The following is a 60,948-nucleotide window of genomic DNA, read 5'->3' as shown; positions in this document are numbered from 1 at the left end:
AGTTCCCAGAATTCTAAGGCATGTTTTTTTTTAACTAAAACATTTTCATTTGTTGTCATTAAACCTGTGAAGCATACAGAAAACAAATTTTTTAAAAAGAGAACTCAGCATTGAGATGTCTTAACTAAAGTCTTAACAGAGATGCAAAGATTTTCAGAATATAAGCTGAAAATGGCATACATTATAAATGCTAATGTCACTTATATAAAAAGAAAAAAACAGAGAAAAGTAAAAAAAAGGAATTCTCTACCAGTTTTTATGTTGTAACTTTCAGTGGGAAAGTTATAGAAATAAGTCCTTGTCAAGACACCACCCTTATTCTTTTGAAACAATAGTTCCATCTAGTGGACAATTTACTTAAAAATAAATCTTTGATGCCAAATGTTAGAGACAAGTTTTTTTCTTGTGATAAAATCAGCATCAAAAGAAAATAAAAAGGACAACAGCAGAGATAATTTGTTTACATATAAAATTCACAATGAATAAGATAGAAATCAAATGATTAAATTAGAAAACGAACAAAAGTTTCTGCCAGTAAACAAAAGACTTGCCTGTAAGAACACACTAGAAATTTGGTAAAAATGTGGCTAATTTATGGATGTGGAAAGCCAAGCTAGGTAACATAAGCCCTGGAGTGACTGTGGCTACAAACAAACTACAACTCGTTAAAAAAAAAAAAAAAAAGATCTGGTACAAAAGCTTTCAAAAATACAGAGTAACAGAGAACATTTATTCATTTTGGCAACAGTATCTAATAGGCTTGAGTTATATGCCTGTCACTTTCTAGCAGCCAGAGACGCTGGCAATTGCTTCATTCATATAGTTCAGGAGGGGCTGCCTGTTAATGTAAATGATTGTCTAAAATGAACTATTGGAGAAATAAAATCTTCACTTCTGATGATGCCTTTGACACATGCTAGCTAAATCGCCAATCAATTCAGATGCTTCATTCAAATATCTATATTTATTATTTGGATAATTTCAAAATGTTAGCATGGTCAGATTTTTAAAATTGTTTTTGTGGAGTGTTAGTTCTAACCACATTATCTCTAAAAGCAGATTGAAAGACCTACGGCGTAAACTTTCGGAAACTTTGAATAAAATACGCCTGAGGTCACAGTTCTTGTCATTGTTGTCCTGCTTTTCACGAACTTAAAACCTAAACCTTCTATAAATGGCTCTGTGAACTATATCTAGAATTGATTTTTTTACCAAAAGACCAAAATGGTTGATTGCATCATGATTTATTTTGTTCAGGATTAAAATGGTTAAGCTTCAAGTGAGTCTTTTAAGACGTGCAGATCTGGTTTCCAGACGCGAGGGTGTCTGGACTGAGACAGGACATCTCTGGGTCTCTTTTCCCACTAAACTGCTGGACAGTGACTGCGCCAACACCAAGCAGACAGACTGACCACCAGGGCAGGCTAAGACTGAACAGAATGTTCCTCTTTTGTACACATCGAAGCCAATTCTAGGGCTTTCCAACATCTTTCCTGGATTTAGGCATATGAAATAGTGCCCCGTCAGAGAGTCCCACGTATCTTTGGGGTGACAAAATGCCACTTTGCAATTATAAAACATCCCAGTGAAAGAATATCTTCTAGCCTTCAAAAGTTAATCATCCTCGTTCTTTCACTGGCATGAGCAGTCTTACCAAATGTCTTTGTCACCATTTAAGTACTTTTTCACAGACACAAAATAATTCAGACATGAATGATCTTGAACCTCCAAAAACATACTCTCTAATGATTTTTCTCCATAGAAGTTATAACATAGATCTAAAGGTAAATCTGGTAGAATAGACCTTTTGAGAATGAAATGATAAACAGGTTGATAAATGTGGAATGGTGGTGTGATCTATGTAAGCAATTGAAATAAAACTTCACGGCTATTGGAGGAAAAAGTAGGAGCCAAGCATTGACGTGTGACGATGGGATGAAGAAAGCAGCTTGATTAAAATACAGTGTTTTTAAAAGTCTGGTGGCTGCCACGTGTGGCTGTCTGGAAACAGTACTGATGGCCAGCGTTTGCTGCTCTCCCGCTGTGTGTCAGACACCGCGCACACACTAGGTGCTTTACCGTCGTCTCATTCATTTCCACGACGTGTGCGGCAGAAATCGCCACAGATCCATGTGAGAGAGGAAGAGACTGAAGGCAGAGGAGTCACATCACTAGCCCCAAATTCACACAGAAAACAGAAGGCAGAAACGGCATTTGCTGTCCGACCTCAAACTGTGGACTGGTTCTATTGCACCAGCAAAACTAATTTTTAAGCCTTAAATGAAATGCTGATACCTAAATCAGGTGAAAAAATGCTTCATGCAAAGCAGTTTGAAAGCATTGAATTACTCCATACAGAAAAGGCTGTACTGTTTGTTATGATTATTATTATTATTATCAATAGCCACGGCCGGGCGCGGTGGCTCACGCCTGTAATCCTAGCACTCTGGGAGGCCGAGGTGGGGGGATCGTTTGAGCTCAGGAGTTTGAGACCAGCCTGAGCAAGAGCGAGACCCCATCTCTACTAAAAATATAAAAGAAATTATATGGACAGCTAAAATATATATATAGAAAAAATTAGCCGGGCATGGTGGTGCATGCCTGTAGTCCCAGCTACTCGGGAGGCTGAGACAGGAGGATCCCTTGAGCTCAGGAGTTTGAGGTTGCTGTGAGCTAGGCTGACGCCACGGCACTCACTCTAGCCTGGGCAACAGAGTGAGACTCTGTCTCAAAAAAAAAAAAAAAAAAAACAAAACAAAAACAATAGCCAAAAGGTGGAAACAAGCCAAGGTTCCATCAATGGACAAAGTGTATAAATATAAGGATATAATGAGATATTATTCAGCCTTAGAAAGGAGTCAGGTTCTTGTTGTTGTTGTTTTTTTTTCGCTTTATTTCTGAAATTATTTCTTATCTGCTCACACACCAGACTGAGGTCAGTGAAGGCTCACTCACCACTGTACACGGGAACGGCACGTAGGGCTGGAGCCAGGACACGGAGCGGCTGCAGAGTCTGTGGTCACAGACCCAAGGCTGGTGGGCCTGTTACGAGGGACAGGGGCAGACGGGGCTCCTCCCGGTCCCTTGGCAGAGGGGCCTGGGTGCGGGACCATGGCCAGTGGAGATGGAGCCAAGTTCACTGGGATGAAGCTGCCTGCTGTCCTTCGTTCGCCAGGACCGTGTTTGGTACGCCTGTCACTGTGGTGTGGGCCGACCTCCTCAAAATGTCGCTCCTTGGTCTTGGGCTTCACTGCCGTTCCACAGCCTCCCACCTGGACCCCAAAGCTCCCCCAAAAGCACTTGTGTCTGTGGACGGCTGCCGGATCATTGTTTGTGTCGGGGACACAAAACAAAAACCTCCTGTTCCACCGTCTTGCTGACCAAGAGTGAAGTTCTGACATATGCTACAGCAAGGGTGAACCTTAATAACATTAAGTTAAGTGAAATAAGCCAGACACAAAAGGATATCGGGCAAATTCGTAGATACTGGAACTAGAAGGTCAGAAGTTGCGGGGGTGAGGGTAGGGGTGGAATTGGGGAGTTATTGTTGAATGAGTACAGTGTTTCTGTTTTGGATAATGAAAAATTCTGGGAATAATGATGACGGTTACACACCATTGTGAATGTAATTAATGACACTGAATTGTACACTTAAAATGGTTAAAATCATAAATCTTATGTTATGTACATTTTACTGCAACAATAATAAAAAAAAAATGCTTTGCTGACCATGAGAGAGATTTAAGGAACAGTTCAAAGATTTTGGATAAAATGGGGAACAGTGAAGGGAAGTTAACTGTGGGCTTGTATGTCCAGGAAAGTAGGAGGATGGATGCTGGACATCTCTGTCACGGGGTTGGGATCCAGGGACTCAGACACGTCTGGTGCAGATAATCAAGGTAGAAGGGGGAGGCAAACAGCACATCTGCCTACCTGGGAAAGAACGTTTGCGAGTCAATCCTGATTAATGGCTGAACCTGCTCTCGACTCTACTCGACAACAGGAGACACGTTACTTTGCTTCCCCGTCGTACGTGAAGGGTTGAATTGAGTCTCCCTTACCTCCAAGTCAGATGTGGAGGCCCTAACCCCCAGCACCTCAGAACGTGACTGCATTTGGCGAAAAGGCCTTTCCAGAGGTGACTAAGTGAGACCGTCGGGGTGGCCCTCATCCAACTGACTGGTGAGAGGAGGAAACCTGGACAGATACCAGGGAGGCCCACGCACAGAGGAGGGACCAGGTGAAGACCCTGCAAGAATACAGCCCCCCGCAAGTTCAGGAGAAAGTTGCTAGAAGAAACCAAACCTGCCGATACCTTAATATCAGACTTCTGGTGCCCAGAACTGTGAGAAAATTCATTCCTTTAAGCCACTCAGTCTGAGGTTATTCTGTTACGGCTAAGAACACTGAAACGCCACGTGAAACTTGTTTCTTGAGATATTCCTGTTCTACGGTAAAGCAGTTTTACAGATTTAACATCTAATCCTTCATATGCTGTGCTGAAGGAGGACACTAACGGGGAAGTGGAAGGGGAAAACTCTGATAAAAATGTCCTTGGAGGTCACGTGAGCAGCAGGTGCCTAGAGAGGAAGACGTGGGCCAACTTTTCTCGTCAACGATAAATTCCCTTTCCTGGAGCTTCACCCACAGAAGTCACCTTCTCAGCCTCCTGTCCTCCTGATGGTGACTGCATCCACATCTCGAGGGTCCGGTTAGGTCCAGTCCCTGACCTCATTTACACGTAGGCCTAGAAACGGACACAAACACTGCCCTGGACAAACCACAAGTGGCTTAAATATTTTAATAAACAAATTTTATTACTAAACTGTGAGTATGCACAACAACTAAACGAGAAGAAATGGCACATTTGAGGCACAATAACAAAATAGTTTTTTCTTAGCGTGGGTTTTCGAATTGATTGGAATCCCATGCTCTTTGCGCAGGTACAAACGCCAGGCCCGGTGACGACTTTATTCTCTGTCTGTCTGCTGTGTCTTCCGCCCACGGGAACCTGGTCTCCTGCGTGGCCCGAGCATTGTGCTGGGGACAACAGGGATGGAGCTTGGGCACCAGTCTCTGTGCCCGTGGAGAGCCAGGGCAGGGCACGGAGAGAGCTCCTCGCAGAGCACCACGGCCCAGCGCACGGCGGCAGGGAGCACCCTGTGAGCACGGAGAGGACAGAGCCAAGCGAGGGGGAGGCTGGGGAAGGGGCTGTTCTCAAGGAGAGGATGCTTGAGCTTCACTGTGAAGGAGAAATTCATTTATTCATTCAACAAACAAGCATTTACTGTGGACCTACTGTGTGCCGGGTGCTTTTGTGGTGTGCATCAGAATCATCTGGAGGATTTGATTAAACACAGATTGCTGCTTGCTGAGCCAGGGACTCTGCAGTGGGGATGCAGAGTCTGTGTTCCCAGCGTGTCTCTAGGTGACGGTGCCACCGGTCCAAGAATTGTGCTTGGAGAACGACTGCTCTGGACACAGCAGTGGGAAAGGGGGGGGAGACGAGCCGCACCTCGGATCAGACTGTGCCGTCTGGCACGAAGCACAGGCCCCGGGCTGGGCAGTGGGGTGGGAATGGGGCCTGGAATCCGGCCCAGGCTGGACCTGCCGAGCCCCGAGGGCAACACCCACCTAACGGAAGGGCCACGTTTCTGTGTTTTGTCCGGGCCCAGGGGTCCTGGAAAATTGTCAGCCTCTGGGTGTGTCTTCTTGTCATCGATGTGCCTAGAGAGACCCCTGTTTTGTAATTTCCACAGAGGCATGGGGTATGCCGGAGGCTGGAAGAGACACGGAAACCGGGGGTTGCCATGGAATCGGAGATGGCGCAAAACGTCCAGAACGAGCAGGTGACGGTAAAGGCACGAGGACTGCGCGCGGCCAACCGGGATGACTGTCTGTCGTCTCCTGCGCTCAGGAACCTTCATCCTTTTCTGCAGAGAGATTGTGTGTTAAGCTGTGTCACTCACAAGGGAGGGGACTGTCCTCCTCTCACCCTGCCACGACGGCCAGCTCCTCAGCTCACCTGTTCATAAGCCAGGGGATGCTGTCCCATACTAAGTAGACAGTGGAAAAAGCCAAAGAGACTCAAAATACAGGTTAAAGGAAATAACGGTATGGGCGGAAGATCATGAATAAATACACAGGAAAGACCACACAGGGACAAGAAGCCTGGTGACGATGACAAAAGCCATGCGTGCCTGAGATACGCGCTGGGAGAATCGTGGAAAAAGACCAGAGGAAATTACCAGTGTGCCAAGTCCATACGCAGCAACAGAAAACAGTATTTGCGTGGCTGCATTTAGAGCTGATCTGAGAAGACAAAAAAGACATTTGCTCGAGAAGAAAGCTGATTAGGAGAAGGTCACGACGGAGCTCTTGGGCAAGATGACAACGTTCTGAACCTGAGATTTAGCTTCGCTAATGAAGAAAGGGAAGATCCTACAGACAAAGAGTCTTATTTTGAAACTTTTTAGAACAGGCACGGCCTGAGGGTTATATCTCCTGGGAACGATGCTTTCTGCACACGTCTGCGGTGTTTCTGCCACCGTCTTTTGCCCTATGACTGCTCACCCCTCTTTCCAACTGGCTTCCTGTTTAAAAGACTAGGATTGTGTTAAAAATGGATTTGGGGCCGGGCGCGGTGGCTCACGCCTGTAATCCTAGCACTCTGGGAGGCCGAGGTGGGCGGATCGTTTGAGCTCAGGAGTTCGAGACCAGCCTGAGCAAGAGCGAGACCCCATCTCTACTAAAAATAGAAAGAAATTATATGGACAGCTAAAAATATATATAGAAAAAATTAGCCGGGCATGGTGGTGCATGCCTGTAGTCCCAGCTACTCAGGAGGCTGAGACAGGAGGATCGCTTGAGCTCAGGAGTTTGAGGTTGCTGTGAGCTAGGCTGACGCCAACGGCACTCTAGCCTGGGCAACAGAGTGAGACTCTGTCTCAAAAAAAAAAAAAATGGATTTGGGTGAGAAGGAGAAAATATTGAAATTTCAGCATGTCTGCTGTAAAGGCCAGAGGCCTAAAAGGTTATTTAAGGTCTTCTGTATCTTATTCATCACATTTTTAAGTTGTGATGACAACATTGCACAGCAAGGGGGAGAGAGTTCGGTGAGTGCTGCGTGCTCTGTCACGACTTTCAGCAGCACAAGAGAACTGCCACTCTGTGTCACCCAATTCACAGCAGGTAAAGTCTGCTCTTCGGCTGAGCGGCTCTCTGTGAGCAACGAAGCCCCAGGAGGGATTGTTAAACCGGGTTGGTGGCCCCCACCCCTCCAGTTTCTGATTCAAATCTCGTAGTGTGGCCTGAGAGTGTGCATTTCTAGCAAGTTCCTGGCTGATGTTGATGCTCCTGGCCTGGGGACTGCAATTGAGAACCATTGTTTCTAAACATGAATAATGTCATTTCGTAGAATGAGGAAATCAGTGTCTAAAGGGAAAAAGTCACAGATTTTGGACAGTTCACCGAGCATTGTGCCCAGGCTGCCGAGGTAAGAGCAACACCTGAGCGGCTGTGTGCACGTCTCACTCTGCTCTGAGAGATGTCGCCAGCCTTGCCCAGACCGCCTGCCAAAGATTCCACACACAAATGACAGGCTAAATGTAACAGCGTTTCAGAAATTCTACCTCCGGGGAAGAGAGTTGATCGCAAGGTGAGGCAAGGCTGTTTGGGTCATGCCAAATAAGTGAACGATGTGAAAAAAAATAGAATGTATGTTTTACATTTTCTATTAAATGATTTTAAAAAATTCCCTAACGGTAAATTTGAGGGCAGATATTTGCTCCAATCGTGAATCAGAATGAAATTTGTGCTACAAATATTTTTTAACATGCCGCTCTGTATTTGAAGAATGCCATCAGTTGGAAACAAGGACAAAGAGAATAGTAGAATGGACTTCCTGGTAATGTCCACAGGCAGGTCTGGGAACCTTTGACAAATTTTTCTCAAATCAGAAGAACCACCACCGAGATTCAGCAAGCCTCCCCTCACCCATGCGTTATTCAATTGTTTAAGCACTTCTAGATTAAGTGGCTTACTTAGCCCTAAACAAATCACTCAAGTAACTGGAAACAGAAGCAGCTCTTGCACTCAGCCCTTTCTTCTCGGGGTGCTGAACACCTCTCTTCCGTGAATAGTTTTCACCCAGTGACATGATTGTCGAGGTGGAGCTCCAACGGAATAAGCTCAAACTGGTGAAGTTTTCGATACTCATCCGTGAGTGACCAGGCCTGTCATTAGTCTGGATTGTCCGTACGGGCTGGTACGTGAACACATAACCTTCAGTCTGCAAGCCGACTCGGGAGAGCAGGAGGTGATGGGGTCGGACTTCCAACAGGGTGAGTTTAACACAACGCTGTTGTTCTGAAAAACAGCACTGCTGGTTCTGAAGATGAAAAGTGCAGGCACTGAATAGGTGTCGCAGGAAGGCGTCAGGCGTCTTATTACGGATGCTGTCGGAAGTGGCTGCCGCAGGGGGTGGGGCTCAGTTCCTTTACGAGGAAGGTGGGGACTATTGAGTGAGCGCTGAGCTCCTCTCATTAAAAAGGACTTAAGTGGAGACTCCTGGCTGCGAAGGGGAAGCCTGCCCGGGTGAAGGAGGCGGCTTCTGCTAACGAGCCTGGCATGGGGCTTACGCAGAACACCAGCTCGTCCACCTCCTTTGTGTTTCCCAACGGACCGGACCGGCGTGTGGGAGAGAAGGCCCTGAGCAGGGTAGCGGGGACATCCCTCTTGAGGGAGCCCTAGAAAAAAAAGCAGCCAGATGGTAAAACAAAGACGAGCTGACATCGGCGTCACGTAGCCTCACCCTTCGGTGACGGCTCCGTCATACCAGGGAAAGCCATCTGTCCCCTTCTAGTCATACGCTGTGCTTTTGTGGCGTGGTTCTCTTGACTGTGCCCGTATAAATGCGAAAGGCTGAGAGCAAGGTAGAGCACCAGCCGTGGACACAAAGGAGCCGCCATGAGCCCTCTCCCCAGGCTACCAGCCACCAGTGGTGCCGTCCTCCACCTGCCCGTGGGCAGAACCAGGTAAGCACAGACCGGAGAGGGACCCGGCAGGACAGACTCGCTCTCGCCCACTTTGGTCACGCTGCGTCGGCACCCACTTTGAGCTCAGCACCCTTTCGTCCTTGGTGCTTGTATTTGGGGCTTTCCAAACAAGGAGGGTCACCCGGTCCCTGTATTTGTCCCCTACTGGTTGGCCTCTGGGAAGTGTGCTCATCACACACGAGCCCAAGGAAAAGAGCATGCTCAGAACATACAGTCATTACTGCAGGACTGTTCTCATGAGCAAAGCTCAAGAAAATCACGCATTGATTTGATTCTCCCTTCTAGAACCAATAACGTCTTGAAAGTGCTGTGGAACCAATGGGAGAGGACTGGAGAGAAGCTGCAGGACGAGGGTCCTGGGGGCAGAAGGGACACAAGCAGTGGTAGGATCTGCAAAGCCGACCTTTGTCGCGTCACGATGTTGTTGCTCTGAAGAGGTTTCCAAACAGATTTATTCACTGCATCAAAGCAAGACAGCTGACTTTTTAGAATCTCTATTATCAACACTAACACTGGCTTTCTGACTCTCCAAACAAGAATTCTTGCCGTGTGTTTGGCATTTGGCGTTTGTGAGACTGTTTCCAAAAAAAAAAAAAAAAATTGTAAAAAAAAAAAATGTATTTATGTCCTCAACCCTGGAACTTGTGAATGTGACCTTTCTTTGAAATATGACTGCAACTTAATCCTGCAATCGGGCTAAAAAGTGGTCACGTTGGACTAGGGTGGACCCTAATCCCACACAACTGCTGTATGACACTAACTGGAAGAGGAAATGGGGACACAGACACAGACACAGAGGGAAGCTGGCCTGAGAGGAGGGAGGCGCAGCTCGGAGGGGCTGCCGGAAACTGCGAGAGGCCAGGAAAGACCCTCGGGGTCCAGAGGGAGCCCGAGCCAGCCCACACCTTGACTTGGGACTTGTGGCCTCCAAAGCTGTGAAGAAAAAGTGTCTGCTGTTTTAAGCCACCCGGTTTGTGGTACTTTGCTACGGCAGTCCTAGGAAATGAATTCCGTCAGGATTCAGTTAATTAGTGATTAGTAGACATCGGTACAGGCCAGCTATAGTATTTAGGCTTTGATCTTCTATATTGTAAAGAAAGAATTACGTTTGCTCACAGCACAATCTCACAAGCCTACATTTCATGCCTTTCCAACTACGCAAGAATCGAGCTTGAGCTCATTAGACAAAGTTCAACTCTGCACCACATGAAAAATTTGGAATGGACAGAAGTGGCTGGCACGCAATGCAGCCAGAAAACTTAGCTTGCGGACATTTCAGAAAGGGAGAAACAAACAACATGTTTTCAAGGTTATACTAACTCCACTATGCCATCATTGGTCTGGAAGCATGGAAATCATTTTGCATCCTATTCTGATAACAGATGAAACAAGATCAAAATGTTCTTTTGTAAATGCTTCTAAACAGAAACTGTAACTCATTAACATCTGTGGACTTCAATGTATTAACAACATCACTATTTAATGCTATGAAGACAGAAAGCCAAGTTTCATTCCAGACCAATATAAAATGAAAATTATAATTGGGTAGCAACTCGGCTATCATACAACAATGGATTTCAAAAGCACAGACATTAAGCAACAACCATTCTAGAATAATACGCCCTTCTAATGCAAGCTCTCCATTACAGCTGGAGCCCAAGAAGTTCATTAAAACCACTGGTTGTATCTGTAGTAGAAAGCAAAGAAAAACAGCAAGTCCTATAGTTTTCTGATAAATACCTGGACATTTTACTATAGAGTTCTCACATTTTATATTTTTTCTCTGTGATGTTACCATAAGCCATGGCCTTTAACACTCCCAGTGCTGTGTACAGCTGTTCAGGTTGTATACTGCACAACTCTAGGAGAGTCCATTCACATAGACTACCATGACAAACCCAGCAGCTCTGTGAAGTTCACAACGCGAACTGTGGTATCCCTGGTTCCCTACTTTCACTCCACAATGGACTCCCTGTATTAAAACTAGAATTCTATGATCTCAGCTCTTAACTAAATGGCCTGAAATTAGAATATAACTCATCTTCAGCCTCTTTAGATAGACTGAAATTTTTGGAAATTAACAAGTCAGAGTCACAGTTGTGTGTCATGAGACTTCAAACGTAGCAGACATCAAGGACTTTGGATTATATGAGATGAGAATAAAAGTGGGGTTATGATTATATCTCAGTTTATACAGCTTACTTCTGGGGGGCCATGTGAAACCATAGAAAGTACAGCAGTAGAAAGTACAGCAGATTCCATAAGAAAGGAGGAGAATGGTAAACTAAAGAAAAGTAAGATTACAAAGTACTCTTAGATAAGAGTACTTGACGGGCGACTTGTGGTTTTTCCCAGCACCCCACGAGGTGGCTGTTGTGGACAACCCCGGCCTACACGAGCAGCTCTGCCGTGGAGTCTGACATTTGGTCAGAAGGGAACACGGTTCTGAGCCTTCGGCTGCCTCTGTCTGTCTGCCAGTGACATTTAAACCTGGAATAGCAGATGAGCGCTTGTCCTTTGTAGGACAATCGCACAGCTTTGCTGCTGTTACAACACAGATATGCCGAAAGTTTTCATTTCTAACCCCAGATGGAATTCTGGCCCTGAGACTGCAACAGGACCAGCAGCCAGAATGGAGATTCATGCATTTCTGCAGCTGCACATTTTCTTTGTTTTTAGGAGTTTAATTTAAGCCCAGGTACATGAAATTAAAGTTGTGTGGGCAACAGGACTTTATAGTAAGTCCTACCCGAGTACCAATGAATGCATGCTGAGTAAACATCCCATGCACAAGTAAACATGAAAGGCTGCGCAGTGCAGCTGTGTTCTCACCGCTCGCCGTGTGCTGTGCGTCTGGCGGAAGCTGGCCCAGAGCGTACCACGGGCAGTCTGGCTGCGCGGAACAATAAAACATTATCAGAGCAACATGGACTTCAAACAGAGCACAGTGGCAACTTAAAAACGTCATTATGCTATGTGGCTTTTATCAAGCAGACAACACAGAAGTAATTTCTTCCCAAACCTGCCGCCAAGCTCCTTCATCCCGCTCACCTCCCTCATCACTGCCCCCATCTCTCCCCACCCCTCTGAAATCCGCTCTGGCCAGAATTTCTCCTACTCTGCGGCTGTGGCATGTTTTCTTTCTTTTTTTCTTTTGAAACAGATGTGTTTTGGATATCTGCAGAAGTATAAACACTTGTGTAAAATTTACCATGTCCCGTACATAAAACAAAGCAACTTACCGTCGAGACATACTTTTTTAAAAGCCCTCACACTGGAGGCAGTGAGAAGGCCAGGGGGAAAAAAAAAAATGCAAGTTTAATGTAAGTTTTCTAGATTCTTCAAGGAAGAAACCTAAGCTGTTAGGCGGGGACGGGGCACGCAGAGGTTCAGGATGGCGAGGCAGGGATCACCTTTCCCTTCGCACGGTTCTCTAGCAGAACCTACTCTCCAAATCGCTGCGACGGTTTAGTCTAGAAAGACTAGATTTTTCTCGTGGGATTTTCTCTTAGGTTTACACTAGTTAAGAACAGCTAGATATTGAATGTCAGGGAACATGTCAAACAAATCGCATTGAATAAACAATAAGCTACAGACCTGAACTATCAAGATAGCTCCAAGGCCAGCATCTTTGTATTTAACTCCTTGGAACGGAGCAAGCTCAGCTTTACCTGGCCACAAAGTAGGTCTGCCTTCCGGTCCGAATGCCCACCCCAGCCTCCTACTTCGCACAAGACACAGAGAATATACATCTTTTGCTCTATTATTCAATTATCTCCCAAAAATGACTTGAGGAAAATTTCTCTGATGTGAGCCACTAGAGAGCACTGACAGGGCTGCCAGGCCACTAACAGTGGCCTCCAAAGCTCGATCACCTGACACGACACCGAGAAATGCCACCCGTCTCGGAGCGGGGGACAGTCTGCCCTCACCCTGCCCCCTCTCAGGCACCTGGGCTCCTGGCTCCTTTGGCCCATGGAAAAGCTAGAAGGGGAAATGAGATCACCTCTGGTTTTTATCTCCTCGTCTATTCTTAGATGTCTCCAGTGACACACAGGGTAAGTGACGTGAGCCTCGGTTTTATAGCTCAGAAGAGTCACCAGAAGGTGAATGTGCCGTCACGTCACCAGCATCGTTGCCTGTGACTGAATTCAGGCTTAGCTATAAGTGAGAAACACGGACTATTCTTTCGAAATTAACTCTGAGGATTTTGCTGTAAATTCTGCCGTTACGTAAGATTTTTTAAAAAACCGAATACAGCTTGAAACTGTAGGCCGTTACGCACAGCCTGGAGTCCTGTTTTCAAACGTGGATCTGTGTTGGTGCCAAGTTTGTGTGGTCTGGACGGCCTCGCCCCTTCTAGGTGGCAGGAAAGTTAATGAGAAGGTGAAGCCCTTTCTTCCTTCTGTGAACGAAGATTTGACAAAAATGCCATTTCTACTCCTAAACTTGAATGACTTACTGGTTTTATTGTTAACCTTTCATAAAAATATCTCTCCAATTCCCCAACCTATAGAAGCTAACTCCCAAATAGATTTCTCTTTATGTTTCCCACAATCTTAGTCTACTCCTGCATTCTTGGAAAAAAACAATTTTAAGGAATGATAGCCGTGTTTGAAGATTCCCAGAAATGTTTCTAGTAAAGACTGAAAAGTAAACCAACAGGTAAGGAAAAGAGGAAATGAGAATGGAAGAGTGAACGGCACTAGCAACCGGTGACAACATGAAAACCCAGTTCTCAGCAGTGTGCTGGGTCACACCAGGGTCAAACAAGACATGCTCGTTAAATCCTGACATGCTCGTGCCACCCAGAGAGCCGTCATCTCCTCCCCTGGGACACGGGCTTTGAGTCACACTCAAGTACCAAAGTCTGAGAGGTTTCAGGCAACCAAGAGAATCATGCTCTCTGTAAGTGCCTTGCCAGGAAAATCCTCAAATTTTTTGCAACATTGGAAACACCGTTCATAAAAACTAAGGAATGTGGGGTGAACTGTCTGAGCAAATCCAAACTCTAGAAAAATGCGTAACTCTTTTCCTGGATAAAGTTTCTGTCTACGTAGGCAAAATGGAGAGCAGACTGTGGGGAGCGGGGGTGGGTACGGCCACTGAGAAGGAAAGGAGGGGACTCTTCGGGTTTGACTTATTCAGGTTGACTGTCCAAATCAATTCCACTCACAAATAATTGCTCAACTGTTCGCTTCACTCTGCCTGGGCAGACACAGCCGTGGAGAACAGTTTAAGTGGGTCACTTTTTCTTAGATCCTGTAAGAAAATCCTTTCAATTGCAAAACGTCAAAAGCTATTTTGCACCCAGGCAGCCATATCCATAGTCGTCCAATATACTTTTATAACTAAAAGAAGCATCTCATTTTTTGTTTGCCCATATTTCCTTTGCTTTTCTTTACACATAAAAATATCCTTTGGGTAGAGTCGGGCATGCCAATTGAAAATGACTCATAGGAAATGTTATACGTTTGTTCAAGAAATCATACCTCAGTTTGATATCTTTCAGTTAATGTATTCATATCTATGTGTCCTGAGGATTCAGTGTCTCAAAGATAATTATATTGTACACTGACCACTGGAACAGTACAAATTAGGGGCTTGGAGAAATGGAAGCTCTTTCTATAGACAACTTTACATGCCAAAACTCCAGAGATGCACATAATTTTTACCTAAAGAGAACACTAAGCATTTATGTGCCAAAATGAAAGCTCTTACTTACTGGGTGCTCCTGTGGATTCTGCACAGCCGCAGGGCCTGCCAGTCCCCAGGGATCCCGCAGGTGGAAAACCAAGCCGCAGTTACAGGTTGGCAAACACATCTGGGGAGAACAAGGCTGTTGCTTCACGGGCAGTGGGTGAAATTGGGGCGATACACTGACACATGCTCTACAGGAAAAGCTTGGGTTTCAATCTTGAGGTGTCCAATCTGGAGTAATTCTAACTCAAAATAGTATATATGTCAGAACAGATTCAGGACCAATACAGATGAGACTCCAAGGCCAAATTTTATCTAAGGTGAAACTATAATCATTTCTTCATTTTGAAGAAATTAGAAACACTTGAAAAGTATACAGAATTAACTTTTTTGTTTCTGAGTTATCGTCATAGAGGGTCCTCACTGAAGAAAAACCATCCACTGAGGCATAAAAGAAGTTTTCTTAGATTGCAGCCAGAGACAACTCAAGTCCAGAAAGGAAATTAGGAATTAAGAGAAAGGATGTTCATTCTTTAAGGCCACTTGAGAACCCACGGGATCGAATGCCTCAGTGACCAAGAAGACACGGTATTTTCTTGAAAGAGGCAAAATCTTTGCTACGGTTTTCCATGTAAATTGTGTGAGCAACTGCAAGAAATACCAAGGAAATATATGTCCCAGATGTTCGTGGGTGTATGAAGAATCTCCATCTCAGTGAACACACACTAAGGCCTGTGCCGCCAGAAACACGCTCTGGAAAGCGTGTGTCTTGCGTGAGTGTTACGGTCGAAAGTCTTTGGTGGTTTCTAAGCGTGGTCCACCCACTGATGGTTCAGTCGGTACTGAAACGCACGGGCTGCTCTGGACCATCTGCAGCAGCGCGTGCCTCTAACTGGGACCACGAGAAATGCTGCACATGGGAATAAACGTGTGAGTGAAACTTACGGTTGCCACTTCGACCGTGACAAGAGGGCTTCGGTCAGGACCAACATACCTGTTTTAATTGCTTTTCTAGTTTTTCTTTCTCCATCTGACAGGCTTTTATCTACGGACAGAACAAAGGCATTTGCTTATCAAGAAGAGTTCAAGTCATTGGTTCCAAACGCACCCGTGACCCAGCTGTCGGCGACCGACTCAGAGACCTGACCACTGAGGCACTGGCAGCAGGAACCCCAACAAAAACAGTCACAGTTTGGTTTTTCCAATCACACACTGATCCTGTCTTGAAACTCCCAAACGAAGTTTGGAAAGTTGCAGAGCTTTAAATCCTATTCCAACTTTTTGAGGCTACTGTAATCCTGAGTTTTAAGCTGAGCTATTTAGATATAGATACAGAAACAGCTTCCACTGCTGACTGAGTGAAGCTGGAATTGCTCATTCTGACATTCAAAAGCCTCCACAATAAATGTTAGAAGCTGTACATGCACTTAATCCAGGCCAGACACTGACCTAAATCCTTCACGTACAATAACTTACTGAATCCTCTTAGAGCCCCCAGGTGATACTTAATATTATCGTCTCCATTTTGGAGATGAGGACATCCACACACGAGATGTTGAGTAACTTATTCAACGTCACACCGACCTCTCCCGGCCACACCTAGCACAGTCACCTGCCCTGGGTCCCTCCACATGTGACGCACCAAGAGGAAGCTCCTTTTTCTCTGTGTGTTTATTAATGCCACCCTTATCCCTATACCCCACTTTCCGCATCCCTAAAAGGCATGGCCAAATGTTTCCTCCTGTGTGATACTTTTCCGAGTCGCACTCTTCAGAATTATTCCCTCCTCCCTTGGTCTTCCCACGTAGAGTCGCGTGTTTACTATGAGGCTTTGTCCAATATGTGCAATGTATAGTCAATTCTTGCTCCTGGCAGTAGTCATGTGCCATAAAGTCAGAACAAACACCGAGTTAGTGAATTCTGAACCACTGTTCCTAGAAGAAATGCAGGCTTCAGATCCTGCAGGCCTCTGGTCACAGTATTTTTGTCAACTGATGGATACATAACCTTGTTTTATGTGTGTTTCTGATTAAAGACACTTCCATATATATTGCTGATTCATTAACACGGAACTTGTGGTCAAGTGCACTGCAACTTAACGCCTGAATGAAGTTTACCTAACACACGTGTTCTTGGTATAGGCCTGTCAACAGCCTTCATGCACTTAGGAACACTGACAGTACTTCGGCACTATGCTTCGTGGCCCTTGTAAACAATGAAATTACCAACAAAAAGCACAACAATGTGAAAAACACGGCACTAAATGGATCACGAGAAAGAAACTTTCTACAGTCTGAGAGCTGAGACAAGAAGGCGGCATCGCCTTGCTCGACCTCAGCCAGGAACGTGCACATCAGGTGACTCCACCGCTGCTCTGCTCAGGGTTGAGAACGTGCCACGAGACCACTGCGAGGATTGATCTGGGGTAACACACACATTTCAGTGCGCAGGCAAATTCATGTATACGGAATTTGCAAATGCTCAGAACAGACTGTGTACGTCTCTTTAATTATATCATGAGTTCTTTCATAACAACAACTGCTGTTTTATTCCTTTACATCATAAAGCAGAATGCCTTGCAGAAAAAAAAGCACTGGAATTAGAGTACGAGGAACTGAAAGTAGCATGTTCATATAACTAAATGAAACTACTAAACACGCACCCTTCTAACAGACTAAAATAATTTATGAAATACCTTTGAGCCATGACTTGAGCTAGATGTTTTTATACAGGCTTTTCCCCTAGTTAACCCTGAGGACAACTTTGTGAAGTCATGAAGCAGGTATCGTTATCCCTGTTTTACAGGTGAGAATACTGAGAGAGGTTAGGTAACTTATTTTTTAGAGAGAGAGGTTTTAGAGTTATAAGGAACATTTTAGAGCTCATCTCGTCCAACCCTGTCATCTTACAGATGAAGAAAGGGAGTCACTGCAGGTTGAATAACCTGCTCAAGGTCACACCAACTGAGCATTAGGGTGGCAGGACCACCAGGTCTTGCCCCCCAAATTCCTCCGACTCCTGAGTACTTAGGTAGCTGATTTCACCACGTTGCTGTCTTACCATTGTTGCTGCCTTAAAAACATCCCCGGTGACAGAATGAATACATTCTGGTGTGTCAGCAACGAGTTCCAGAATGATTTGACCTAAAAATCCCTCTATAAGTCCACTCGGACAGTAAATAATATGCTATTCAACTAAGGTAATGCCGGTCCTTTTTATTAGATCATAGCATTTAACCTGCTGTGAATACACTTAACATTAAGATCAGCAAACCATCTACTGTATCTCTTTGTGAGTTCTAGCATCCTTTTTTCCAAAGTGAAGGACACTTTTGAAAAATAAATGATTGGGCTATCATTATCTTAAAGAAAAATTTTGATAGTTTTAAGATATCACTTACGTATCATTAAGACTGTCCCTTAGTTTATAAGCACAATTATACTATACTGTGTTTAGGCAATACATTTATTTTGATAACCATCAAAAATTACAGACGGCACAGGAAATGACTTGTGGACTATAGCATATACATGGCATGGATGGACAGATGTCCCTGGCTGGGTAAAAGCTCTGCAATGGCAAGGACATTGCCAGTCTCAGACACCAATTCATCACCAATCTGACCTTAATATAGTAGAACGGATAAAACTCAAATATAGTAGGAAGTGAAACTATTTATACAGTGACAACTTAAAAGAAATTAAGGAAGCTCTGCATGTAAGAAATAAAGCCAAAAGAGAAATTTCTTTACCTAGAGTAACCAGAATATTTTCTTACCTATTGTTTATAAATTATGTATTAGGTTGCATAAATTATTTTCAGAAAATTATTTACTTATATTTTACCACTATTTTAGTCCTCTAATTTCCTAGAGAGAAAATGTTCTCTTGAAAATTTTTTCCACGTAAAATTAGAAATTTCAAAGTAATCCTTCAATAAAAATCAGAAAAGAAATTAAGTTTAGTTCACAATCTACTTTGTATTTGGAGGAGGAAGAGGATGACTAATAGTTTAAAATTTCTTATAGGACTAAGAATCTTAAAGCTAAGAGCTACCACAGCAAGTCCCACAACGATCTCTTATTTATTCAAAAGCACTGCATGATTTTGCAAATCAAAAATGCTGCGTTTCATTTTATTTTTTTAAGCCAAATTGTGTTAGCTACATTTTCCTTCATTAACATCAGTATTTACCCATCATGGCAACTTCCTGAGTCTACTTTAATATATCCTATTACACTTAATTTCAGTGTGCTTACATTTAATATATTCTATTTTAATGAACTGGTAACCATTATCTGGCTTCCTTGAAAGTGCTCCAGTTACATTAAATCTGGGAACCCAATGAACAAAATCCTCAGTTTCACATGTAAATGGCCTTTGGAAATATGTATGTTTTTGGCAGACAGGAGCACTCTCACATAGCTCTTCAAAGAAAATGGCAAGAATTTAGAAACCACTTCACTCTATTTGAGTACTAGGTCGTTCAACTCCCATTCCACCAAGATAAATATTATGAGAAAAAGATCAAAAGAACTGTATTTTATAGAAGACTCTGGAATCCAGTTTCTTGGGTAATACTTTACTTAAGTTAAAAAAAATCTCCAGTCATTTTCATCTCCTCACAAGATTGTTTAAGAATGATTTCATTGCAGGTGCTAATCTCTCCAGAAAATCCAATGTCAACTAACAGAAGTCAAAAAGTCTTCATTTTTTTTTTAAATGAAAAAAATATATATATAGAATACACACATCCTGGCAAAGAGTATTTTGTTTCGATTTGTACCTGAGAATTGAGCCTGCTCAGCTGGGACTGAGAAGTCTGATTAATTTGCTGTAACGCCTCTTTCTCTTGATTAAGTCTTTCTCGATCCGATCGTTCCTTTCTGAAGTCTTCTTCATATATTTGCACCTAGGAAACATTACCTTGCTGTTATAAAAGCTGGGTACTCTTAAGCCATTTAAAAGATTTCAGAAAAGGGGTTATCCGGGCCTTTGCAATCTGAGATGTTCCCATGCTCTCTTCATGAATATTTCTTCATGGTGTGATGGAGAAATACGCAGGACTGTTTAATTTTATCTTTCACTTTGTTTATGGTGGCAACTCTCAACAATTCCTGTATCAGGAATTCAGAAGTAAAGTAACAACATGCATGTTTTGAAACAATTCCTCTCTGCTGCACACTCTCCACCGTGGCGATGAACCCACGGACCAGTCATCTGGCACCAACGCAAGGGCTCCGATGCCCAACACTGCTTGACGTTCTAAACGAGTTTACTGACAAGAGCCGTGAAGAGGGAGCCACGGAATCCTGACATGCTAGCGCGTCCAAGTGTAAACTAGAGGCTGAGCACAAAATAGAAATGAAAGCCTGATGTGTGTGGAAAAAGTAAGGCGTTCACAAATTTTGCCCTTTTAAGTAATATTTTAGTGGAACACCTCTTGACAGGTACTCCAAATATTCTAGAAGGTGACCAACCTAAAAAGAAAAATAGATTTAAGTATTGTTGTTGCTTTAAATTGGCATAGTGTTGACTGGTGGCTTGTAGACCTAACGTGAAGTTATGGAAACTTAGCGAATGGGGCAAAAAAAATTCCTCTTAGACCATGACTTAAATTATTTACATTGGAACACAGTAGCTAGATTTTTGTCTATGAACACTAATGCACGTTGTACCTTCATCACCAACAGTGCAACAAATTTTAACTAGGAGTTTTTCAATTACAAGTCAATAATAATAGAACAAAATAGGCAAGACAAAAAAATTAAACACTTTCTATAGCTCTAGATGCAGATGTACATATTCCATTTTTAAGGCTTTATTTACCAGAAGCATTGCAAAGAAGTTACATACAGCCAAGCTGGCATTTTTACTTTTATTTTTATTTTTTTTGGTTGAGAACTGAGGTTCAATTCCAGAGAGAGTTTAACGCTCTGTAAACAATTACCAGAAGCCTTTTACATGGGACCAGCCCATCTGGTTAGAGTGGGACAGTCTGGCAATGAACGTCATTAGTTCAGCCAAGTAGCAGCAAAGATTCTAATTCAATTTCTTTGTGTATTTAAACCATTTAGTGTTTCACGTGGCACTCGGTGACGTGGTGACTGTGGGTGCCCACTTAGAAACGTGCAGTTAAAATGCTTATGAAGAAAGTCATCAATAGAGCCACCCCAAAACTAAGAAGATGGATCTCCCACTGGGGATTATGAAAACAATGATACCTGTCACTGTCTTTGTCAAATATGAGCTAATCCATTACTGCAAACTCCATGTGTAAGAGTGACTCTTACACACGATGTACATTATACGTGAGCACCAAAGAGGATTCAAGTGTTTGAACATAAGCAATGTGTTTTTTTACTTTTCAAAGGAATCCTAGTTAGCACCAATAGTGTTTTAGGGGTTGAGAATTTGACAGAGCTTTGACACTCCGCATATTACCATAGTCTCTTCATGGATTTACTTTTAAGCCATGCATATGATCACGATTATTCAAATGAACTTGGTAGAAGAGAAAACCCAACTTCACCGTCAAGTGATATGACATCTTTAGATCTACTTACAGATAGGCTACTTCCTATGAAATAACAACAATAAATAACAACAATAACACAAGTGCTCAATCTTTCCATGTACTGCATCAAAAATCGTTGTGATTGGCACTTGCTCAGAGCAAAAACAGTCAACAAATCAAACCCAGGGACATCAGAAAAAGAACACTTTCCAACCCTTTGTTCTATGACGCCCTCTTCCCCACTGCTAATACGTTACTGGCAATACGTGCTTCAGGGATTAGGATTCCTGTCTGTGTCCTGTATTTATCGACACTGCCATGAACTGTTCCAGCCTTTTACCTACATTAGTTTATTTAACCTCTCACAGGAAGAGAGACGTGATACGCACGGTTGGGCCCTCAGACAAGCGCACACCAGCTGCTTGAACTACAGTTAGACACAAACAGTGTGGGCAGCTACAGCCCTACAGCCCTGAGCTGCCAGCAGATACGTGCACGAACTGTAGCAAGCGCACCCTTACTCTTGCTGCCCGCCTGGCAACAGTGAGGGAAGCTGGGGGAGTGGGGAGCAGGGAGCTGCTGGGCGTCAGCAAGATGCCAGGTGCTGCTGCCCACACCTGGGAACAGCTGAGCAGACCTGGCTCTTCAGCCATTATGCCCAGTGCCAAGGATGCCCTTTACAACTGCCCTTCCTGTTCAAAAGTCTGGAGGCCAGCAGCTACGAAATCACAATCTGGCTGCCACCATTTTCTGAAAAGGCCCAGAATTTGGATTAATAGCATTTTTAGGCCAGGCGTGGTGGCTCACGCCTGTAATCCTAGCACTCTGGGAGGCAGAGGCGGGAGGATCGCTTGAGGTCAGGAGTTCGAGACCAGTCTGAGCAAGAGCGAGACCCCCGTCTCTACTAAAAACAGAAAGAAATTAGCTGGACAGCTAAAAATATATATAGAAAAAATGAGCCAGGTATGGTGGCGCATGCCTGTAGTCCCAGCTACTTGGGAGGCTGAGGCAGGAGGATCGCTTGAGCCCAGGAGTCTAAGGTTGCTGTGAGCGAGGCTGACGCCACGGCACTCTAGCCCGGGCAACAGAGGAGACTCTGTCTCAAAAAAAAAAAAAGCATTTTAAAAATAATCTCTACATGAAACTCTCTAGACCCAGTGCTAACAGTATCTCACCCAAAGGTAAATTAGCATGCCCCTCTTTCGACTGTGTGAGCTTGGGCATGCCATTTAATCCAGCGGACACTCAATTCCCTCTTTTATTCGGCATGGGAGTGAACTAGCTGATCTATATTCTTCCTATCAAGCTGTAAAATTAGATGATTCTAATTAAAATAAATGCAAAAAACTTTGACATATTCTGAGCAGCAAGACAAGTGTCCACAGGAGTGTGACAAAGGGGCCCTGTCTTCTCCTCGTGCTCGTGCCATTTCCAGCTTCTCACCTGCTGCTTCAGAACTTCCATTTCTGTTCTCAGCTCTTGAAGGCGGCGCTCGCCAGACTCCCACAAACAGTCCCCGGAAGATGAAGAACACTCGATGCTCAGGGCGTCCTGAAGAGCCTGGGGTAGCAGATAAGCACACGGTCGATCTGAGATTTACCACATCACATGCATCCCTTTATAATTGTTACAATCATTTCAAATGCACCCACAAGGTAGAATTTCATCTTTAATGCTGCTTACACGACGGAATAACTTTCTTCTTTTTGATTTTTTGCCTATATGTATTTTTTTTTTTCCAGAATCTCTGTCTTTTCTCCATGATGATGCTTATGCTATTCAATCCCCATTATTATCTAGGGGGGTTTTGATGTTGGACCTTCCTCTACCTAGCCAAATAGGAAAGGAAACCATATCTATCACCCTTTTCTAGAGTCTCTGGTTTGATTACATTTAACTCTGCAGATGATGCTCAAACTTCAGGGAGCATGAGAGGTAGCAAACAGGCCCATCCCTGGGCACTGCCCGTCCGAGATTCTGCACCAGCAGATCTGGGGGTAGAGTCTGAGAATCTGAGTTTCTCAAAAGCTGAGAAATGTCCCAGATGATGTTTTGAGTAATATTCTGCTATACAACCATACCATACCCCCAACAGGAAAGAGGGATGAAAATAAAACCCTCGGGTATTTTCTTCAAAGCAAATAAACTGGATTGAATACACAGTTGTGTGAACTGATAATCACAAGTTCATTACTAGGCTGACGTATTACAGATCTTTGCTGAGTGAATGGGTCAGCAGGCAGTCAGCTTGCACAAGGAGGGTAGGCCCCAAATTCCGTGCTGTGATGCACGGTGTGCTTAATCAGCTGCTGGAATCAACATTTTGAGTGACTTCTATCACAGAGGTAAAAAAGAAAAGAAAAATATTCATTGTAACATAGAAGAACAATAACATCTTACACGTCATGATCTTCTAACACATGTGCTAAATGAGAAAAAAAAATCTCTGTTCATAACTAACACTTAATATGTATGTTTTCAAGTGACAGTTTAAGGTGTAGATAGACATGTGGGACGAAAGCTCTTCTGGCTTTAGGTGTCTTTTTATTTTTCCTCACTACCCATAAGTAATGTATTGTGCTCATTAAAGCATAAATCTTGGGTCCAGAATTGGCCATTGAACATATTACATACCAGCTAATTAAATTTGTTTATTCATCCATTCATTCATCTACCCATTCAACAAATATTTAAGAACTTATTGGCCGGGGCCGGGCGCGGTGGCTCACGCCTGTAATCCCAGCACTCTGGGAGGCCGAGGTGGGCGGATCGTTTGAGCTCAGGAGTTCGAGACCAGCCTGAGCAAGAGCGAGACCCCATCTCTACTAAAAATAGAAAGAAATTATATGGACAGCTAAAAATATATATAGAAAAAATTAGCCGGGCATGGTGGCGCATGCCTGTAGTCCCAGCTACTCGGGAGGCTGAGACAGGAGGATCGCTTGAGCTCAGGAGTTTGAGGTTGCTGTGAGCTAGGCTAACGCCACGGCACTCACTCTAGCCTGGGCAACAGAGTGAGACTCTGTCTCAAAAAAAAAAAAAAAAAAAAAAAAGAACTTATTGGCCGGGCGCGGTGGCTCACGCCTGTAATCCTAGCACTCTGGGAGGCCGAGGCGGGTGGATCGCTCGAGGTCAGGAGTTCGAGACCAGCCTGAGCAAGAGTGAGACCCCGTCTCTACTAAAAATAGAAAGAAATTATATGGACAACTAAAATATATATATACAAAAAATTAGCCGGGCATGGTGGTGCATGCCTGTAGTCCCAGCTACTCGGGAGGCTGAGGCAGGAGGATCGCTTGAGCCCAGGAGTTTGAGGTTGCTGTGAGCTAGGCTGAAGCCACGGCACTCACTCTAGCCCGGGCAACAGAGTGAGACTCTGTCTCAAAAAAAAAAAAAAAAAAAAGAACTTATTATAAGCAAGGCCCCGTTCTAGGCACTCAAGATACAGCAGTGAACAAAATAGAAGAAAAGTCAGGACCACATTATGCTGTTGCCTTTGTGAGTCCCTTTCTCCATAAAAATACATATTAAAATTATATTTTACAACTGCCTTGCTATAAAGGCAAATATACATGAAAACATATATTCAACAAAAGTTTATTTTTTCTTCTGATTTTAAGTGAAAGCAAATATTTATGGGCCCCTAAACGTATTGTGGGCCCTAGACACTGTGTCTACTGTGCTTAATGAAGACAGCTGTACAAAAATCCTGCCCTCATGTAGCTTATAATCAAGATTGAGAGACAGAAAACAAATAGGATAATAAATATAAGACATTAAACATATATTAGGTAGTAACAAATTCCAAGGAAAAATTAAAGCAGGAAATATGAGGAGTATGTAATTTTAATTAAGATAGCCAGAAAAGTCATCTTCGGGAGGTGACATTTGTATAAATATCTGTGTTTACTTAAATCTATTTTTCTCATTGATATTTTATGATTCTAATCACCAGAATTATAAAAGTATTATTTTTCTAACTTCAAAAAATTGTCTGGGAACTATAAATACATAAAGATGAAGTGTGCACATGGACATAAGTGAAAAAACAGCATTCTTGGCTGTTCTGATATCTATAAGATTTATATCTTTGTGCCCACATTTAGGGACATGAACTACAGAATATAAAAAAACTTGTAATATGGTGTCAAAAATGGCAGAGATTTTTTAATATAATCTCAATTAGTTCCTCTAATTCATTTGTAGAAGATTTTCCAGCAGAGAATAAGAGGAAAAAGATACATATTTGCCCTAAATTTGTCTGTCTACACATTGTTTTTCTCTCTTAGAGGATAAAGTACATTGTTTAAGAAGCCAATCTCCACTTTGCCGTTTTCTCCTGATGAATAACTCGTTCCACAAACAGATCTAATACAGGGTCACATTTGCAAAGCATCCTATCTATCAACTATGCAGGCACATGCTTAGCACTGAGGGTCTTTAAATGACACCTGTGAACTCTGGTTAAACTACAGCCATGGGCATTCAGTCCAAAATGCAGGGGTTGAGCACATTTTCAAGGCCAAACATCTACTCTCCTTTCAGAAGACAGACAATTTCTGTGGCTTTGGTCATGAGAGACCTAGCTGAGAGATGCATATCTCAGCTCAACCACGTGCTACAGCATTCCCATGTTCCACACACGGCTTGGGTCTTGGAAGTCAACAGCAAAGGATTTTTTATTTTTTCTGCGAACTAGTCATCGGCCCCTTCCCCCTGATAATTAAGTAATCAGTCCATAACCCCTCCCCCCCAACACACTCGCGCGCACGCATCATCCTTTTGCAGCAATTCACAGGCTGCCCCTTTGAAGAATCATGTTGGAGTTAAGGTATTACACCACCTGCATTTTCCTAAAAGCCTAGACTATTCCTGACCGCCACCCCCCCACATCCTGCCCCCAATAAAAGTGGGTTTTAGGCTTGCACTTGGGAGGGCCACCATCTCAGCCTTGGGTCTGGCATTTAGCATGCTTCCATACAGTGTGCATCACACCCAGCTCCACAGTGATCATTTTAAAGAGCAGCTTGTTTCCTCAGGAAGCTTTTGTGGTTGACCAAGAGATACGTTACTGTTCGCAAACACCCGCTTGCTTTGTGTGGTTCTTCAAACTAAAGAAAACAGTTCTTATAGTCTATAATTTCTCCTCACTTCTCTTTTTCATGATGATTCTTTGCAGGGACATAAATTCCCTAAAGCCTCCTTACCCAGGTATGGCTGAAAGCTGCAGACGTGAGCAATTTCTAAAATTACAGACAATGTCTCGTGAAGCCCCCAAGGCTGGGACCCATGTTGCAGGCTAGATTTTGTTGTGACTCTCAGTAGGAATGTGTCCTTACACAGGGACCTCTCATTCTGATCTCTCATGCTTGAGCTGGCCTCATACCTTATTGAGGCGTCTTATTTCACATTCTAAATGTTCCTTCTTCTTGTTTGCAAGAGCATTCTTTTCCTTCAAAAGCTTATTCTCTTTCTTCAATTCATGCAATTCTTCATTTAGGCTTTCCTTTTCCTTCTGAGGTAAAGAGCAAGAAAAGAAAATCAAACTCAGTAAATGTCAAATGCGATATTGTAGAAAAAGTGATATATCAGCTGCTGTGGTAGATTGAGAGGGTCACCCTTCTGAAATATAATAACAGAACCTGCAAGGTTTTCACTTAACATTCCATTTGAGCAATATCCTTCGGGTGAAAGACAAGGTTAGGATTGAAGAAATCTTTCTTCTATCAAAACTTAGTGCAGTAGCTTAGAAGTTTTGTGACCCTAGGAAAAAAAAAAATCAAGATTCCCTAAGTCTTACTTTCAATAGTCAAATAAATGGGTCTACAGAATAAACAAGTTCCCGTATACTGAGTGATGGATAAGTGATTCAGAAAAGTAGTTGAAATTCCTAAAAAGAAAAAAAACTGTCACTGCAACAAAACAATACTCTATCTGAAAGCTCAATCCTGCAACATTCTGTACTAGAGAGTGGGAGAAGAGAATAATTTTTTGGCAAACAAGACCCTTCACTATAGATAATTATTCAGAGCACTACATTGGCGTGATTATTATTTTTAAAAGGTAGAAATCAGCTAGTCCAATTGCCACCACTCTTCCATTTTTTTAGATCTTTATCAAGAAGTCTAGGCCGGGCGCGGTGGCTCACGCCTGTAATCCTAGCACTCTGGGAGGCCGAGGCAGGTGGATTGCTCAAGGTCAGGAGTTCGAGACCAGTCTGAGTGAGACCCCGTCTCTACTAAAAATAGAAAGACATTATATGGACAACTAAAAATCTATATAGAAAAAATTAGCCGGGCATAGTGGCGCATGCCTGTAGTCCCAGCTACTCGGGAGGCTGAGGCAGTAGGATCGCTTAAGCCGAGGAGTCTGAGGTTGCTGTGAGCTAAGCTGACGCCACGGCACTCACTCTAGCCTGGGCAACAAAGTGAGACTCTGTCTCAACAACAACAACAACAACAAAAAAAAAGAAGTCTAGTGTATTAAATCACTGAAGGTTAGCTGCTTAGACACTAACAGGCTCTGGATTCAGACAATATCCCCCATCTCTCAATTTTATATACTAGATAGTAAATGTTTTGTCAAGCAAATTGGATTCTTAATGAGATTGAGATTTTAACCAGGTAAAATAAATACTGCAGAATTTAGGTAATTCAAGAAAACAGCTAATACATGAGTTAAAGTACGTTATTTTAGTAATTGATATTTCCCAACGCAACTATTAAATTTTAAAAATCCACTTTAGGTAATCCATTGTCATTAAAAGTGGAAACATTTTTTATTTGCTTTTAGTTAAATAGAATACGACTCTATACTTAGAAAATGAACCAATCATTTTCTAACTTAAGAGAAAATTATTCTAACTAGAAAACGGTCCCAACTGCACACGGAAAAAATGACAAAGATTCCCGGTCAGGGTGTAATTGGAAAAGGAAATGGTGTCTACATGGCTGAGAGGGAGTTGCCAAAATCCATTTTCCCTGCTCACTGCGACAAATACATCCTTCGCAAGGCAGGAGAACCTGGACTGGCATGTTCTGTGCTGGTTTTAAACGCTGCCTTGAGACTTCCGCATGTTTTAAAATATTGCCAACGCCTCACATCAGCGACAAGACTCCACCTGAGAACATCTACCCTTTCGTTTTTTCTTACTACACTTGGAGGCCGCTAGAATTTAAGGTTTCCTCCCCGGTTTCTACACTATTCAGGAAGTCCAATAATTGAAAGTAAAACCAGAGGGGAAAAAAAGAATCTATTTCAAGAGAAACTGTCGTCTCAATCCTGTCTACCCAGTTCGCAGCAGGGACTGCCGGAGGCTTAGAATCTGGGAAGTGGGTTCGAGTCCCACTTCCGCATCGCTGGCCAGTCAACCTCCGCACCCCTCAGCTTCCTCATCTTTAATGTGGCAAAAGTCACATTTTCCTCACAGGTGGGCTGAGGACGTTAAATGAGATAATGAGGCTGAAGTGCTTCTAAAAATGTTATTTTTTGATGATTACGAACGTCATACCTGTTTGTAAAGTCTCTGTAAGCTGTCCTGTACAAATACAAGGTAGTGCTGTATTATTATTAACGCTTCTAATAAAAATAATAACTATGAATAAAAAGAAAAATAACTTTCGTCTTGGCTGAAGCGCCCCGAAGGCCGGCGCCCTCCCGGCGGGGCCCGCGGCTATCCGCGCCTGCGCACGACGCGGGGCGAGCCCGGCGCCTCCCCCTCCTCCCGGGCCCGGCCCTCAGCCACCGCCCGGCCTCGCGCGACCCGCACCCCGCGCGCGAGCGGCGCGGCCGAGCAGCGACCTGGCGTCGCTCGCGGACGGGGTTTCCACAGGAAGCCCCGCTTCGACCGTCCGGCGCCCGCCCACCTCCTCGCGCGGCGGGTTCCGGGCGGGGCCGCGCGGCCCGTCCCCGTCTCTGGGGCGCTGTCGCCGCTCCCCGTCCGGCGCGCTGAGCCGTCTTTCCGCGGCGTCCAGTTTCGTCTTCAGCTCCGCGACCTGGGGAGGCGTTCACAGACAGTCGCCGCGCCGCCCGAGCCCGCGCTCGCGGGGACGGACACGCCCCGCCCCACGCCGAGCGCCGCTCGACGTCTGAGGGAGACGGTCCGCGGCGCGGCGCACGCGCTTATCCCCACACAGCCTCGCGCTGCCCGCTTCCCCGGCTCACCCCGCGGGGACAACCGCTGTGGCGCCAGCGGCGTCCCCAGGTTGGTCATGCTACTCTGGGCTCTCAAGGCGAGCCTGGCACGATCTGGAAAAGGCGGCGGGCGGCGGGGCTGGCAGAATATGCCCACGCCGGAGAAAAACGGGCACGGCCTTTAATCCGACGCCCGACTGGACGGACCGGACGTCGGACCGACGGCGCTGCTTCCGGCACGGGCACGACCCTGTCGCCGGCGCGCGTTGCCACGTGCGCGCCGCCCGGGAAGACGCGCCAACTCCGGCCGCACCTTTCAAATTTAGTACTTGTGGGCATCGTAATGGGAGATAAAGGGACAAATCCTGCTGTCTTCCTCACCTGTGGTCTAGTTTCCTTTATTTAGGGCAACTTACTTTCTCTTTTTGAGGACCGAATGATTTTAAATTATAAATTTGTCTTTTACCTATGAAAGGAGATTTTTGTCCAAAAAGTTCCTTTTCTCACCAAAGCAAAAGCTTCTTGACAGCCAATGTGCTTTAGAGGGAAGAGGGGGACGCCCCGTTTTCCCTCACACTTTCGCTGTCGCCACTGTTTGTTTCTGTATCTGTGGAGACCAGCTTTTGCTATCTAATTGATTAATTAGAGCTAGACTTGCATAAAACGGTGTGAACTTGAAACCATCTCTCGCTGCACATGTAACTTGGGTGTTTATGGCTGCAGGTATCAGTAGGCCGGGATACTCGATGGACCGTGATAAATGGGCGTAAAAATCCCGAGACACTGCTGGGGGCTATTTTTAGCACATTTCTTTAGCTCCCCTCAAGATAATTCGCTGACGCTGATCGTTAATTTTCAATACCAAGACGCCAATAATGTACTCAGCATCCGTCCCTCACTGTTCAGCAGTCGGCTCTCCACCGATCTCTCTGTGGCTGAAATCAATGAGTCCTCACGCTCTTGGCTCTACCAGGGTTATTGGTTTCAAGAAAACACCAGATAGACGTGCTTACCTTTCTTTCATATAACTTTTTCATACTTCTAAATTGCTGATCCCATTGCTGGTTAACTTCCAGGAGCTGAAATGATTAAAATTTGATGAATCAAAAAAAAGTGTCCGCCCATCTGGAAATTTGGCTAAAATGAAATCACTTTTTGACCTTACTGAAGATTTTTTGGAAACCATGAATGAGGATGAGATTCCTTCCATCAAGTTCTGATTGGGCGAGGATAATTTAATTGGACACACTCTCTAGTTAGAATCATCTTTTAGTAATTGATCCATGTATGAACAACTATTGTCTTAGATATATCTTGACAAATCAGCTGGACAGTTTATCAGTAACTATTAACTTTTCTTAGTTATTTGAATCTTCATCTTTGTTTAATCCAATCAGAATCTGGTAAAAATCTATAAGTAATGATAGCTTTCTGTAAAATTTATTAATGTATGAAGGGTCTTTTTCCAAACCTTTCCATATTGGTCTATGTGTTTACGCTGATTATTATGATGAAATATTTTTTCCAGTTCTTTTAAAGCAGAATTTATATTAACAAATCCTAGACTCCATTAACTGATAATCATTTGCTTGGAACAATGTGCTTTAAAAGATTATCACTTGATTTGTGATAATGCTCAAATGGATAGCACCTTTTTGAAAGCATAGATTTCAAGGAATAACAGTTTCACCCTAAGAAAATATTTAGAAAAATTTTAGGCAGCAAACAATTTAAGGATCTTAAAACTATCTGCTAATTAGAAGGTAGAAAGAACACTATGATCTGTGTTTTAGTATTTTTGTAGGGGAAGCTCACAGCTTCCTACACAAAGAGAAATTCCAGCACTTATCAATGTGGAACAGACACTGAGAAGATAAGTCACATGACTAAAAAAATAGCAAGGCCTTCTCCTAATTAAAAGACAAAATATCTAATTCAGAGTGGCAGTTACTAGATATATCTTACACTGGAAATAGATATGGTTATTTAGTATAAGACTATATAATATTATTATGTAAATATACCTGATCTGCTGGCATTTTAGGGATTCGCATTTCTATGCTATAGTAACATTACTCTGCCATAGTTCAGTAATTTTCCAGATGGGCACAATATTCTATGCAGTATCAAAGAGGAATAGAAGGCACTATAGAAAAAATGAAAGATGTATTAAATAATACATAGAATGGGTTAGAAAAGAAATTACAAAATTACAAGTCAACTGTACTTATAAAGCCTTTGACAGTTTGAGTTTCAAGGTGTGTCAAGTTGCAAGGCATAAAGGGTACAGGTGATAAGCTCACGTGGTCCATGTGAAAGAAAGATCTAAGTTTTCAGAAAATTAGTATTATAATTACCAGATGTATGTCTTTGTTATTTCTCATCCATCATTGCACAAACACTGAGAGACCAAGTACAAGATATGTGGGTGAATAAGAAAAAAGCACTTGCTTTCAAAACGTGCAGAGTAGTATCCTAGAGATAAATACTGTGACCTGATAAAAATAAAAAGCACGAGGTGCTACACTATTTTATTCTAGCGTGAATCCACGACACATGTGGCTTCAACTAATATTTCTAAATTACCTCTTTTCTCTGTTTTTCCAGGCACCTTATCTTTTGTTCAAGAGAATTTGTCAAGTTCGTTCTTCTTGATGATTGAGCACACTGAAAACAAACAGAAAAAGAAGATTGAAACAAAAGTCTACAAAATAAGCAGGAGCAATACTGTCCTTCACAAACCTCATGCATTTGGCCAACTCTCATGTTGTGATTCATAAAAATACCTGATTCTAGCAGTAAAAATCCTCACACTGTAAGTCCTTCATAGTAACTTGTTGATGAATCAGCTTCAAATTATATTTTAAACTCCTTTATATGAATTAGTTACCCAAGTAATTCTCTAATAAATTACAAATGTATCTATGTACTGCAATGGGCAAGCCAGAGATTAGAATTTCAAATTTCATGAATTTGGATTTCAATCTTTTCCAAAAAAATAACAATTCAGAGTATGATGGCTTATAGAAATCAGGTAAGTTTCATGGGTACATTTTAGGCATTTACATAGTATACATTTCTAAAAAGTCATTTTTATAGCTGTGCCCACGAACATGTATGTGAGTAGGATTCTGAAGAGTAGCCCTAGCAAAAGTCAGAGGAGTGATAGAACCATCAAGAATAAACAATACATACAGCTAAAATGTGGCAAGTTGATTCCAGAACTAAATAAGTTAACTACTTTGATGCCAAATGTGGTGGCTCACACCTGTAATCCTAGCACTAGCCTGGGCAACATAGCGAGACCCTGTCTCAAAAAAAAAAAAAATTAAAAATTGTAGCAGTGCATAGTGGCACACACCTGTAGTCCCAGCTATTCTGAAGACTAAGGCAGAAGCATTGCTTGAGCACAGGAATCCGAGGTTACAGTGAGCTATGATTAGGCCACTGCACTCTAGCCTGGGTGACAGAGGGAGACTCTGTCTCTAAAAAAAACAAAAACAGAACAAACAAAAGAAAAAAAAAAAAAACACCCAAAACCAAACCAAACCAAAGAAACTTTAATGACCATGACACACGTATGTTATAGAGGTGGGCATAGATTATCTGGTACTGTGTAACTTTAGTCAGCTCCTTGAATAAAGCCACTAGATTACAAATTTAGATTCATTATAAATTATTGGCATAATGAAAAAGTTAACCACCTTTCTTTTTAGACGTATTTTTTTAGAAGGGGGAGTATTCATTTAAAGAAAGCTCGAAAGCTCTGGAAACCACCATCTGCCTAACTTTCCACCAGCAACCTCGCTCACAGCAACCTCAAACTCCTGGGCTCACTCGATCCTCCTTGCCTCAGCCTCCCGAGTAGCTGGGACTACAGGCATGTGCCACCATGCCCGGCTAATTTTTTCTATGTATATTTTTAGTTGTCCAGCTAATTTCTTTCTATTTTTTTAGTAGAGACGGGGTCTCACTCTTGCTCAGGCTGGTCTCGAACTCCTGACCTCGAGCGATCCTCCCTCCTCGGCCTCCCAGAGTGCCAGGATTATAGGCGTGGGCCACCGCATCCAGCCAGACAGTGTTTTTGTTTTCATTTTTTTTTTTTTACCTTCATAAATAATTTTCTCTGGAAGAAAAGTGTAAAATATTTGACCCTTGATTTTTATTTTATAACCAAGAATTACTGAAAAGCTAGTTACTAAATCTGCAAGAGAATCTACTTGTAACTGTAGGAGTACTAATTTCTGAAACTCAGAAGTATGCTCAGTTATAAGTGGGAGAGGAAAGGAGGGAGGAGAGGTAGATGGCACAGTGAATAGGAATGGCCCGCAAGCCGAGAATGTGTCACCAGGAGTTTCACTGGAGATTAGGCAACATTTTACCCTGGTTCATATGTCTCAGGTGTGTATTAAAATGAAGTTAAATAAATCAAACACAAAGGTTTGTGGTCACTTTTCATTTGTATATACTTTGCTTTTCAGTTGCTAGTGAAGGTATCTAATAAAGATTTTTAGTCACTGGTTCTAGTAAGAGTCTGCTTACAGAGCAATTATTCCCTATAAACAATCCCCTATGATTACTCCCTGTAAAGTATAATCTGTGTTCAAAGTATCTGGGCATTTCTTTCTTTACCATAACAGCCGTACCAACTTCTAGTATATTTTAAGGTCTGACACTACTACATTAAATACCTAAATGAACAAAAGAGTTCCACCTAGTTTCCCATTATACCTTGATTATCTCAAAAAAAAAAAAACAACTTTAAGAAAGCACTTTACTTCATTCATTCAATTAGCAAGTATCTATTTCAATAACTGAAGAAAAACACTGATATCAGTTGTAACTATGTAAAAATTTTACTATAGATACTCTATTGCTATAATATGTTCTATTTCTAACCAGACCAATATTCTTTTTACATTTTATATTGAACTAAATTCCTGTAAATCAAGAGCAAAATATGGAACCCATGGAGTTGGGAGGCCAAAAGTAATTTTGACAGATTTAATCCTCTCATTTTGTAAAAGAAGAAATGTAGCCCAGAGAGGTTAAAGGCAATGCACCAGTTACCCAGATACTTTTTCTGTGTTAAATAACATTGATTAAAAATATAGAGCACATCTTACCTAAAAAATTAACTGCCAGGAATGCTACTAATGCCAGGTATGCTCAATTCATCCCCTAGAAATGTGTTCTTACCTCGGCATGCTCCATAGAACTTTCTGCAGCACTCATTCTAGAAGTTTCCTGTACAACATGTGCCATGGAAGCCGTTTTTCCTGGAGTCTTGGAAAGCAGTGGGGAAAAAAAAGAGGAAAAAAACGTCTCTTGTGGTATCTTTTAGGGTGAGAGCAAATATACAAAATTTAAAAAACACGCACCGCAGTTAACTCACGATAGAAGCTAACAGCAATAGTTTTTCATTAAAAATAAACAGAAGTAACTCTGGATATGAATTACACAGAATAAGGTTATATAAGCACAGTAGCTGTGATTTTAACTTTTCTTCTCTTCCAAATAGGGATTTCCCAGGATGTCTCAAAAGGGCAGGCTCTGACTAAGAGCTGCGGCAGATCAGCCTTGCTCTGGTATGTAAATCATCATTCTTCCTTTACTGGCAGTTTCTCCCACTGGAGGAGGAAGTTCACCACTGCAGAAAGCCCGGGCAATCCAAGTCTTTCCTCAGTAGCCGAACTGCTATAAATTCATTGTGTTTCCCAGAGCAGTTAGGTAACCGTTGACTTTTTGACAGCTCAGTTACTTGTTTCCCTAATGGCAAGGTTTTCTGGCAATGCCTTCTAAATCTGAGTTTAGATTTGTAGAACTTAATGAGTCATCCATAATTTTGTAACTGCTACCAATTCTTATGCACCTAAAAGAGAAAATAATTTATTGCAAAAAAAAAGGGGGGGGCATTGTTTGCTAATCTAATCTTCTTTATTGGCAGAAAGGTTAAATGTGGTTCTCAAGTTTAAGACCATCTTTGGGCTGGGCGCAGTGGCTCATGCTTGTAATCCTAGCACTCTGGGAGGCCGAGGTGGGCGGATTGTTTGAGCTCAGGAGTTCGAAACCAGCCTGAGCAAGAGCGAGACCCCACCTCTACTAAAAAAATGGAAAGAAATTAGCTGGACAACTAAAAATATATATAGAAAAAATTAGCCAGGCATGGTGGCACATGCCTGTAGTCCCAGCTGCTTGGGAGGCTGAGGCAGGAGGATCACTTGAGCCCAGGAGTTGGAGGTTGCTGTGAGCGAGGCTGACATCATGGCACTCTAGCCCAGGCAACAGAGCGAGACTCTGTCTCAAAAAAACAAACAAAAACAAGCAAACAAAAAAAAAAATTCTGTATTTCTATGTTCCTGTCTTCACCGCCACATCCACAGTACCCCAGCCACAAGCTGCCTGGCCCACGCCAGGTGTTCAACACGTTTTGCTGAATGAACACATGGATGACTAGCTGAATAACCAGGCACCCAATTTATAGACTTTTGGCTAGTTAGCATGTGTGTGTTTACTTCCTGCTGGTTTCTTGGTCTGTTTGGGGGACAGACTTGAGCCAAGAAGGAGTGACGTGGCCTTAAGGCAGTATTCAAAACTACAGGTGGGAATCAAATTGCTCATTCAGAGATTCTAAAAGTAAAAGTTACAACTCACACAGGGTCTGACTTTAGGGGACGGAAGCAGAAATTTCCTGGAGATTGACACTTTATCAACACTAAAACTGCTCATTAGAGAAGGAAAAAAAAACCTGGCCCAAACCTTTGAATTGCAAGAACTAGTGTTTTCAAAATAATTTTTTAAAAAATTTAAAAGTCAATTCTTTTTGTGCAATTTATTTTGAAATGTGTCAACAGGTAACATGGGTTAATGGATGAAAAGGGGTGGATAGGTGGATAGCTCTGTGGTGAACAGACAGAGTAAAATGTCAAGGGCAGAAGTCAGAGGGTGTGCATGTGGGTGCACACCGCAGAATCCTTCCACGTCTGCTGTATGTTTGAAGTTTAATATAATATAAAATGTTAGGGGAGGCCGGGCGCTGTGGTTCACGCCTGTAATCCTAGCACTCTGGGAGGCCGAGGCGGGAGGATCACTTGAGGTCAGGAGTTTGAGAGCACCCTGAGCAAGAGCAAGACCCCGTCTCTACTAAAAATAGAAAGAAATTAGCTGGACAACTAAACATATATATAGAAAAAATTAGCTGGGCATGGTGGAGCATGCCTGTAGTCCCAGCTACTTGGGAGGCTGAGGCAGGAGGATCGCTTGAGCCCAGGAGTTGGAGGTTGCTGTGAGCAAGGCTGACGCCATGGCACTCTAGCCCGGGCAACAGAGCGAGACTCTGTCTCAAAAAAAAAAAAAAAATAGCATTTTAAAAATAATCTCTACATGAAATTTGGAGCATGCCTGTAGTCCCAGCTACTCGGGAGGCTGAGGCAGGAGGATCACTTGAGCCCAGGAGTCTGAGATTGCTGTGAGCTAGGCTGACACCACGGCACTCTAGCCCGGGCGACAGAGTGAGACTCTGTCTCAAAAAAAAAAAAAAAAAAAAAAATGTTAGGGGAAAAGTCTGAATCGAGACATAAAAACTTATGCCATGAACAAGTGATAGAAAAAAAAAAAAAAAGGTAGAAAAAGAGTCTGTATTACCTATCCTTGCCATTTCCACCATCTGCCCCAGGAGAGTAGAGGTAGGTTTCATAGCCCGGGGAAAATTAAAACAAGGATGGGGTGAAGGGAGAAGAGTACTGCCTGAATGTCGCTCAGTCCTCATGAGGAGACCAAGCCCCAGCCCCCTACTTCTAGGGACTCATCCATCACCTGTCGAACTGCCCAGATTGACCGTCAAAGAGCAGAGCCAGCTTCAGCCTTCCTCCCTGGGTTAAGTCCAGGGAAGGGGCGTCTTGCAGAGAATTTCCCAATTTCCCCTCACCGGCGGGATGCACAGCTGCAATGGGGCCTGGTGACACGTCCAGGTAGAGAGGCCCTGAGACAACTCACCCCCCAGAGTGGTGTGGAAGTAGAGCCAGACATTTCCTATGTTCCTGGGAAAGTTTGCAGAAATGGCTAACTGAGGTTGAATGGATTTGAGGAAGGCTCGGCAGCCAACTGAACACAAAGTAGCATGGACCCAAGGTCAGGAGATGTGCTGAGTGCCCTGGAAGCTTAAGTGACTGCTACCGAGGAGAGAGACCGATGAAAAGACCAGCAGGGTAGATTACACCTGTGCCAATTACATCTGTGCCACATGGTACGTTATGGAAACCCTGACGCCTCCACACTGAAGTTGCCAGAAAAGTACAAGACGTCTAGATAAATTTGAATTTCTTATAGACAACAATTTTTTTTTGTAGAGGTATGTCCCATGCAATATTCTGCTGTTTATTCATTGCCTACAATGAGCGTGAATTACTTTAGAAAGAACTAAAGATATTTTTAAACAGAAGTATAAATTATTTTCATTTTTTTTTTGTGCCAGCCACGCTGTCAATCTCCTCATTAGATTTTTTTGTAATAATTACTAAAGATGGTCTCTACTCGGGAGGACCATGGAGTTTGAGTTCCTGTTGTTAATTTAGGATGCATTTCTAGAAAGTGGTTCACAAAGTTCCTGGCGTGAGCTTCCCCTTGCATTTTATTTGCTTCTATGAAGCACCATAGACATCAAGCTCCTCAAACAAGAGGAAGTTCAAAGTCAAACAAGTCCTTTAATCAGTACAACCTGGTTTGTTTTTTTTTTTCTTTCTTAAAACAAAACAAAACAGAAACAGCAACTACACAAAAACAGCGTTTGGGCTGATTTTAGTAACCCGATTTGAATGGGTTTCCTCAAACTGGGTTACTTCCTCCCGAAGAAAGAGTTGTCACTGTGTTCAACATTCTTTCTAATAGCGTGATCTCTTCCTGGTTCTCTTGCGGTCACAGCTGCCTGAACACTTTCAGCTGGAAGGTGCCATGTGCTGAAGGACCTCTTAGTGACAGGAAGTGACTGGGTGCGAGAAGGTTTCTACGGCTCCACTTCAGGCGACAAGGAAGCACACGACTGACTGTAAATGATTTGGGGACTGTCCCCACGGAGTCTTCTTGGTGAGTAAACTATCGAAGGGCACATCGAGACGCAGCGGAAAGAAGGCGTTCTCTTACCTTTGGAGAACAGGAACTTCTGTGGCTCGGCGGGGTCTCCGTGGTGACACGCTTTGCACCAGAAGCATCTCTCTCAATCAGAGCCCGGATCTGGCTGTCCAGCTCCAGGCTTTCACACCTGCCCGGGGGCGGGGGGAACACGGGAAAGTCACATTTTACAAAGGTGATCACAAATTATGCCAGGGGTGGAGTGAGCTTATGAATGACACGGAGGTGTTATTTGTGTCTGATACCTCTCTAGAAGCTCCCAGACTCTGACCTTCTTTTGTTTTCATTAGTTCATGACATAAAAGCACTTTGAAAGAGTATTAGAGTTCGATTTTCCCCTTACTGGCACACTTACGCAAAGTGGTAAAGGAGGACGCAGACAGGTTTAGAGATTTTCGTAGTATGAAAACAACGACAAGAAGTGAGCACACCCACAGTGAGCCAGGTACTTTAATACACTTTTCTTAGTCAATGGGTACAACAGCCCACTGAAGTAGCCACTGTCCCTGCATTTTACAGACAAGCAAACTTGAGTAGGGAGTTAACTAACTTACTAACTTAGGTGAGGTCAGCTGTGAAATATTGGCAGGCCAAGATCAAACTCAGATCTGTAGAATTCTATAGCCCATGTTAACCATTTTTGTTGCGTATCTTCAATTAACCTGGGAACAAATCCCTAAGCAATTACTTGCTGCCAAATGGAAACATTATATTATAGCCGAAGAGTATCTGGAAGCTACCGAGTATCTGGAAGCTACCGTAAGGAGAATCTAGCCCACTGGCTTCATGTAGCTGAGAACCAGAGTGAACTGCTCACTGTCACTTAACCTTCACTGGTAACGCTGAGATTTAAACCAGATCTTCTCCTCCAGTCAGATTTTTCTTTCCCTTTATATCATGTTGGCATGACAGAGGACTTTTCTTATTAAAAACACAACTCAGGAGAAAAATGCATTAATCGTGTAATTTTTTTAATACACTCTGAATATAGCACTAAGACCTGAGGTTTGCAGTGGAATAGAGAAAGAAAAACACCCTACCAAACTTTTAAACACAAACAGAACGAGTTCCATATAATCCTTGCGTGAGTTCTACTGGGCACATGTTATCCTCGCCCTGGGATGTGTTCCCTGAATCTGCCCGGCTGATTCAGTGCGAACGGTGACTCCCGTGGCCTGTGCTCTGGGCTCTGGCCTGAGCTCATCCTTATTTTCCAGCGAGGAGACTTGGGGGTCAGTGGGGTCAAGTGCCTGCTCCGCCGTCACTCGTGATGGGCAGGGTGAGGGTCACGCTGAAGCCCCTGACTTTTCACTCTGTCCCTGGGCTCGCAGTGACGCTGGGAGTCATCGTAAATTCAGCAGGACCGTGGAGGGCTGTGTCACTTCCAAATAATTCGTTTTAGATTTTCCATTTTGACAGGCCTTTCTGTTTGAAGAAAACAACCTATTGGTGCCTCCAGCTGAAATGTAGGCGGCCTGTAAGGGCCGATGTTAGGAGAAGCTTGAAAGAGAAGAGATGAGGAGCAGGAAGCCACTCCTGCCCTCTCCTTTCTGGAACTCCCCGGTTTTTAAAGTGGTGCGTTCTTGACCAGGTCCATGGATAGGATTCAGGGGGTCCGTGAATCATCCCTAATAAAGCTAAATAAAAAATGGTATGTGTTTATTGTCTCTTTCTGAGGACAAGGTCTATGGTTTTTATCAAGTTCTCGTCCTGCTTATAGGTTGGAACACACTGATCCAACTTTAGTTACTGTCATGAGGACGCCTTTAAAATCAAATCTCACTGTGGCTTTTTTTTTTTTTTTTTTTGGTGTAAGAGTACACTTTAATCTTCCTTCCTTCCTTCTTTCTCTTTCTTTTCTTTTCTTTCTTTTTCTTGCTTTCTTCCTTCCTTTTCTCTCTCTCTCTCTCTTTTTTTTTCCCATGGAGGAACTATAAAAATTCAGAAATGGATCTTTTGATCAAACACAGTTACTAAAATCTTCATTAGAGGGGCCTCCTTACTAAATTGCAAGCGAACAGGGAATCACAGAAGCCATATGGTTGGGCTAAGAGTTCGAGGTTAGGGTGCCAATAAAATGACATTCGGTAAATCCCTGTTTGGTGCTTGGCTTATTCACAGCTTGTTTTAAACTTACATAGACACAAACCTCCTTTGGTGCAATCCCTCCTTCCTGCCCTTCACTCACAGAATAAATCAACACAGAAAGTAAATAGAAATGATATCAATATGAATTAGATTTTACCAACAGGGTAGTTGGTTAAGCCGATTTGACACTGAAACATTTTTTCAAAAAAAAGTGTCCCCTACGTGATCCACGACTGTGAGCTGTTTTTCCCTAGACTAACACTGGGAAGTGACAATCTGTCTGCCCTGTCACCCCAGTAAGCAAGCAGAGAGGACAGGGAAAGACACGTGAATGATTTGCAGGTATATTTGGAGCCCTCGTACTTTTATTACTTGTTCAAAGGCATCTGTACTTACAGAAGTCTCCAAAAAATTACCTAAAGGACGCAGCGTCTTTGAATGCCTTTATCAGGCTCATCCAGGGTTTGTTTATTTAAATTTTACTAGTTGATTAGAGCCTAGGCATTGTTAACTTGTAGAATGCTGTCTGGGAAAAAAGATAACCTCAAAGGTTATGGTTTACTGCTATGTAGGGCAGGTTTGTATCTAATTTAACCATCTTATTCTGATATTCCTTTACTGAATTGCCCGTAAGCACCCAGCTCTTCAAATGCTCCTTGAATGAGCCTTCTCATCTTTCTGGATACCTCATTAATGAATGAGTTCAGTAAAATCTTGGACATATCTTCATTTTATGTTTGCATGAGGGTCATGTTTTCAACTTTTTGCAAACTGTGTGTTAAACACCTTGGACACTTAGAAGTACTTTAAGTGTTCAAATAGTACTTTAAGTTTGCTCCTGGCTATTTGGGGAGAAACAAATTACTTGATAAAGAAATTACTCTGCGTATGTGGGTTTTCGGTGATTAAGTTCAGGTATCTGTATTATTTTAGTAATTGCAAATATTGACAGATGTGGCTTAAAAAGGTCGTAGAAGAGAAAAAGTTTGCTCAGAGAATTTTTAAAGTAGCATTGTCCTTGGGCAAGAAAGTTATGTGGTTTCATAATTTAAATAAATGCCTCAAAATTGTGTTTTGCATGCCTGAAATGAAAGCCCAGAGAATGGGGGAATATTCCTTACAAACATGGACTCTGTCGTTGCCCTCAAGGTGCATTCTTGGCTGGATCCCTGTTTATTTCCTCTTTGCTTTGTTGACATGCCGGGTCGCTGTACTGATGCCGCACACCTGAGCCCAACTTCCTGCGTCTGCCCCCAGGTGGACGGTGCCGGCAGAGCAGCCAATTCGAAGCGGAGATGAAGTGCAGCTGTGGGTGCTGGTGCCAGCCCCAGTGAGAGGTGAGCCGTGGACAACGTTCTGTAAAAATCACATTCTCCGCCGGGCGCGGTGGCTCACGCCTGTAATCCCAGCACTCTGGGAGGCTGAGGAGGGAGGATCGCTTAGGTCAGGAGTTCGAGACCAGCCTAAGCAAGAGCGAGACCCCTGTCTCTACTAAAAATAGAAAGAAATTATATGGACAGCTAAAAAAAAAAAAATATATATATATATATATATATATATATATATATATAGAAAAATTAGCCAGGCATGGTGGCGCATGCCTGCAGTCCCAGCTACTTGGGAGGCTGAGGCAGGAGGATCGCTTGAGCCCAGGAGTTGGAGGTTGCTGTGAGCGAGGCTGACGCCACGGCACTCCAGCCCGGGCAACAGAGCGAGACTCTGTCTCAGAAAAAGTAAATAAATAAAAATTTTTGAAAAAAGAAAAAAAATAAAAATAAATAGTCCATTTGCTGTTAGAAATATTGCATCAATTCAATGCTGCCTCTAGAGGGCGCTCTGCATTCAGTTCCCATAGAAGGTTCCTGAAGGCTCCTTTTCCTGAAGGTTTTCATTTTGAATTTTGAGTTTAGGAAGGCGGGGGCTAGAGACTAGGTGGTGTCCATGTGAGTAATAATTATAGCTTATTTGTTTTATGTATTTTAAAACTCTTAATGAAAATTATTTCTTTCATTTTCTTTTTTTTAACATATGGAACACTTCACAAATTCGCGCTTCATCCTAGTGCAGAGAGCACGTCAACTCCTGTGTATGCCGTGTCTTGTTCCAGTGTTAGTGTCTGTGCTGCTGAAGTGAGCACAATTATTTTTTTTAATAAAGTTTTTTTTGAGTTGCAAATAGTGTTGGACATTTATGTAATAGACTTACATCAAACAGCTTAAGCAGAAGTTTTTCAGAAACAGTTCTAATAAATACACCGAGTTACCCCACACATAATAATAACTGATCATGATTTGATTCAGCATATTTTGCACCACCTCTAGCAAAACTGGTGCGGGGAATCTGACAAGAAGTGGTTTGCACGCCATCAGCCCGATGGCAAGACTGGGAATGGGCCATCAGAGGTCAGACATCACGCTGTCGTGTGTAAGTCGGTTTTACAAAAAATTGCAATAATCCGTATTCTCTCTTGTCTTTTGTGGTGTTCATAGGGATGTGGCATTGATGAGCCTGGAATTTCTTTTGTGACAGGAATTAGTAAATATTCAAAGAACTGATCAAATATAGGACGCTTTCAACATCAAAATATATAATGATGAGAATGTATTATAACTCATCAAATAGGAATCATTCATTTATACTGAAAAAGAAACTTCCAATAAACATAAATGGGTATAAGACAAAGCTTTTCTGTACATTGGAATGCCTACCAATAAATGTAGAGAGCATTATGGTATCAGAAAATGACTGTCTGACAACCATCATGTAATAATTCAAATGAGAAATATCAATGGATGCTAAAACTGGTGGCTGAAATTTGATGAAAAATGGGATATTTACATAATTCCATAGTCCCCCCAAATAGTGATGACTAAGGGAAATACTAAGAATAACTTCACCTTGGAGAATCTTGGCAGCTACCACCTTGATCAAAGGATCGAGGTTAGAATCCCCTGTAATGGGAAAAATCAAAACTGTGACCATATGCACAAGAAGACACATAGCTCCCATCTGTGGTGTCCCTGCCAAAAATGCATAACCTGATATTAACTACGAGGAAGCGTTCGCCCAAAACAAATGGAGAAACATTCCACAGAATATCAGGCCCGTGGTCTTCTAGAGTGTTCTGGACATACAGGCCAAGACTCAGGAACTGCCCCAGATTTCAAGAGACTAAAAACGATGAAAACTAATGTAACGTATGATTCCGGATTGGATTCGTTTTTCTGTGGAGAACACTGACAGGATAATTGGCAGAACCTGAATGGGGTTTGAGTATTAGACGGGAGTACGGTATCAATCAACGTTCACGTTCTGGTTCTGATGGTAATCTTGTGGCCGTATTGGACAGCGTCCTTGTTTGTAGGATATGCATACAAAGTCAGCCAGTGCTGACTTGCTTTCGAGTGGCAGAGGAAAACATATTTTGGTACACTCCTTAGAAATTTTTGGTAAGTTTGAAAGTATTTTAAAAGCACAAGAGGCCGGGCGCGGTGGCTCACGCCTGTAATCCTAGCACTTTGGGAGGCCGAGGTGGGCGGATCGTTTGAGCTCAGGAGTTCGAGACCAGCCTGAGCAAAAGCGAGACCCCATCTCTACTAAAAAAAAAAAAATAGAAAGAAATTATATGGACAGCTAAAAATATAGAAAAAAAATTAGCCGGGCATGGTGGTGCATGCCTGTAGTCCCAGCTACTCGGGAGGCTGAAACAGGAGGATTGCTGGAGCCCAGGAGTTTGAGGTTGCTGTGAGCTAGGCTGACGCCACGGCACTCACTCTAGCCTGGGCAACAGAGTGAGACTCTGTCTCAAAAAAAAAAAAAAAAAAAGCACAAGAGAAACTACTTAAAATACTAAGCTTAAAAAATGAGATCTGATTTGATCCTTGAATTACGCTCAAGGTAGAAACCACTTTATAAAAATGAAATTATTAATAGCATTTCATTATGTATCAGGAAATAAGATGTAGGCCAATAACCCTTCCTTGGGATTTGTGAAATTAGCGCTCACGAAAGCAACTAAGATGATTTAGTGTTTTGTTTTGTTTTGTTTTGTTTTTCTAAAAGGATGTGGAAGAAGAGCACTCATGTGAATCAAATTACTTTGATGGTCTGTTCTAGCCCAAGGATTTCAGAAAATGAAGTGAATATTCCTGCCATAATACTTTAAGAAAAAACACAAAGTAAACAAATAAAAACCCCAAACCTTGAAAGGCCTTCACCTTTGCTCCAAGGGCTGGCATTTCACCTTCCTGTGGACTCTTCGTAATAAACCCAATGGAATTTGAGGGCACATTTAGAAATATCGCTGAAAATATGTTAGCCACCATGAAGGAGAAATGAGAGAGCCCTGGAACAAACTCAAATATCTTATCAGTGAGCACCGGATTGCCATGATATAGATTCACTGCTATAAAAGTAATCTAATCTGTGGAAAGAACAGTTTCTTGCGGAATAAATACACACTTTAAACTGTCACTAAGGTTATAGGCAAAGGCAGTTTAAACAATTGAATAAATATGAAAATGTTTGTCATTTAAAAAATAGATTCCAGAAAAGAATTAAAGGGTACAGATAACAGACATTTCTGGGTGAGTATAAATATTTGATTTTTCTTAGGGATCTGGGCTAGGAGAAGTTTCATTCTTGTTTTTTTAATAAATTATTGGAAATATAAACAATGATACTATTAAGGCTTTTCAAACCGAAATGCTAAAGCAAAAGAAATAAACTACAGGAGAAGTGCACAAGTTTGTGGGAAAAGGCTGAAAGGTTGCACATGGCTCCATTGTAAAGAATTGCATTCAGAGAAAAAAAAACCCAGAACAAATGGATTCAGTATTTGTGGCCTAAACTCTTTTCAGTTGCAAAGAGAGTTACAAGGCATTGTAGACTATTTGCTTATGAAATTACCCTTGCAGGGCTACATGGCAAAACTTTAAAATGACTAGATTTTATCATTCATTCAGCAAATAATTATTGAAACCTGTTTTGGGCCACATACTTTTCTTGGTGGTTGGCATATTATTATATCAATGAACAAAACAGAAAAAAAAAAAAAATCCCTGCTCTTTTGCAGCTTACATGTCAAAGTTTCCGTTAAAAAAAAAAATGGCGAAGACTGTAACATTATTCTGCCTCTGAACAAATCTATAGTGAACTCGCAGTCACGTTCTTCCATAAACATGTCTTGGAAGATCTAGTGAAAGTCAACTCAAGTATCAGGAAGATTAATTGCCTCTAGATAGAGTTAAAAACTAGTATATCTATTTGGAAAATATCGATAGGTTCAAAAAGAGGGTTAACAAAATCATGGAACATGTTATGGGAACAGCCTCCTCCTCTCAAAGGTGACTGCTGTGGCTTGGGTTGTGACCCATGAGAGCATCTACTGTTGTAGGTCATATATAAAATATAATACAGCTCTGAGGTGTTTAAATATTTTTAATAAAAGTGAAGAATTAGGGAGGGTAATGACAAAGCGATGGTCTTTAACATGTAAATCTTTTAAAGAGATCTTTTGGAAAGAGTATAGATCCTCCTGGATGGCCAGAGATACAAAGTTGTAAAAAATTAAGAGGCAGTTTAGTGAAATTCTGACACCAACCGCTCAAGCAAACAAAAAGACATGAGAAAACCCAGACGGGGCATGGCGGGCCCAGCTGAGAGTGCTGAGAGAGGAGACAGATAGTTCAAAGCAAAAAAGTACAAAACAGAACAAAATGAGACACAAAAATAGAAGATCGAGAGAAAAATCCAGAGAAAAGGAAACCTGAGAAACTCCCGTGGAAACAGGGGTGGCACCAGCTCAGGGAACCGGTGAGGGATGAATGTTGGAGCCAGGAAACGTTCAGTGACACGTTTTTAACATCTGCAGGGTGTGCGGCTTGCAGAGGTGCCTGTAGGGCTGGTTGTGACTGAACCGTGTTTTCGTTTAAGAGTAAAAGAAGGCCGGGCACGGTGGCACGTGCCTGTAGTCCCAGCGACTCGGGAGGCTGAGGCAGGAGGATCGCTTGAGCCCAGGAGTCTGAGGTTGCTGTGAGCGAGGCTGACGCCACAGCACTCTAGCCCGGGTGACAGAGCGAGACTCTATCTCAAAAAAAAAAAAAAAAGGAGTAAAAGAAGCCAGGCATGGGCCTGTGAGAAAAGAATGTTTCTGCCCTTCTACCTCGGAGATGCCCTCGTCTGGCAGGCAAACAAGGACTCCAAAGGCCCTGGTTAGAGGAGGGGTCGATGGACTGGGAGAGGCGGTGGCAACTGGCAACTGTGATTAGAGATTTCAACCCAGGACAGACTGAGAGACGGGAGATCGGGCTTATCACTGAACTGACTTTTATCTCCCACAGCCCCTGCTCAGCTAGAACTGACGGTGTGTGACCAACTGCAGCAGCCAGGGGACGATGGCTCGGAGGAGAGAGAGTCATGACGTCCAGAGGTGAGCATCCTTTGGTTTCCTCAGGGAACACAGGAAGCCAAGGGAACTTAGCTTTTCCAGGTGATGTCGGAGCAGGTCACTGTCAGGGGACCCACCCGAGTGCACCTCGTGGGCTGCCGTGTGAGAGCTCCTGGCTTAGGGGGGACGGTGGGGACCTGGCCAAGCCGAGGGGGCCCTCGTGGGGGGCGGCGCACGCTGGGAAAAGGTGAACCTGGGTACAGGCTGGTGACAACCTGGGAACAGCGTCCCTCTCCAAAACCACCGTCACAGGCAGGGCCCTCACCCGGCAACACCGCGATGGCATCTGGCGTTGCGTTTGTTTGTACGTTGGGACATCGTGAACACTTTCACTGGCGTCCTTCACCATCCCGAATGGGGACGTGCTACAGGCAGGTCCTCTTGCTTTTGTTCTCACCCAAGTAGGTAGCACCAGCCGCACCTGAGAATGCTGAACGCTGGGTTTACCAGAACAACTGAGGAAGAGTTTTTTTTTTTTTTTTTTTTTATAAAGAAGACCCTGCAAAAATTACAAATTCCCTTTTGCATAGTCTTACATTAAGAAGAGGAACACCGACTGTCTAAGATTTCTCAAAAACTGCAGCCGGGCCCTCGGCAGTCTTTATTTAGACCCGATTTCTCAAAACTGTACCTCGTTAGAACTTGCGAGGCTAACGGGGTTTTCCACACTTCTGAGCACCGTTTCTCATCTTGACACAGAGATTTGGCAGCTATGGGGTCACCGCCAGGCTCCGGGGTCACAAAGAGACCCCCGAGCACACACTCCCCGGCCAGCAACCAGCTGCCGTCTTTTCCTACAATAGAACAATCTAGTTCGAAGAGAACCGTGGCTGACACTCACGGCCAAAGCTATTGAGCAGTCAGGCACCCTGGCTAGCCTTTCCTCAACAGATTTTTTTTTGTTTGTTTATTTTGTTGCAAACTTCCTCAGAGAAATTTTTGTTTGCAGATTTCCGGAACTCCAGGCCAGCCGGCCAGCCGAGTCCTCTGTCCGGTCACCAAACTTTGCTGGAAACTAACTCGTCACGGGTGGAACTGAGCTCGAGGGAGGTGCCACAGAGTGAAACTGGCTCTCTGGATCTGCCAGGTGAGAGTGAAAGTGAAGGTCACTTTTTGGTAAGCTGCTCTGGGTCTTAGTAAAAGCAGAACCCTGTGCGGGGGAAGAGAGTGGGAGTTGAAGGTCAGGGGGGAAATTTGGCGGCTACGGTGACTCCGGGTGGCTTGTGAATGGACTCCGCGCTGTGTCACCGGACGCTTCCATGAGTCTGGGTGGGGAGCGGCAAGAAAGCAGGTCGTGAGGAGCGAGGAAAGTTCAGAAAGCGTGCTGATCAGATGTTCCGTGAAAGGGAACAGGGGTGGCTGTGCTGAGGCTTTATCGAGTGCCTGGAGGGACCACAGCAGGGCTGACCACGGAAACCACGGACGTTCCGTGCAAGATGGCCGGGGCTCCCACAGCTTGGGGTGGAACATCTGGTGATTGGGCATTGTTTTGCGTCTCATGTGTTTAAAATTAGTTTATAAGAACTATGTTGTGTGCCTTAAAATCAAACAAACTCCCCAAAATAAAAGACAATAGGTATTCTTTTTTTTTTTTTTGGAGACAGAGTCTCCCTCTGTTGCCCGGGCTAGAGTGCTGTGGCATCAGCCTCGCTCACAGCAACCTCACACGCCTGGGCTCAAGCGATCCTCCTGCCTCAGCCTCCGAGTAGCTGGGACTACAGGCATGCGCCACCATGCCCGGCTAATTTTTCTATATATATTTTTAGTTGGCCAGATAATTTCTTTCTATTTTTAGTAGAGACGGGGGTCTCGCTCTTGCTCAGTCTGGTCTCGAACAACTGACCTTGAGCCATCCTCCCGCCTCGGCCTCCCAGAGTGCTAGGATTACAAGTGTGAGCCACCGCGCCTGGCCTCTCTGAAGTTTTTATCAAAGACATTTCCATCGAGGTAAAAACCTGGCCAATTTCCAGTCTCCACACATACAAATTTCATGCTAGGAGGCAATACCAATCCTTCCCAGACAAATGATAAATTGGTTCTTGGGAAAATTCTAATTTGGTCTTTTTTCCAGTGGTATCTCCCAAATACTTCTTAGCACATAGTTGCCGCTTTAGAAGTGATTGTTGCTTCGAATCCAAGAGCTTATGTAAGCATAAAGTATTAAAAAATGACAGATATGAAGACGGACTCTAGGGATCTTCTTGGGCCTTCTGTCCCAGCCAGGCCTCAGAAAACGGAAAGTCCATTCCATGGGTGTTGTTTGCATGGAAGAGGTTTTTCCAAAAGGTTCTTTAGAGAGTGTGGCTGAAGGCACAAGTTTTCCCAAAGTCCCTTGTCTTAAATCTCTGTGGATTTATCAATCCTATAAAAGTTCATTTTGTTTAATATATTACACATAAACACATGGTTGAGAGGCTACTTTCTTAGTGTGGAAAGAGAAGAAACTTAATTAAGCTGTCGGACAGAAACCCAGGGTGGCTTTGATGTTCCTGTAAGGCTGGTGTCGGGCACCGCTCCCCTCCTCAGTGGAAAAGGAAGCCCACGAGGCCTGCCGAGAACAACGCCTGCCACCAGCCTTACTCAGGGATGTCTGTCTCTGTGAGAAAGCGCCAGACAGCATTAACTTCTCCGCAAGGTGGACAGTAACTGTATACATGGTCCTTAATTCTGCCTTTCCAGAATAGCTTACTTTAGGGGCAGGTAAGAAGGGGGTTAAAAATAAAGAGGCCAAAAGAATTGTAAAAATGCTGATGATATCACAAAAGAGATCATTTTAGTTTTCGCTTACCACTTGCGTAGTCCAACGAAAACATCTGCCTGTCACCCCATAAACGTCCCTGCACTTCTCTCCCCTTTATGAGCAAAATAATGGCGCTTTAAGGGACTTTTAATAGCCAGCAGCTGTCTGGCTGCTCAATACTGCATCTGGAAGGCAGCGTGCTATTCACACGGAGGGAAAAAAAGACAAAACTATTGTTTGGTTTTCTTAAAGGACGCCAGTGGTTTACAGAAAGACATTTGAATGGTTTGAATAGGAGGAAAGACACAGGAGCTGCTTAAGTGCTCGTGAGAACCGGTATATTGTTAGCAGAAGGCAACAAGGGAGTGACTGATGGCATTCGCCCATGTTTAAGAGCAGGTGACCGACTGCCATTAGGAGCGAGTTTCATGCCAGGAGACACGGGCACTTCATGAGAATTTGGATTCATCCCACTCCTCTGAGATGAGTTCTACTTCAGGCTAAAATGAATCGTAATAGTTTTCCTTCTCACGCCTGTAATCCTAGCACTCTGGGAGGCCGAGGCGGGAGAATCGCTCGAGGTCAGGAGTTCGAGACCAGCCTGAGCAAGAGCAAGACCGCATCTCTACTAAAAGTAAAATGAAATGATCTGGCCAACTAAAAATATATATAGAAAAAATTAGCCAGGCATGGTGGTACATGCCTGTAGTCCCAGCTACTCGGGAGGCTGAGGCAGGAGGATCGCTTGAGCCCAGGAGTGTGAGGTTGCTGTGAGTCTGGCTGACACCACGGCACTCCTGCCTGAGCAACAGAGCAAGACCCTGTCTCAAAAAAAAAAAAAAAGTTTTCTTTGCAAGCTTATAATTGTAATTTTCTGCATGCACAATCATTTTTTTAAAAAACATATACTTCTTAAAAGAATTGTTTGGACAGGGAAACATCTGCTTTCAAGAAATTAAAATGAGGAATTGGCATCATTATAAGAGTACTTCAAACAAACAAACAAAAAAAAGGATGACCCCAGGATCGTAACATGTGGAATGGGGCTGCCTTTAAAATGACATGCTTCCAGGCTGTGTGAAAGTGAAACATGAAAACTACAAAATATTGTATTTATGTTGATAATCCCCCACACTGAGAATCAAAGTTGTTTCCTCCACACCTTGACTTTTCTTTTGAAAGCTTGCTTGGGATGACAACCATAATATCAATATGTTAATACAATGTGTCAGGAGATGGCAAGTGTTACCCTTGCTGAATCTACAATGTTGCAGTTATTGTAAAAAGGTGACTCAGGTGCTGGCCGTTCTGCTCCTGCCCTGTTTCCTCTCATCTCTCCGCTCTCTGCCTTCTTCCCCATGTCCCCTGAGACAAAGACACGGAGGGCAGCTAATCCCTCAGCCCCTCATCCTTCCTTCCAAGCCCCCAGGTCACGTAGACCTTACAGGTAACTTGAAAGGCATCTTCTGGACATTTTAGATAACTACCAAAGGACCCAACTGTCTCTCTCTCTCTCAGAAATACAAGTTTTTGACCACTGGAGAAAAAAATATGTTACCTACTAAATTCTGTACAATCTTCATCATTAGTAAATACAGAGAATCTGAACGTTAATATGGATTGCCAGGAAGAGGAGGCCGTAAGGTGGGACGCAAGAGCCCGTACAAGTCCTTACGATTCTCCACGTGGAGGGAAAAGGCTTGTAGGAGTCTGAGCGTGGGGGGAGGGTGACTCCGGCCCCTGGGGAAATAGGGGTCTCTCCCCCGCTCCCCGCCTCCCTTCTCTCCCTTTCTTCCTTCTTTCCTTCCTTTTTCTCTTTCTTTCTATTCTTCTCCCTTTCATTCATTCTTTTTTTTTTTTTTTTTTTGAGACAGAGTCTCACTCTGTTGCCCGGGCTAGAGTGCCGTGGCGTCAGCCTCGCTCACAGCAACCTCAAACTCCTGGGATCAAGCGATCCTCCTGCCTCAGCCTCCCCAGTAGCTGGGACTACAGGCATGTGCCACCATGCCCGGCTAATTTTTCTATATATATTTTTAGCTCTCTGTATTTCTTTCTATTTTTAGTAGAGACGGGGTCTCGCTCTTGCTCAGGCTGGTCTCGAACTCCTGAGCTCGAGCGATCCTCCCGCCTCGGCCTCCCAGAGTGCTGGGATGACAGGCATGAGCCACCGCGCCCGGCCTCGGTCACTGGTCTTGAGGCCAGTGCTCGACTCTCCTGCCACCACACCTCTGCGCACACTCTGCCTTCTATCTGGAGTACTCTTCCCTTCTCTTATTGCATCTTCCTCCTCATTTTCCCTTTGCCAGAAATTGGGTCCAACAGCTTCTTCTTGTACCCTGTCCTAACCTCTAGCACTCTACTTTCCTCTGATTTCCCAGAGCAGTTTATATGCGTCTCCCTTATGCGGCAAAACATCCCGCCGTATATTGTACTTAGCTATGTGCATGGCCTTGCGCTTCGAAACTGCAAACAGCTAGAGCATGGGATCTGCATCTGATTCATCTCCTGCGAGCAGGTGGCACAGTATCATGCACATAAAAGGTGCCAAATAAGGAATCAAAGTCATAACTCTGGGGGCCAAGAAATAGAGTGAAGCTTGAGCAAAACCTTGAAAGATTGAAAGAATGTGGAAAGCAGCTGAGGAAGGAATTTTTTGATAAGGAACTTAGTAAACTTCTCGCCCTATATCTGAGCTAAGGATTAAACAAATCAGGAGCAAAGACATAGCTACTTCTTCACCTTATTGCTAAAATAGAGTTGTTTCCTAGGAGAAAATGTGTGCCATTAAAGAGAAATCACACTAAGTATCAAGGTTTGTCAATGGAAATTTGCCCAAATACTTTATAAATCAAATAACCTTCATTATCTACCGTGATTCTTGTCCCTCACTGTCACCTCATCTGTTTCTATCTTTTCTGCAAGGCTCCACCAGATAGGGGCTCGTCCACTCTTAATAAACTCAGAAAACAGAGGAGCTCTAATCAGAACATCACTATGAGAGGCTTATAACTTCTAAACAAAATGTCGTCATTACCTTTCAGAGTCTTCATACTGAGTGGTGAACATCACCAGTTTCTCATCTTTGTTCATGAGCTGTCCGCACGGAATCTAAAAGAAAAAAAAAAATGAAGGACGTGAGGCTCAGATGTGTCTCAAATGAAGTTTACTATGTCAGTCACTGAAGGAAAAAACACCTGTTAAATTAATGCATTTTTTTTTTTCATCAAAAGCCATGTTTTTATTCTCATGTCTTGTTTTCAGCCTGGCCAGATGGGAGAAGACAGACCAAGAGCTTACCTCCTGCCGGGTCCTAATCAAAGGTAAAACACTGGGTGTAAACACAGACTCCGGTCGTTCGGTGAAGGAAGATGCTCGTGACAGGTAGAAATTGCCCAGGAGCAGAGGAGAGAAAGCCAGACATTCCAACACAGAGAGTGGAAAAGTTGTTCAAGTTGTCGGACGGATGTGTTTGGAGTTTAATTAGCCGCAGGACAGAAACGAGTTCTCCAGAAATGACCCAGGACACCAACAGCCTTGTTCGTGGAAGGCCGTTCACACCAGCTTTTTCTCCAGTAGGAGTGAGTGATTGTTTCCATGATTTTCAGGCTAACAAGGGATCTGGTGATGTGACCATTATAAGAGAGAAAAAGTGTGCTTAAGACACAGCATTTTTTCATTTCCCATTTTTCTATTTGATATAATTTGCAACCTAAGCACTGAACTGTGAACAAACATTACCAAGACAGCATAGTACCTCGTGGGACTTACAGTAGAATCTTGAGGTTGAAGAATTTGAAGATTTGTGTAGGTTTTAAAAGCCAATTCATGCAGGCAATTAACACATTTTAAATGCATCTGGAAACCACTCATTGCTGTGATCCCATTAGAAAATTTAGGGAGTTAGCTTTATGGGAAACATGAAGCCAGCTTGTCTGAGTTTTATGTTTCTGTTTAATTGTAACAGCATCCAAAAAAAAAAAAAGAAAAAAGAAAAAAAGAAAACAACATTTGTTAAAATACTCCAGGAAGGATTCATTTCAGCTCTTGGCAAGCTGTCTGTATACAGTGTGGGAGGGTGGCTTTTTTGTTTTGTTTTCAGCTTGTGACAGCTGTTTGAAAGTCATCTGTTACCACCATGGTAGCCAGTTACTAGATGAAAGCCAATGTCTTTCAGGACTGTTGTAGGGATTGGACCACCAACTAGTACAGCTATCTTTTATTAATAACTATTGCAAAACTGCAAGACCGCCCAGCCCCTTATGTGGCACTTGGGAAATGGTACACAATTTCACAAATGTGTTGAACAGGAAGGCAAGTGACATACTGCCCGATAGAAGGATTTCTATTTCTGAAAGATGAAGTTTTAAAAATTGAATTAATAAATGAAATGAAATAGCTTTGTAGTAAGGGTTTTTAAATGTCCTCAATTGTTTTGTTATTCCTAAGATTACTTTTTTTTTTTTTTTTTTTGAGACAGAGTCTTACTCTGTTGCCTGGGCCAGAGTGCCGTGGTGTCAGCCTAGCTCACGGCAACCTCAAACTCCTGGGCTCAGGCGATCCTCCTGCCTCAGCCTCCCGAGTAGCTGGGACTAAGGCCATGCTCTGCTGAGCCTGGCTCCAGACACACACAGTCTCTGAAACCCAAAAGATTTACACTTCAGGACCACGGAAGTAAAAGTGTCCAGCTGGCAGACAGCATCCTCTTCAGCTAAAAGCAAACACATTTTTTGTTTCCATCACCTGATTATTTTTTCTTTCTCTTCCTTTCCCCCTCCTCTTCCTCCTCCTTTAAGCTAAAGAAGCAGCTGTCGTTTTTCTCCTTAACTTAACCAAAGATGTCCTGGATTCTTGGATGCCTCTCAGTATATCAGGGAAGATCATAAGCTCTTTGATTGTTTGAGCAGAAGTTTACACAATCCACAATTCCAAAATAACCCAACTTTAGAGGATAAACTTACTTTTGGAAGCAAACCAAGTTTTATGAGCTTTTCGACGTTCATGGTGACAGCTTTTAACACACTTGGATTTCTGAAGTCAGATTCCAGGGCCAGGGTGTGAGTATTACCAGGCATTGTCAAAGTCTTCACAAATAGGTTTGACAGACCTTGAAAATACTACATTAAAAATTGCCAAAGAATTCTTCTACTATTGTACAAGTTTGTTTGTTCATTTGTTTTTTTAAAGCCAGTCAAATTTAGCAATGGGGGGTTGAATACCAACTTTAGTGACACTAATGTTAATAAGTTCTGATAACCCACTACCATCGGACCAGCCTACAAGTTTGTTATGTTGATCGAGTTTATGTTATAGCATTGGAATGTGTCAAAGTATTGTAAGTATTATTGAAGGCATAAAATCTTTACTTAAGACAGAAAGGACTAGAAGCTGGCAAGCGACATATTTGTTTTTTGGGGGGTTTTTATTGTTTTTTTGAGACAGAGTCTCGCTCTGTCGCCCGGAGTGCCGTGGCGTCAGCCTCGCTCACAGCAACCTCAAACTCTGGGCTCCAGCGATCCTCCTGCCTCAGCCTCCCGAGTAGCTGGGACTACAGGCATGCACCACCATGCCCGGCTAATTTTTTCTATATATATTTTTAGCTGTCCAGCTAATTTCTTTCTATTTTTAGTAGAGATGGGGTCTTGCTCTTGCTCAGGCTGGTCTCGAACTCCTGAGCTCAAACAATCTGCCCACCTCGGCCTCCCAGAGTGCTGGGATTACAGGCGTGGGCCACCGTAAGTCACTCTTTATACCTAAAATAACCAGTGTGTCTGTTCAAGAAGCTTTATCCCTAGATCAGTCATTGTATCTCCAAAAATAATAAAAACGAAAAAAAAAAATCAAAAGGACTCCACTTAGGCTAGAAACAGGAACAATGAAGCATATCAGGTGACGATAAGACTAATCTAAACTGACATGTGCAAGGCTAAGATACCATTAAAATATTTTAGATAATTTCTGTGCAAAATTAGGCAAATGTTCAAGGTTTTTGAGAATATGATGATGTCATTCAAAAAAAAAAAAAAAGCATATGTTGTAAGTTTTCATTCATTTATTTCCTCTAGAAAATATCCCTATGCCAAAGAGGTACTTAAGGAGTTTGATTGCAGCGTGGAAAAATTGGAGGAGAGGAAAATCAGACACCACGCTCATTTACAGGAAAGGCTCAAGGGCAACTGAGAATGAGAAAGAGATTTTTGGCTACACGTTTGGCTAAACCAAAAGAAAGAAATACCCAAAAGAGCTATAGGTTTTTTTTTTTGTTTGTTTTGTTTTTCCATTTCATGTTTCTGAGAAAGGTGTCAAATCAGGGACTTTTATCACCTATTTCCTTCTAAGAAGTCCTTTTGTTTTATAGCAATAAAGCTTTATCTCCACCACAGATTCTCTGTAGCTCAATCACATCAGGGCACCCGAATTTCTTCTATATGCAAAACTGACATTTGGGCACCGAAACTGGAAAAGTTCTTGAACTAGGAGTCAGGAGACCAAGATTCAGTCTGTCACCAGGACTATCACTAAATTCGCCTGTCCCTGAATAAGATGTTTATCACCATCTCTGATGATGGGAGGAGATTGGACATTATCGTGGCTAAGAGTCCTTCCAATCCTCACGTGCTATGAAAATTGGTCATTTTAGGATTATTGTAATATCGCTCTTGATGTGTGTGTCTTAGAGGCTCAGTGAAATAAATATAACCCACGAGCTTATTGTTACCCTGTGCAGAAGATATTGTTGCCCACAGAATAGTCCCTCATTCTGCAGCAAGACTAACGTGTTCTTATTCTGGGTCTTTACTCAGCTTTATTTTGGGAAATGTTCCTTATTGTGAGTTCCTACTGAAGGATTTTATTAAAGTTCCCCAAATTACAAACTAACTTTTTAAAACATGTCTATTGAAAGGATGATTGGATCCACAGTCAAAAGATGTGGATTCCAATCTATTCCAAGCTACGTGAATTTGAGCTTAGACACGCTGAGCTTCGGTGTCCTCATCTGCAAAGTAGGGATAATACTTCCCTTCAAAGAAAAAAATATAGCGATTTAGACAAACAGCTGCATTGAAAAGAAACTGCAGTTCAACTGCACTACAAGATAATTTTTCTAGCATTGCCTGGCAAATAGCAAGCTCTAAACACAGGTGATGAAACCTAAATCTTGTTTAATCTTCAAAACTCACTGGAAAGCCTGTAGATAAAGTGATTTTTATGGAACAGGAATATTATTAGATACATTCTTATTTGTGAATGTTGGTTGTTCTGCTGAAAAATCACAAAATGTGGGATTAAGGATGTGCTTGTTTTATAGGAATATGCTTCAGGTGAAACTTGTTTAAAAAAAAAAAAAGGCTCTTTTTCATATCCTTTAGAGGTGAGCCAGCCTCGGCCATCCAAGGCTTCTGCTGACGTCTTCCAGAAGATCCTCACGCACTTGAAAGGGTAGTAAAGGCCAACCTCAGCCAATTTATCAGAAATATTCATACACTAGGATTTGGTTTCCAAGTAATAAATTTTATTTTACAATTATATATTAATTTTGAATGCATCTTAGCAAGTAAGGATCAAATTAAGAGCTAGTCTTGGCCAGGTGCGGTGGCTCACACCTATAATCCTAGCACTCTGGGAGGCCGAGGCGGGAGGATCGCTCGAGGTCAGGAGTTCGAGACCAGCCTGAGCAAGAGTGAGACCCCCCCCCCCGTCTCTACTAAAAATAGAAAGAAATTAGCTGGACAACTAAAATTATATAGAAAAAATTAGCCAGGCATGGTGGTGCATGCCTGTAGTCCCAGCTACTGGGGAGGCTGAGGCAGGAGGATGGCTTGAGCCCAGCAGTTTGAGGTTGCTGTGAGCGAGGCTGACGCCACTGCACTCTAGCCCAGGCAACAGAGTGAGACTCTGTCTCAAAAAAAAAAAAAAAAAAAGATATAACTTATGACTGTGAAAGGGGTCATTTACCTTCAAACATATTTTATTAATTATGCTACTCAATACTACATCACAGATGATGCCCTTTCTTCTTGCAGAACACGTCATGTTAGTAAAGGCAGAGGATGGTTAATTTTGATTACTTAACACAATAATCTATTAACTGTGTACTAACTGCCCCACTGTGGCAGCTTCTCTGTTATCCAAGGTTTTCTACATTCTCAGATCAATCAAAGGATTCATTTGTTTGGACTGTGCGTTGCAACCACCAGAACAATTTTCCCCATATGGTGTTTTTATTTTAAAGCCCTAGGGATATTTAATCTTGGCCGTGTTTTCAAATAAAATTGATTTTTCATTCATGCTCTGCACAATTTCAGTAGAAAGACATTTTTTATTCTTGCTTTTTTCAAGACTCGAGGACATGTGTGTGAAAAGTGAGTTTCTTTTATTCTACAGCCTCATCGCTCAGGAAACAAACATCTGAAAGAGCTGAATTGTCACAACTCCAAACAAATGGGAAAACAGCTAACAGGTTTTCCTCTGAGAATTCTTTATTATCTAATCTTAATGAGAGATCGATGTTTAGAAATTAATAGTTAAAGAGCTAAAGAGTAAAGCGTTAAAAAGCAATTTTTGAAAACAGTTAAAGTGAGGCCTAAGGTTTTATCTTCAGCAGGAAGTATTGAGCTGACAAAAAACTGCGTGTCTTTGCCTCCCCTCCGCCCACCTCCTTCAGCCCCATCCCCACCACCTGGATAAAGAGACCGACAGGCCTTTTAAGGAATGAGAGAGCTCGATTGCTTAAGCATTGATTGATTGATTGATTGATTAAGTACAGGGGACTCTTGCCTGCCTCTTCCACACTGTTCCACAGGGCTCTCTGGCCACTCTGTGTTTTAGGTTTCTTTAACAGCAGGAGCTGAGTTTAACGTTCAGTTTCCCATGTTTAAAAATTAGTATTTTTTTCTTCATTCATGCCTCATTAACTTCAGTAAAATTGGGAACTGCGGCAGTGGCTGCAAATATCCGTGGGCAAGTCGTACCGGCAGCCGATGACGTATTAATTAGATGTATAGTTGGTGGAGACAGAGACACAGAGGGACAGAGACAGACAGAGACAGAGACAGAGAGACAGAGAGTGAAAGGAAGCGGAGAAAATCAGGAGGTATATTTTCTTTTATCTCCTGGACTTTAAAAATATATTACAATTAAAAATTGTAAATTAAAAAAAGCCTCAGGCTGGGCGCAGTGGCTCACGCCTGTCATCCTGGCACACTGGGAAGCCGAGGCGGGTGGATCGCTCGAGCTCAGGAGTTCGAGACCAGCCTGAGCAAGAGCGAGACCCCATCTCTACTAAAAATAGAAAGAAATTATCTGGACAACTAAAAATATATATAGAAAAAATTAGCCGGGCATGGTGGCGCATGCCTGTAGTCCCAGCTACTCGGGAGGCTGAGGCAGGAGGATCGCTTGAGCCCAGGAGTTTGAGGTTGCTGTGAGCGAGGCTGACACCATGGCACTCTAGCCTGGGCGACAGAGCCAGACTCTGTCTCAAAAAAAAAAGCCTCAAAATATTAAGAAGACCATGTCTGAAAATAGTCTGTTAACTGTGATCCATTCCGCAAATATTGGCTTCCTGCCCCTATGGGAAGGCCCCACGCAGTGTCCACCGTGGGGACAGGTCTGGACGCCAGGCCCTGAAAGAACATTCTGGGCGTCTCTGCCACAGGACGGTGCCTGAGATCCCCGAGAAGGACGAAGTCATCAGCACTTCACAGCAGTGGAGCTTGTGGCTGAGCCCAAAGCTGTCGCCGTCCTAACGAGGCATCATCGCTGTGCCCCTCAGCGTCCAGCCTGCCTTTGTCTTCTGCTGGCTTTTACGACTCAGCTCCCTTGGAGGACAGTTTGACTGCTCACACTTAAATTGTTCCTCGGGAAGTTTATTTTCCCATCCCCTTTGGAAAATTTGACTGTTTACGTAAAATAGTCCAGTAGCTTTACATTTAGAAATACATGCTTTAGACTGTTTCACGGTCCCCATCCACAGGATGATGTGGTTACCATGAAGAATACAACGAAAACACCCCACAATAGACACGCCGGGTGAATGCTCACCCCACTTATCTCTCCATCAAGATTATTAAGCACCACAGTATCCTAGGAGAGCAAGCATGCTAAATACTCACGAGTACTTATACTTATTGTTTACAGGATTTTTAGAAATAATAAAGCACATAGGATAAGATGCATATAGTCAAATGTCAAAAGCCTGGTTTCTCAGATGTGCCCAAAGAGCTAACCGGTAACAGTTCTAAAACCAATATTTTTATAGGACACATCACAGGTTTTTACATTTACACCAAGTTCGAGCTCCTTTCCCACCTGCAACGTATAAAACCACCTCTTTAATTGCCAATAGTACTGAGTTCATAATCAATTACACCTGTCTTTTTAATAGAGCACTTTAGCCATTTGAAAAAGCAGTCCAAGCTACAGCGAACTCTGGCAAGGGAGCAAAATGAAAGTAAAGGACGAAGGCATCGTGTTACTCACCATGCTCTGCCCTGAAAGTCCCTCTCGGGTCTAGGTGAGCGCACTACCAGGTCTCTCTCTCGGACTCAGACCTCGCCTTTATGACTCTTTGAATCAAACAGTAACTCAGTGGTTTGAGCATCAACATGTATTTTGAAAGGTTAATCCGCCCATACACAGGGAAACCCCTTTTTAAAGAAAATCACTCTGCTGCCAAGAGGCTATTAATATTCAGCGCTCAGATACGAATACGACTCACAGATAAAAGACTCACAGCCTGTGTGAAGAGACCACAGAGGATTCCCTCGGTCTCTGGGCTGTAATGGAAACACGAGAAAACAATACGCGGCTTCGGGCGATCCAGCTACTACAGGAAACCCACCTGCCCACTGAGTGGAAAAGTTCTATCAGCTTCACAGGCCAAAACACACCAACATAAATTTAGAATTAGTCTAATTTACTGTAAGGACCACAGAGGTCACGCTCTCATTTCTAGGAATCTTCCTGCGTTTCACCTCCCTATTTCTTTCCCTGCGAGAGCCAGCACCAGGGCACCATTTCAACAGTCCCCCTTGAAAGTAGTTTAGAAATCAGCCCGTTTACCTTTTAAACAGTTGCTGAGTGTTTTCCTGCTTAGAGGGGAAACTATATTTATAGCCTCCGTGTTGCTTCGCTAGCACCAT

The 60,948-nt window shown here is 43.1% G+C and overlaps 1 protein-coding gene across 1 annotated transcript; it reads right to left on the bottom strand.

The window, feature by feature from the left end:
* Positions 1 to 4,848: 4,848 nt before the first annotated feature.
* On the bottom strand, positions 4,849 to 34,685 carry TNIP3 (TNFAIP3 interacting protein 3). Its single transcript, XM_069459091.1, has 11 exons — positions 34,605 to 34,685; positions 31,992 to 32,072; positions 30,419 to 30,484; positions 29,138 to 29,266; positions 26,659 to 26,787; positions 22,716 to 22,832; positions 19,542 to 19,667; positions 15,751 to 15,801; positions 14,782 to 14,880; positions 11,889 to 11,949; positions 4,849 to 5,933 (listed from the first exon to the last, which is right to left on the bottom strand). Exons 1-11 carry the CDS (start codon positions 34,668 to 34,670, stop codon positions 5,914 to 5,916), a joined length of 945 nt encoding a protein of 314 aa, XP_069315192.1. The 5' UTR covers positions 34,671 to 34,685; the 3' UTR covers positions 4,849 to 5,913.
* Positions 34,686 to 60,948: the final 26,263 nt, after the last annotated feature.

Source organism: Eulemur rufifrons, chromosome 26 (assembly GCF_041146395.1).
Source record: "Eulemur rufifrons isolate Redbay chromosome 26, OSU_ERuf_1, whole genome shotgun sequence".
NCBI classification, from domain to species: Eukaryota; Metazoa; Chordata; class Mammalia; order Primates; family Lemuridae; genus Eulemur; species Eulemur rufifrons.
Note: the sequence above shows the minus strand (reverse complement) of the source record. Positions and strands in the feature narration are given on the sequence as shown.

Bases quoted from the DNA above. Each gene is read 5' to 3' on its own strand.
- TNIP3 (XM_069459091.1), bottom strand. From the start codon at position 34,670: ATGGCACATGTTGTACAGGAAACTTCTAGAATGAGTGCTGCAGAAAGT. The intron at 29,267-30,418 runs GTAAGCACGTCT...ACGCCTCCCCAG, and splicing joins AAAAGTTATATGAAAGAAAG to GTCGCGGAGCTGAAGACGAA. The intron at 14,881-15,750 runs GTATGTTGGTCC...TGTTCTCCCCAG, and splicing joins TAGAAAAGCAATTAAAACAG to ATGTGTTTGCCAACCTGTAA.